Source organism: Chenopodium quinoa, unplaced genomic scaffold (assembly GCF_001683475.1).
Source record: "Chenopodium quinoa cultivar QQ74 unplaced genomic scaffold, ASM168347v1, whole genome shotgun sequence".
NCBI lineage: Eukaryota > Viridiplantae > Streptophyta > Magnoliopsida > Caryophyllales > Amaranthaceae > Chenopodium > Chenopodium quinoa.
Genome location: NW_018744100.1, coordinates 993,840 through 1,053,621, shown reverse-complemented (window position 1 = coordinate 1,053,621; position 59,782 = coordinate 993,840). Strand labels below are relative to the sequence as shown.

Sequence of the window (59,782 nt, the reverse complement as noted above, 5' to 3'; positions counted from 1 at the left end):
TTTCTGCTATTTTCCCTCATCCTTCGTAGCAAGTTAGCCCCAATTCTCTCTCCTCGCCTTCCCTTAACTGCCCACCTCAATTTTTCTCTCTTCCTACAACAATGGCAGCGGTGTACTTATATCTCAAGGAAATTCATTCCTTGTTGGCGTCGGGTTTTAAGCAACGTCAATTTTGCTGGTCAGGAGTTTCGTAGGTAGGGGGGATTGATTTTGTGGGTGGGGGTGGCCGGCCGTTTACATGGATGGGGGTACTGGCTAGTTTGTGGGTGCGTGGGGCTTTTGTGGGTGGGTCAGTGAAGGGGGTTTCGTGGGTCGGGTTTTACGTGGGTAGGGGTGGCCGGTGGGGATGCCCGATTTCAATGGAGGAGGACAGGAGGTGGCTGGGTTTGGGTTACCAGAAATTTATTTTTTTTGGATGAAGGTCGCCGGAATTAATGGAGGAAAAGGGGAAGGAAAAAAAGAAAGGAAACAGGAAAAAGGAAAAAAGTTTTAAATTTCTATTTTTTTAAAATAAAATATTAATTTATTTAAAAAATAAAAATTATATATTGGACGAATCACGAAAGGACATGTGCCATGTTAACCTATCTAACAAGTTACCAATAGGATAGGGACCATTAGAAGAAGATGACCTCTAAAGGTGGAATTATAAGATAATAATTTATACGTGGGATTATTTTTCATGAACCGATCGAAGGTGGGATTATTGGAATCAATTTTTCCAAAAAAAAAAAGAAGGTATGCCTATTGTGTCTACTTTACTCCATATTACCCTAATTACAACAAAAAAAGTAACTAATAATTTCATTAAATAAGGTGAAGAAAAACAATACTCTAAGGGGTAGCCAATTAATAATCCAGATTTCCAGTCCGATAAGAAAATTTGGATCGAGAAAAATCTAATATGAAAAATCGATATCTGATCTGAAATGTCCAAGCAATAAATGGTGGATCAATTCTAATAGGTGGCCAGTTGGTCCGAGTCCAATCCAAAATATCCGAAACATAAAAAAAAAAAACATAAATTCTCCAAAAAGGGGGTGTATGTTAATTTATTGTAAGACGGAATAAAGTTATGTTAAAAATATTTAAAGTTAAAGTTACCCTTTTAACTATAAAAGTTATTATTTTTCTAATAATAAATTTTAGCTTACAAAAAACTTATAATGTACTTTATATTAGATTAATCATATTGCTTCAAAAAAAAAATTAATCACATAAGTCTTTATAATATGTAATCATGAATCTATGAGAAATTACATTAAAAATGAAATTAAAACCAACGATTAATTAAAAGTTACCCTTTAAAGAGTTAAAGTTATCATAAAAATAGTTAAAGTTACTCTCAAACTGAACATCTTACAATAAAATTAACGTACACCCACCTTATACAAGACTTATTGTAAAAAAAACTAAATTGAAAATTTTAAATTTCAGATCAATTAGACCAGTTCACAAATCGTATCAATCAGGTTGTTTTCGTACCCAGCCTTGCATTACTCCCTTCTTTTTTTTCAAAAAAAAAAGGCAACATTTTGAATGTATTTTCATTCATATGCTTATTTTGATTTAATTTTCTGATTAATATAAATAAATCTGTCACAAAATCTTTCAATATGTAATTCGCTAATTTGTTGTTGGCTTAGTTAGGAGGTATATTTTCATCGGATCAATATTTTGGTTTTAGTCCTTAGTCCTTACTTTATCGAATGTATGGGGTAAATGTAAATCTAATAATGTGTATGGAATAGGATAGATCGGGCAAGTAAATATGCTAAATCCTAAATGTAGTATTCCAGTCAAAAGTACACCTTAAAAAACGAGGGAAATATATTGTTGGAAGTTCTTGATATAAAATAAGAGTGTTGGAAGAAATTAAGAGAGAGACTCACAAATAAAAGGAAAAATGTCTCGCATTGGTTGGGGGGAGAGGTTTTGTCTTGTTTATATGTTGTGATGTCTTAACACTACTTAGTTGAGTGACTTGGAGGTGGGTGTTGTACCACACATGTGCGCGCATGTCAAGTAGGGTCGGGCTTCGGGACTTGGGGAATGCGATGTGCGGGCGTGGGTCTTTTTTATCTTTTTGGAAAAAATTTAGTTCCTTTCTTTGTTGACAGAATATTCCTTAATATTTATTCCGGTTTTGATTGTTGGGATTTTCTGACTGTTGGGAATGTGTTCAGTGATTAATTCCTTGATTATAGCTAGTCGTTACTCTCCTTGATTATTGCTCCATATTAATCAACTTAATCTGGACGCTTTTCTGGCCGAGCGGTTTCCTTCTTTCTGCTAGCCATTTTCTCTTTGCTGCCTATTTATACTCGGTTTTTCTTCAACCAAAATATACAACAATTCGTACCTCTATCTCTTCTCTAAAATACTAAAAATTGTTCTTTAGTTTTCTGGGCAAGTATTCTGAATTCCGGTCGGGTTTGTGAGTGCACATAAACTCCCACGTCGTGCTTATCTTGGAGGGCGACCGCTTCTTGTCCACTGCACCGGAGGTAGCGCAGAATTATATTTTAGGTCAGTGATTCGCCACGATACGACTACTGTCAATTTTGATTTACGCATCAAAAGATAAGTAATTTCTGTTTTATTGGTTATAGTATAACATGTATTAATATCGAGGACATGAATAAAAAAATCTAAGTATAAAAAGGACACTCTTGTGGATACGAGAAGCGTTGGGCCTCCACGTGTGACACAAATCTAACAATAACAATCCTGACTACATTAATAGCTCCTACAGTCCACACGTGGGGTCATTGCTCCTTACACGCGGCACTTCCTGCATGCTATCTTCTTTTTTTCTGTCCCCCTTTATTACCCTTTTTACCCTTGCATATTTGTGAAAATTACGATTTACCCTTACAATCTTACGTAAGTGCTCAATTTTGACCGGACATGTAAGTCGATGCATTACTTAAATCATTAAAATCTATAATTATGAATAAGTACTCCCTCCGTTTTTTTTTTTTATAAACTAGAGTTACTATTTTTGTCTGTTTTTTTTTATAAACTAGAGTTGTATTTTTGAAATTCTCTTACAATTTAATAATATATCTTTACCCATAATGTCCATACTCTTTCTTACTTTATCAGTTCTCACTCCTCCAATGGTTCCCACTCCCTTTCACACCACTTTACTTTTCAATAAAATAATAACCTTATTTATCCCACTAACATCTTATTTTATTGAACCACTTAAAACTCCGTGCAATCTCATCTCTAGCCTATAAAAAAAATGGAGAAAGTATAAATTATAATAACTGAATGTTAATAAACTGTTTATTAAGACGATTTCAATACGTATCAACAAAATTATACTTTTTCTGTTCTATTTTACTTGAGCCGCCTTGATTTTTATATTATCTACCCCTTTTTGACTATCTTTTGTGAATAATATATTAGGAAAAATATATTCATGTGAGATCTTTAATTTGGTTTTTAAATTTATTTCAATAATTACTATCATAATATATAACTTTTATAATTTTTACTTATGGAAAATTAAAGTTATTAATCGTTAAAGTTTTGCATTGGCAAGTGTGATAAAAGAAACAGGTCAGGTAAAAAAGAACGGAGAAAGTATTTATTTTCTTATATATAAATCATTAATATTATTGGTCAAAGTAGGTATGGTAAATAGTGCAAAAAAGTCTCAATAGAGCAATTAAAGAACGAAAAGAGTAATTTTTTTCACGTTTGTCAATGAAAATTTTTGATTTTAAATATTTTTAATCAATTAATGATAGGTTAACTATGGTCTCTTTGTTTCATAATAGTCACTCAATGTTTTTTTAAAGTATCTCAGTTTGACCAACACTTTTAACAACATAAAATTTTGACCAATAATATTTTTAATTAACAATACTTATAAATTATAACAAAATTGATATTCACAATCTATGCATTGAGATATATGATTTTAACGAGTACTTATATAACCCGTGTATGATTAAACTAATGTATAAGCATAACCATTAATTAAAATGGTATACATGATTAGCTCAAAAGTCAAAATAAAACACGTTAAAGAATGGAGTAATATTTTTTTCATTTCTTCATAGATTCATTATTTTGACGCATTTTTTGCATTATTTATATTATAAATTTGACTACTTTTATGTAGCAATATATGTACAATATATTAATTGTTATTTATTTGGTTAGTTGCAATGTATATTATGAAATTACCTAATTTAAAAGGATAAATTAGAAAGTAAAATGTTGCAAATATTAATGGATGTTGCAAATATTAATGGATGGAGGGAGTAATGCCTAATTCATTTAAATGACTTTTTGATTAAGCACACTTGATAATAATGTATTAGTTCTTCTTTTCAATACAGTGCCTTGATAAAATGTTAATAGAATTACATTGAAATGACGCGACTATATGTTTGTTGTAGAAAGGGACATTACCTTTTATGGTTAAGGATAAAACATGAAATTAGTCAAAGTAAATCCGTAAAAGGTGTAAAATGTCAAATAAATGTCTAAAAGGAATGGAAGAAATAGTTTATTGATGATGTCCTTTACATACTTGTAAACATTTGATGTTTTAGAATTATTAAAAGAAAGAGCTAATAAACTTTGGCTCCACCAATACTATTTGTTTGAGAGGCTCTTACACACAATCACACTAGTGTAACAATGAAACCACATTTATAATCCAAAGTCTCACAACTCGCACACTAAGACGGAAGTAATTAATTATAGTACAATTGATAATAATATTAAAAGAGAAATTACCCTAAGTAAATAAATCTACAATCCTTTAATTTTGGATGTTCATTTTTTTTACTGCCCAACGTTTCTTTCCTGTTAAAAAAGATCTATTGACCAAATTTTTTTTTGCTAAAGTCTAAAACCATGGGTAAATTTTATGATCATTTACACCATAGTTTTTTTTTTTTTTTTTTAATATATTTTTTATATCTATACTTCTTTGTTTTATTAAAATATGATTTTAAAATTTACGGATGCTTGCTTTTAAAAACTTTACTTTTAATATCTAAAGATCTATAAAATTGATATGATTCAAAAATATATGTTGTATTATTAATTCAGCCATATGTTATATAATTATACCTTTCAAAAAATAGTTATATACTTTGTACTTCGTATATTTTTCTAAATTTTTTATATAATAAATATGTGATCAATATGATATGAATTATACAAATTAATCCATTCATAATATATTAATGAAAAAAAAATAACTAAAGATGATTAGGGGATTTTGCTCCCACCAATCGGAATGCGCCACGTGGGCCAATCAGGTCCTGCCAAGTGTCCCCCAGTTGGAACTGTCAGGGCTTGCCACGTGGCACACGCTTATTCGTCCACCTTGGACCTATTATGTCATGACACGTGGCATACTCCATGCCTAATGGAGAAACCGGCCACCCAGGCCCAACTTCCGAGGGAAGCCCAATCAGCCCTAGGTTAACCTAAACCTAGGATTGGCACGTTTCCCAAGGTTATAAATACCTCCCTTAATCCTCATTAAGAGAGGACACGCTAAAAAAACGCAGATTACACACATTAAACACTCTCACCTAGAGAGACCCAATCACTTTAATTTCCGCATTAATTACTCCTTAATCAAGTACTAACTTGACCGTCGGAGGCGGATCTCCAATCATCCGGAGCATCCGTTTGTTTTGCAGGTACAAACGTCCGGTTCCAGTCTCGGAATTGTAACTCTCCCGTAGGACATCAGAAAACCCCGAAACATCTTGGCGTCGTCTGTGGGGAGAGTACTTCTGAGATGGCATCCGCGTTTGTACCGGCTCCTGAAGAGAGACGTCCCCTGGACGACCCTCAAGTTCAGTCGGACCACGATACTGAGAATGAATTTGAAGTTGAAGCTCACACAGCTTCAGACGGGACCCTAAGGGCCCGACGTACCCGTCATACCAAAAGGAGGGAACGGGAACATCTTCATACAGGAAGCGAGCCAGCAGGCGCACCGCCTGTTCGGCAACAACCGACTGATGGGTCTGCTCCCATCACAAGGAGTGAACTCATGACCTTCATGAGGGACTTCAAGGGAGAAATTCAAGAGTTGATCAACAAGAAGCCGCCTGCTCTGGACAAGGAGCAGTCGGCTAAGAAACCCTCCACTTCACTGAAGAGGAAACCAGTTCAAGGGCGAGAGGCGACCCCTCATCCTAAATCTAGGAAGTGGGAGCCACCTGCCCTTGATTTCACAAAATACCGTTTTCCTACTCCAGGAAATAGGAAACCTGTTCGTCATATTCAGGCGGACGGGTCGAGGAAAACATACACAGACGCTCGGCTACTGCTAGAGCAGAAGAAGAGTGACCGATTGTCAGAGTCGGCCTCTACTTCAAACTTCCAAGACAGTCTGCGAAATACCTCGATGAGGCATACTCAGTCGTATCATGAGAGTCAGTCAGGCGGCACCTCCCGTCAGTCCGGCTTTCATAGCGACCAGGCGGTACCAAACTTACCGTTTGTACCGCAACAACAGTATTTTTTACAGCCACCTCCGTTTGGTGGACATGCAACAAAAAATGTCCAACCTATGGACTGGCAGCTACGGTTGCTTAGACTTGGTGAACAGCCGTCGGCCTTCTCCAAGGAAATTACTGAAGCCGCTCAGCCGGCCAAAGTGAAAAATGTATTAGTAGGCGCCTATGACGGCACTACTAACCCAGAAGACCATCTGATGGCATTCACCAACCTGATGTACCTTCAAGGGTTGGATGATCCCACTTGGTGCAAGTGTTTCCCAGCGACTCTCAAAGGAATCGCACAACAATGGTTCGGCAACCTGCCGACTGGTTGTGTACATAACTTCAAGACGCTTGCTTACTTATTCACCTCCAACTTCGCCATGAACATCCCTGCGAAGAAGACGACCCTTGATTTAGGAACAATTCAGCAGGGCGAGAAGGAGGGGCTTCGTTCTTACATCAGGCTGTTTAACCTGATGAGAATACAGATTCAAGGGTTACCGGATGAAGTAGCCTATACTGACTTTTTCAGAGGTCTCAAATACGGGCCGACCTTCAAATTTGATTTGGTCCGAAAGAGGGTGGCGACTCTTCAAGAGGCCTTGATTGAAGCGGAAGCCTATATACAGGCGACTGATCTTTGTAGTACGGTAAAACAGTCAGACGGGAAAAAATCCGACAAAAGAGAAGGACGACAGAAACAATCGTCAAACAAAAACGAGAAGAGAAAAGAGGTCTGGGCGGCTGATTCCTCTAAACAGCCGGACCAGAAAAAGAAAAAAGAATTCAAACCATACTCCCCAAGGTATGCGTTTAATAAGGATAGCCAATTTATCCTAAAGAAAATCAAGGGACGGATCTCAATTGAGAAGCCGGTCCCCATGAAGGGTTCTGCAAACAACCGGAACCAAGAAAAATTCTGTGATTATCATGAAGATGTTGGTCATCATACCAATGAATGCATCAGTCTCATGCGGTATCTGGACCGCCTGGCTGAGCAAGGTGATCTTGACACTTATGTCAAGAAATCTACGGGGAACACTTCCTCGAAAAAGCAGTCGGCCAAAAAGAATCAATAGGCCGACAGCTCCGATACAGATGATGCAGTCGTCTACACCATTGCAGGCGGCTTCTCAGGAGGCGGCCCCACTATTAGGGGCAACAAAGACAATATCAGACGGATAGATGTAAATTCCGTTCACCAAGAACGGCCCTCCAAATATTCATTTCCTGAGATTGTCATCACTGAAGAAGATCTAGGAGGGGTAAGAGGGCCGCATGACGACCCTGTCGTTATTGAATGTAAAGTGGCCAACCAGAGAGTTGGCCGAATCCTCATAGATACCGGAAGCTCCTCAGATCTCATCAGTAGCAAATGTCTGTCGAAACTAAAATATCAGACTGATTGCATACATCCGGCATCCCACCCTTTAGTAGGGTTTGGAGGAGGAGTCGTCCACCCAGTGGGACGAGTGGATTTACCCATCCGCCTGGGTGAAAAAGGGGAAGGACGACACATGGTAGTCCGGTTCCTGGTAGTAGAAGAACTCTCGGCCTACAACATGATTCTGGGACGACCAACCCTGAATAATTCCAAGGCTGTTATAATCCCATCTCTTATGTTGCTCAAGTTTGAGAGGGATAATGGAATAGTCGGGTCCCTAAGGGGAGATCAGAGGATGGCCCGAGAGTGCTATCTCTCGGATGTCAAGCCCACTGTTATGGCCACTGGGTCGAGCGGTGGAAAAATAGACCTTGACAATGTCAAGGAGAGTGCGCTTGTTCAAGAAGCAGGCGGCAAGAAGAGAAAGTTATCCCAGACAGGGGCCGCAAGAAAAGACAGAAAATAGCAATCATTGGCAGAGGAGCGGTCGGATGAATTCCGCCCTCAGCCAGCTGGTGAGCATACGGACCTGATCTTAGATGACTCGCGTCCTGACAGAACAATCAAGGTTGGGACGACTGCTCTAAGGGACCTGGGTGACGACTTTCACAAACTATTGAAAGAATACAAGGACATCTTTGCATTCGAAGTCCATGAAATTCCAGGCGTTAGTCCTGATCTGGCGGTACATAAACTGGCCGTGGATCCAAAAAAGAAGCCGGTACGGCAAAAGAAGCGGAACCATGGCGAAGAAAGAAGTCAGGCGGCAGCCGCCGAAGTTAAAAAATTACTTGATGCAGGGTTCATTCGGCAATGTTACTTCCCAGACTGGGTTGCAAATGTGGTGCTTGTTAAAAAGCCGAATGGCACCTGGCGAATGTGTGTAGACTACACAGATCTAAACAAGGCGTGCCCCAAAGACAGTTACCCTCTGCCTAAAATTGATAACCTGGTCGACTCAACAGCCGGCCATGCTTTGATGAGCTTTATGGACGCCTACTCTGGTTTCCATCAAATTCCTTTATGGAAGAAAGATCAGGAGAAGACGACCTTCGTCACTGATCAAGGGTTATACTGTTACACGGTCATGCCGTTTGGTCTTAAGAATGCCCCGGCCACTTTCCAGCGAATGATAAACACTGTGTTCTTTGATCAAATTGGGAGAAATGTCGAGGCATATATTGATGATATATTGTCAAGTCAAAACTTCAGAAAGATCATCTGTCGGACCTCCGAGAAACTTTCGCCACACTCAGGCGGCACCATGTCATGCTCAATCCCAAGAAATGTGTCTTTGGAGTTGAGTTTGGGAAATTTCTCGGATTCCTTATCAATCAGAGAGGAATAGAGGCGAACCCTGAGAAGGTGCAGGCGGTCATTGACATGTAGTCGCCTCGTACCATCCGAGAGGTTCAGAAGTTAACAGGTTGTCTGGCGGCCTTGGGAAGATTTCTAAGCCGATCAGGCGACAAATGCCTATACTTTTTCCAGGCAATTAAGAAAAAGGCAAGGTTTGAATGGGGGCCGGATGCTGAGGCGGCCTTCCAGAAATTGAAAGTTCACTTGCATTCCTTGCTGAGGCTGGTCAGCCATTTGCCTAAAGAAGTACTCTACATGTACCTGACCTTCTCTGATCATGCGTTAAGCGTTGTTCTCCTTGCTGAAAGAGACGGCTGTCAGCTCCCGGTCTACTTTGTCAGTCACGTACTGAAAAATGCCGAGTTGAGGTATCCCTTAGTGGAGAAATTTGGTCTTGCACTCTTCATGGCTGTTAAAAAATTGAAGCCCTACTTTTTAGCACATGCAGTCGTCGTGTATACAGACCAACCTATCAAGCGGCCACTGACCATCATGGAGTCGTCAGGCCGAATGATCAAATGGGCCATAGAAATACAGAGCCTCGAAGTTACTTTCGAGCCTAGAAAAGCAGTGAAGGGGCAAGCCTTTGCTGACTTTATTATTGAGATGACTCGTCCTCCGGACTCTCAAGTTACAGACCAAGTCTGGAAGGTATATGTGGATGGAAGCTCTACTTCAAATGGTTGTGGATCAGGCGTCATATGTCAGTCGCCAGAAGGCGACAGGTACGAATATGCTCTACGCTTCAGTTTTCAGGCCTCAAACAATGAGGCAGAATATGAAGCTTTACTAGCTGGAATCCGCATGTGCAAGGCGGCAGGAGCAAGAAAAATAGACGCCTGTTCCGATTCACAATTGATAGTGAGTCAGTACAATGGCGAATACGAAGCAACCCATCCGGCCATGATCAAGTATTTACAGGCGGTCCGACAAGCAGTCGGCTCCCTTGAGGATTTCCATCTGACCCAAGTGTCGAGATCAGAAAACAACCAGGCGGATGCACTTTCAAAATTAGCATCATCCGCCTCCTGTAATACTCCTCAAACTGTTTTTTGGGAAGTAATGGAGAGGAGAAGCATTGAGGAAGAACCTATTGGAATCTTAGACAGAAGCTCAACCTGGATGGATCCAATCAGGGCATATCTGACAAATGGTACCCTGCCGGATGATCATCAACAGGCGGCAGCACTGAAAAAACGAGTAACCAGTTTTGAAATAATAAAGGGAGAACTTCACAAAAGGGGGTACCTTCAACCCTTATTAAAGTGTGTTACTCCAGAAAAGGGGCGAGAGATACTGGACGATCTTCACTTTGGTTACTGTGCTTCCCATATAGGCGGTAGGACACTTGCTCAACGGGCAAGGCGGAAGGGCTACTTTTGGCCTACTTTAGAAGCAGATGCGATGGTGATGGTGAAAAAATGTGACAAGGGCCAAAGGTTTGGCAAACTAATTCACCGTCCGGCTACTGACCTCACTACCATTCATAGCCCACTACCGTTTGCTAAGTGGGGCATGGATATTCTGGGTCCATATACGCCTGCTACAGGCGGAAGGAGGTACATACTTGTTGTCGTCGACTACTTCACTAAATGGGTAGAGGCGGAGGCTGTAAAGGGAATCAAGACGAAGGATGTAATTTCATTCATTTGGAAAAATGTCATCACTCGGTTCGGGGTTCCCATGTCTATGGTTTTTGATAATGGTCCCCAATTTGAGACGCCTGTTCTCAAAAGCTGGTTGGGTGACCAAGGAATTGCACACTACTTTGCATCTGTCGGCTGTCCACAAGCAAACGGCCAGGTAGAAGCCTTTAATAAAATCATCTCAGACGGTCTCAAGAAAAAGATTGAACGAGCAGGCGGCCTATGGGCGGATGAATTACCACATGTTCTCTGGGCCATTAGGACGACTGAAAAAGGGGCGACTGGAGAAACTCCATTCCTCCTAACTTATGGTGCGGAAGCTGTTCTTCCAATAGAACACTACGAGCCGACTCTTCGAGTAATGCTATATGACGAAGAGGAAAACTGGGAAGCCATGCGCCTGGCATTAGACTCAATTCCTGAAAGGAGGGGTAATGCTGTCATGCGCCATGAAATTTACCGCCTGAGAATGACTAGATCATACAACAAAAAAGTACACAGGCGTCCACTCAAAGTGGGGGACTTTGTACTTAGAAAAATGGAAGCAGTTGGTAGGGCTAATGAGTCTGGCAAACTAACTCCCAACTGGGAAGGACCCTACCGAATCTATGAAGAGGTCAGGGACGGTACCTATCGTCTGGGAACACCAGACGGACAACCGTTGCCTCGAACTTGGAATGTAGATAATCTTAAGAAATATTTCTTTTGAATGATGTAAATAGTCAAGGGCTACTTAATAAAAGTATGCATTCTTAATATTCAATTTTGTACTAAGAGGGGCATGCCTGCTGACAAACAGTCGGCTACTCTCCATGTTAAATTTTTATTCTTACTTAAGAGGGGCAGGCCGCCTATACATTTACAGTCGGCTACTCTCCATTGAGTATTTTACTCTACCTTCAGAGGGGCATGCCGTCTGTACCTTTACAGTCGGCTACTCTCCATTGAGTATTTTACTCTATCTTCAGAGGGGCATGCCGCCTGTACCTTTACAGTCGGCTACTCTCCATTGAGTATTTCTCTACCTTCAGAGGGGCATGCCGTCTGTACCTTTACAGTCGGCTACTCTCCATTGAGTATTTTACTCCTTCAGAGGGGCATGTCGCCTGTACCTTTACAGTCAGCTACTCTCCATTGAATATTTTACTCTATCACCATAGGGGCATGCCGTCTGGACATATAGTCGGCTACTCTCCATAGAAGAGGGCCGACTGGTTCCAAACACACAGCCACCCCCCTTATACTTAACTAAAAATGATCAGGGCCTGGCCGACCCTGTGCTTAAACAGGCGGCTACCCTCCTTTTACTTAGCACCTACGTTCACTAAGAACTAACCAAGGCCACAGGCCGAATGATCAGACCAGGCGCCAAGCCAACTGATCCAATCTTCAAAACTAATACGACCTGTCCCAACATCATAGAAGGCGTCCGGCGGCATCCCTCCGGATGAAATTCGTCGCAGAGAGCAGCTCCCTTTTGGGTGGAACATTGCTCTATAACTAATTACACGACACCTATACGACTGCCCCCAAGGGCAACCACGTAGCCGTTTTTGAGACAAGGATAACTCTATCACTAACCAAACCAGTGGTAGCAGTTGGCATCTGAGTCAGATGACCACCTGTATTACTTGGGATAAATGCAGGGGGTACCTCTTGATTTAATAGCCAACAAACATTGGCGAATCAAAAGGTTCAGCCGGCCTCCGCCGCCTGGTACCTTTACTACTCAAGCAGGAGTGACGGCGACTAAGTAACACCAAAGTTAACTCATAATCACTCTCTCAAACTTAGTATGGAGCCTAAAAGGTATGAGTCGTCCGCCTGTTTTTAGCAAACAGAGGCTCTCAACCACTACTCCTGCTAGGTTAACAACCTATGAGTTAAAAGCCAACAAACATTGGCGAATAAAGGGGAACAACCGGTACCCACCGCTTGATACCTCTACTACTCAGTTACTTGGCGACTAGGTAACAATCATGTTTACTTGGTCACTCCTTAAAATTTTAGTATGAAACTAAAAAGGTGTTCATACAGCACCGGCTCACACTAGATTAAATATGGAGGGGAACAGTCGGCCTAGACGGCCTAAAGTCTCTAGCCTAAAAAACATGACAAGTAGGAAACCACTTTCCTACTTGGTTAATTTTATATGACAGAACCGCCTGCCTAAAGGGGATCCAGTCTTTAAAATGGTTCGAATATCGATTGGATAAATGGCCGACTGATCGTCTAGCCTGGAAACAGACGACCAGTTGTCCAGGGGCATAGGCGGCGTGACTAACTATCTGTACCTGTCTGCAACTATCGGCCATGTAAAACAGTCGGTATAGTGTACAATTGGATATCAGAATATTCAATACTTGAACAAGTTTGAAGCAAAACAAAAATACATTAAAAGGAAGCCGGTCATTAAATACCGGCAAAATATTCAGAGCCGCGGCCCCCTGGCCGGGTAAATACAAACAAACGGCACGCAGGCCGTGGAAAGAAGACATAAAGCTTAAGAAGGGGGCAGATCTTCAATATTAGCAGCTGCCGCCTGGTCAGCACTCTTCTTGCTGGACTCGGCTTCAGCTGCATCCTTCTTTGATGCATTACCCCCAAGCGGCACAAGCGCCACTACCGGCTGCTCCTCCTCCTCCAACGCCTCCTCCAACGCCTCTTCCTTAACAGCCGCCATGATCTCTTGATTATATCTATCAGAACACTGGCGGTACGTTTTTTCCCATGAGGCAAAGTCGGCATTGGGGAAGAGGCGGCCCCAAGTCATGCGCTGGATTTGAGCAGAGTCTTCCATCATCTCCCGGACCAGCTCTTTCTTTTCTTGCTCGGCCTTTTCCGAGAGCTCCTGAGTAAGACTCTTCTCCTGGGTCACCAGGCGTACCTTTACGCTCGCCAAGGATTTCTCCAAGGTTTCGTATGAGGACATCTTTTGGGGAAGAGGTCTCAGCTCGGCCTTGAGGTTGTTGATGGTCGCCTCCAACTCGCTATTCCTCTTCTGGGCCGCCTCTAACTGAGCCCGGATAGCGGCGGTAGCCTGCGCCTGATAATAAAGAATATCAATGGTCAGAACTTCATTTTGGGCAATTTGAAACATTGCCTTATCACAGTCAGAGGCGGCCATAGCTCTTGCAGCCTTTACCTCTTTGTTCTTCCGGTCAAGCGGCTTGCGAAGGCCGTTCACTCGGAGCAGGGCCTAAGTAAAAAGGGGAACATGCGTCAGTTTCCAAACAAAAAGAAAACAGGCGTCCTGGAATTCAAATACTCAAAAATATTCTAAGTATACATCAGCAAGGACCCCTGCAATCCCGTCTAGGTCAAGGGTGCCGACACCCCTGACCGCCTCCCTTTCAGCTGGAGGAACAACCTTGATCATAGACTTGGCCACCTCGACCAAGTCAGGCTCCTGAGGGCCGGCTGCATCAAGCATAAACAAACGGATTAGACCTAGTAAAGAAGGGAGCAAGTCTAAAATTTACAAGGACAATTTCATACTTCTAGGTGGCCCAGCTGGAGTTTTAGAAGAAGTGGTCGGCTGTTTCTCAGCCGCCGCATGTTTCCTGGCAGAACCAGGAGAGCTCGCAACAGTCGTCCTCTAGGCCTTGGGGTCCGGCTGTTGGGAAGAAGAAGCTCTTGGAGCGCCCGTCTAAAAAAGAAGAAAAGAGTCAGTATATGCATAAACACAACTCCAAAAAGAGGGTGAAAGGTTCGAAGCCCACCAAGGGTGCCCCCTTGTTGGGGGAGTCGGTTGAAAATTGTTGCATGATGGAGGCCCGCAACATGGCCGCCGCAGTCTTGGAGGCGGTAATTTTGCTCATGGCGTCCGTTGCAAAAACAAATAGCAAAGTTAATAAAAGTCATAACAAGAAATGCACGGAACAGCAGAGTATTCGACAGGCCGGCTACCTCTTGAGCACCGACTGCTGAGGCCACAGGCGGCCAAAAAGTACTCGTCGTAGAGCCATTTGAAGCTCGGGACGCAGTGCAGGGGTACTTGCTCTCGTACCCCTGAAGTAGAGTTCACCTTCGACTCTACTTTGAAGAGTCCTTTATCTAGGATCTCCTTCTTAGCCTTGGGGGGAACAGGCGGCATGCTGCGGCCGCCTGCAAGAAGGGGCGGATTCCTGTTCCACCTGTTGAAGCGCTTGTTCAGCTCTGTGTCTGAACTCTCAATGATGAGGAAGGTGCTCCGCCAGTCCTTCCATTTGTTTGCTTTACCTCTTGTCATGAGGTAGCCCCTGTGGCTCGTCAATTAATACCAGCCGGTACCGCCTGCCTTAGGGGTCCGGCTGAGGTAGTTCATGTGGGAAAAAGCCTCGAAGCTCGGCTCCACCCCGTGCAGTTCGCACCCGGCCACATAGCCGAGTACGTTGACCCAGGAGTTCGGGGCTAACTGCCATAACCCCAACTCATACCCATCCAAGATCCGCTGAACAGCTGGATGTAGTGGGAAGCGCAGCCCAGCCTTGATGGCCGCCTCGTAGCAGCCAAAGCAGGCGCCATCATAACTGGTACCAGCCGGCCATACGACTGTGTCTTCTAGATCCGGCACGAACACTAAAAAGTCGGGGCCCATTGTGTGGTTTGCGATAAAGCTCTCCACTTTCTCTTGCATGGCCGTGATCCGGCCCCGGGGTACCGTGCAGTAGTAGGGGGTATTTTGCTCTCGGTGAGAGGCGGATGGCTCCGCCCAATCGTCCCCCTTCTCAACTGCGTGAGAAAGCCTCGCCTCTTGTAGGCGACTGTTTTTCTCTTCTGTGTCCAGGGAAGCATGGCCAGAAGAGCTAGACTCGGAATCGTCCTCTGACGAGTCTGAAGAGGACGATTCTTCCCCTCTCCCGGAGGGGCCCGCCTCCTCTCCTTTAAAAGGAGCAGGAGAGAATGTAGAATTGTCAACTGTAAAATGGGAAGGGGTCACTTTGACTCCTCCCTCAGAACTGCCGGCTTTCAAGCCGCTTTGTTTCACTTCCACATCTGGCGCCTGGTCAGATGTTTCACTAATCGGCACCCTGTGGGAGGAGCCGTCTGAGTTTGAGATCCTGGCAGTCTTTTTTGTTCTGGCCATCATGCTCTGCATAGACACAGATACAGTCGGACTTTGTATAAAGGGCAAAGATGGGTCCGGAAAAGGGCAGGCGGCACTCCTAGTCCTAGATTCAGCCGTCCCCGGTGACCGGCTGATCACTAACCTAGGTCGTGTCGTGTGCTTCCGTGGTGCCATTTCAAAAAAGAATAAAATAAAGAGAAAATTAAGAGTAAGAGAACCGAAGGTTACCTGAACGAGTGACGTTGATGGAGTTCTGAAAATCCTGTGCAGTCGGCTTGTCAGAGCAGGCGGTAGGCAGAAAGGGTCCAAAATGTCAGAGCAAGTTCAGGGGTCCGAATGTTCTCTCAAAAAGTTCTCAAGTGTGAAAATGACTGAAGTCAACACTCCCTTATATAGGCGAAGTGAGAAGGCGAAGGGTCACTTCCAGAATTCATAATTTGGGCGAGAGAATCTCTCGGCCTTTCGCCGAGTGACACCTGTAGCAGGCCGTCGCCTGTTACAGTGCGACACTTGTCACAGGTAACACGTGACCAGTCACGTGCCATCTGTGAGGGGCAAATGATTAGGGGATTTTGCTCCCACCAATCGGAATGCGCCACGTGGGCCAATCAGGTCCTGCCAAGTGTCCCCCAGTTGGAACTGTCAGGGCTTGCCACGTGGCACACGCTTATTCGTCCACCTTGGACCTATTATGTCATGACACGTGGCATACTCCATGCCTAATGGAGAAATCGGCCACCCAGGCCCAACTTCCGAGGGAAGCCCAATCAGCCCTAGGTTAACCTAAACCTAGGATTGGCACATTTTCCAAGGTTATAAATACCTCCCTTAATCCTCATTAAGAGAGGACACGCTAAAAAACGCAGATTACACACATTAAACACTCTCACCTAGAGAGACCCAATCACTTTAATTTCCGCATTAATTACTCCTTAATCAAGTACTAACTTGACTGTCGGAGGCGGATCTCCAATCATCTGGAGCATCCGTTTGTTTTGCAGGTACAGGCGTCCGATTCCAGTCTCGGAATTGTAACTCTCCCGCAGGACATCAGAAAACTCCGAAACAAAAAATATTCGAAGTATATAACCCTTTTCACTCTTGAAAGGTCATCTCACTTTTTCCGTCTTCGTTCACTTTTATTTAAATTATATTTTTGTAAATCCTAAATTATTAGCTTGCAATTCTTACCTCCTATCCCACAATATTTACCGACTCTCTTTTATATTTTATCCACTCTTTAATTCTTATACTCGTGAATGTCTTTACTCTCTCTCATTGTATACCTATTTTTTTTTTTCTTACACACAAAAGTTTACCGTATTCAATTCAAACTTTAGAAATAGAGGGAGAGTATTTCTTTTTAAATGACGGCCAAAAAAGTTTCAATATAAAAACACAATAGAGTGCTATTATTAGTTCGATCCACAACAATCCTTTATCCATATGCCCACGATTCTCAAGATGTATGATGTCATATTAATACTTTAGGAATTTAGGTGCGCTTTGATGTCATGATGTATCTCAAGTTATTCTGTTCCTCGAATAGTACTCAAAAACCAAATATTATAATTATTATTTTTATAAATAAAAAAAAAAATATAAAGTGCCATGCATAACCCATACTGTACTAATGTGGTATACACCTCATGATCATGCACATGGAACTCTGTACGTCCATCGGATTATAGTATGAGTTTAATTAATTTTAAGAGAAATTAATCTTATAATAATTATTTATGATTGTGTCTAAACATAATCAATTAAGACTAATCAATCTATTCGTTCAATACGTGCATGGTTGGAGTAGCTTTGATGGTAATGTAGTTGCTTGTGGTTTGGTAAAATTTCGACTGGTGCACTGTTCAACATGTACTTACCCCTTTAATTATTCATATTGTTTAATGTATGTTGATGTTTAGGGTTAGGGTAAGGGTGGAGTAATAGCGTAAAGAAATGAATTTAGTGGTAGAAGTATATATTGTAGGTAAGATTAAGAGCAAGCACATGTGCGCGCAATCAATAATTAGTACTTCGTAGTAGCCTAGTAGGTCTTGTATGCAATTGATACCATTTTGCCGTGAGATCAAAATAAAGATTATTGATAGATGTGTCATTGGATAATTTGATGGCCAACCCTTGCACTTTATATAAATTTGGGGGAGCCCCATTTTCTCATTACGAGGAACACTTTTGTTCCTCATAATGGCATTTTGGAAAATAATTTGATATTTTTCACTTGTGGGGACCGGCTATATATAATGAGTGGAACTCTCAGATGTTGACACATATCCCATGAGGAACAAAAAGGGAATTCCCCTATAAATTTCTCCATGTATCACCAATGATTCGTAGCACTTTCGTTAAAACTTACAGATGTTACATGAAGGTTATCTACTAATATATATGCGCGTTTGACGCATAATTGTGGTTGCTAAAAGCACAGTTTCTTTAGTAGTGCTTGATCCGGACTACTCTAAACTCGAGCATTACTCATATATATCAATCCATATCGTTGATTAATTATGTAGTTGCTTCATCCTAGAGAGGGTAAAAATATTCAAAACCTACAAGTTCGTAGATCATTGAACTGGAATGAGAGGTCATCATTTAAATCACTATCCTTATTGTTTATTGATAGCCTCATTTACGCATGGTCAGTAACTTTATTATCCCTATTATATGTAATTTTATCTTGACTCTCTCACATTATAACAAGTGGTATGATGCGTCAAGTATAAGAATTTATGAAATCTTAATTAGGGTTACAATTCTTGCACACATCGCATTGTAATAACTTATTCAATAGAATTAAAAAAAATACGTAACATAGTACAAAGAGTTGTTAGTTAATTACCTGCGTAATAGACCAACAGTTACAATAATTATATAAGACGACCTTAATTATAGTGTTGGTCGGCCTTAAAATACCGTGGTCATATCTAGTTTGATATAGTTTTGACACATTGACTATAAATCGGGATGATAAATGGTAGTTTTTCGAGACATATCTAATATGCCTCTCTATTTCAAGTATGTGTGCTTTGTATGACTGCTATCTATCTCTAAACTACGTGGTATATATACTTGTAAAATTCAACTTATTTTTATTATATATGAAACCATTAATGTATCTTTGAAATACATGTACGTAGCTCATAGTTTGAAGCTTTCTATTATGTGAAATAATAGTACTATGACGTGATTGTTTAGAAGTCGTATGCTTGAGAGAAGACAGATCTAATCTTCTCGTTTATCTTTAAATTAAAATACGTTGTTTTATGGTATATATGTGCACAATATTTCTACTTAAATGTTATAAGAAGTATATATGATTGCGAACTATAGAGATGAACGAACAAGGGGGAAAATGATACTGTAATTCAAAAGGACAAAAAGACATCACGAGCATGAACCTTTTAAGAGGGATGGAAGTGGAAGTCCATATCCAAGTCACATACAACGTTGACAGATGATTATTAGCATTGACCGTCATACCATTTTGCCAAAAATTATAATGTTGCTTTAATATATTATTGTAGTCTTGAATTGCTATATATTGATACTGTTAAAAATACGGGTTTGGGCCACACCCATCACAGATAGAGAGAGTTCACTTTACAAATCCAAAGGAGTTCCAACCCAAAATCATATGATTATAGGAAGAGTAGCCATTTAACCTTATAAAGTGTTTTAACTCTCAACTTTTTCATAATTATCAATGTGGGACACTTATGTTATTTGGTAATGATATACTTCAACAGATACGATCAAACAATCTAAGAACTACGAATATTACATAATAATAATAATAATAATAATAATAATAATAATAATAATAATAATAATAATAATAGTCAAGGTAAAAAAATGTGTTAATGAAGGTTGCTGATCATGTAGGAACGACATTGTTACACCTTTATAGTTTTGATTATTCTGATGTAAAACTCTTCTTGTACGACTTTCATATTCGGCAATTGGAATTTTATTATCATCCAAATCTAATTGAGTTTTCAAAATTTAATTTCTTCTTAAGGACCAACAACAATAAATCTACAATCACTCCACATATAAAGTTACATACACACTTTATAAGATGTCAATAGCCCAAATAATATTGATTTTAACCAAATTTAACCGAGCATGCAAAATTCAATTTTTGCTTAATGAACAACTACAATAATTCAACAATCACTCCTCATATAAATTGAAGTTAAACCCATGCTTTATAAGATGTTACTAAACCAAATTGTTATTATTTAACTAATCATTCTACCTTGAACCTAATGAGCCTATGATAGTATGTGAATAACTAAATATGCCCGATAAGTTGTTTTTGAGGAGACTAACTATATTTTTATCCGTATTACTTTATTTCTTGTCAAATTAAAATCTAATTGAGTCAATTTTTAACAGTTCTAGATATGTCGGGATGAGGCCAAAAGAATTTGTACAAACAAGATGTAATTATCAAATGGGTAGTACTAAAACAAGTAATGGCCCTTAACAAAGTTGAAATAATAATGTGACTTATTAGGTGGGGTCACAAAAATTGTGATTGAAAATTACACAATTTAAAGCACTGTGATTCTTCCAGGATATGCATGTTATTATCATAGAGACAAGATTGATGGAGCAATACATAAACACCAATTTTCTTTTACGACCCTAAAAAACACCAATTTCTTTTTAGGTCGTGTAAGAATATATGCACATTTTATCTTTTCTGTTGTTTTATCTCAAAAGCCAAGTCCATTATATTATAAATCATGATGTTTTCACTATTTCTAACTTAATACGTTGCTTTAAATTTCAAATATCATTCAACTAATCAGCTTTGTCAAATTTTACTTAACTTAATCCCTAGGGAAGAAAAAAAGAAGAGGAATTGACCTTTTGATGAGTTACCGTAGGATGAAGGGTGTCCTCTAGCCCCACCATGGAAAAAATCACACTCGCTTTAGTTAAAGAATATATATATATGGTCTTGTTTGGTTGACAACATAATGGGGGAAGTGGAAATTCATGGAATTTGATAAATTGAGGAGTTGTTTAGTTGACACAAAAAAACAAAAATGAGGAAAGTGGAAATTCATGGGAATTTCAAATTCCCACAAAACAAGGGAAGTAAATTACCTAGCCCCCCCTTGGTCAATCAAAATTCATGAGGTTTCTAAATTCTCACATTGCCAACCAAACAAATTTAGAAAATTCTTAGGAATTTCATTATGGAAATAACTTCCCATGAAATGCAATTTCCTATGGAAATTTAATTCCCATGTCAACCAAACAAGGCCTAATTCTGAGAGTAATCGTGAATTTATTCATAAGAGATTTTTTCTCGATATCACTGTTTAATTTACACCTTGTTTACAGTGTATGTTGTTAAACATTACCTTTTAAAATTTGACCTTAACTCACTGTGCATTTGTGCAATATACGAAGTATTATCAATTTAACATTAAGTTATCAACGCCATTTTTACTTTAGGACCCGTCCCATCCCCTCTACCCCTTTCAATTCAGTGAGGATCGATCCCGAGACAAAACGACCTCTAGGAGATGGAAATAGTTAATTAACCATCATGTTGCTACCTCTTCCTCAAAGAAACCAATGATTTGAGTTTTGGAATGCCCTGAAAATGCAGGGGATTGATTAGTGCAAGAAAATTCTTTGGGAGCAAAATGAAGTAATTGTGTGATCGTAAAGTGGGTCCCACACATTCATTGTATGGATCTATTGTACATGTTTTGTGTGTCCTAGAATTGTGAATTAACTACCTTAGTTGCTAATATGTGGCTACAATTTGACGCTTTGTCTTCAAGATTGTCAATCTTTTGGTGGTTAAAGTCACAAGCTAATCCACAAGAGTTAAGAGGGCCCTGGTTACTTGATTTTTATGTTTGAGCTTTCGGGTACATCTCATAATTTTACGTTTATAAAAATCTCATAGCTAGCTTGTTCCACATTTTAAATACATTTACCATGTCATATGAAACTATTCACAATAACCTACATAATTAGTCATAATCTACAAAACGAGTTAGAATGCTCTCCAATTACTTGATTAACTTTTTCATCATGAAATAGCACCTTATTTTAATTTGCACATCAACCGGTAACTTTTAAATGTTGTATTGAGAAATGAAGGGAGAACTATTCGATTCATATTGGTACGTTCATAAATCATAATTCATACTTATCATAAATGAATTCTTGACTAATCAAAAAACTTTCATTATCAACACACGAAACTGTAATTATACGATATTAACAACATATCACACTGTAATTACCGTAAAATTTACTAGAAGAGGTAAAGAAGCGAAAAGAGCTCCTTAACTAAGGGTTAAAAAAAAAAAAAAAAACTACACCCTAAATAGAAGAAACATAAGAAGGAAATGGGTTAGCAAAGTCGCAAAGACTCGCACATGGCTTCATGCAAAACCATCTCCAAAAATCGCACACGCGTCTAGTGATTCATTTGACTTTGTGCAACCCATATTTATAGTAACGCTAGTCAATTATTGTGTACTTCTCTAATTATTGAGATTTACTAAAACTGTCTAGGATAATGTTTTTTTATATTTTTTTTTATTGGAATTCATTTTTAGTTGTTATTTTGTAATTGAAACATCTGTAAAGCCGTGATTATTATTATTAACTAAAATCTCTCATTATCTACTTAGTCACCTTTTTAGGAGCAAATTAATAGATAAAAAGGTTTACTAAGCAAAAGTTTTGTGCATTTTGAGTTATGGTTAAGAAACTAGTATGTACTTAAAATGGTATGGTATGGTATGGTATGATAATCATAACGTAAAACAAAGGTATCAAATATTTAATAAATTTGCCACATGTATATATTAAAGTATGATTTTTGGAGTATATTTTGTACTTGTGCAACTTGCATATGGCCTTAGTTGGGCTTGGATAACATGATCAAACTAAAACAATTAAACCATATGATTATAAGATATCACGATCAAATTAAACAAAATAACTATACATAGGCCTTGTTTAGTAAATATTACTTATTTAGATTATAAGTAATATAATACTAGTATACTACATATTATTAAATTAATTAAGTAAGATAAATATAACCATTCATGTCATAATTTGCATAGCAAGCCCCCTTCAGTCCTTCACTATATGACTATATCAACCATTGTCTTACCTTATGATATTATCATTTTTACAATTTTTTTTTCCTTATATCATCATCTGAAAATTGAAATAGCTTAAAGTGTATACCATAGAATTTTACGTATATGTAGTATTAAAATTTTATGGTTCTTGTAATTAATCAACCTTAATACTCCATGTATGTTTAATTTTATATTTTTATCGTGAGTATACAAAAGTGATACTCGTACGAGTTATAGGTTAGTTAAATGATAATGGGCTAGATTTTCTTCAAGAAAAAAAAAAAAAGTGGAATTAGTCATTGAAGTTTTAATAATGATTCAAAATTTATAATTGTATTGTAACTAATATTCTGTATAACCTTATTATTATTATTGCTATCCTTGCTTATAGAAAATACTTTATTAATCTCTATAGGGTTGTAAAAAAAAAAAAAAAACCCTTCTTCTATTAAAGATAGGGAAAGTATAGATTGAACTTTTAATACTTATTTTTCTGATACATGATTGAAGATCTCAATAAGTAGATATGCGTGTTGATAATTGAGCAAAAATCAAGTAAGAGTATATAATATTTAATTCAATCTAAAGCTATGTATAAATTCTTTTATTTTGAATTGGTAAGGAGGACCCTGATCAGACCTCAATCTTCATAGTTTTTGTTCAGTATTTACGGACTAAATACTTAGGGGTAGATAGAAGGATAAAAAATCTCAAGCAAAACTTTTCAAGTACCCTCAATTAATAAAATTCGAACCCTAAATCTCTAAGATTTAACATATGAATTTTATTAAGTGAGTCAACACCACACTTTGTAAAACAAATATGAAGAGTCGAAAACCAAAAAGCTTGAGAAAACAAAAGGGCTTTACGTATTCGACGCTCCACCGCCTTTGGAAATTCAATACAATGAAAAATTAACCCTTTATTAGTATTTCACTGACACCACCCTTAAAATCACCAATTATATTCTCACCTTCACCAATCATATCACACCACATGTCCTCCCAAATTCCACCTCATCAAAATCCCACGAATCTCCTCCACCTCTAGTATTTTCCACATTTTTTAACCGCTTTTGGTAACTATTAAAATCCATTTTAATTAATTTTTACCTTAATTCTCAAAAATCTTAACCATGGTTAAATTAACCCTTTATATACCCCTCTTCATCTAGCCGTCTTTTGCTATCATATCCTCGGACACGAATCAAAACTACAAACACTTACCAAATAACACTTTTTTACTTTATTATTGTTTGTATACATTCATTTCTTTCTCTAAAAACCCAAAATCAAAATGATGATCGGAGAAACCCGCCGTCATCATCAGATTGATGTACCGCCATGGCAGGAATCTTATTCTCCCACGACGGTACGTATCTCATCCCCAGCCTCGTCACCGCCGCTACAATCAAATAGCGGCGGTGCAGGCTCTAATCATCTCCCTAATTCCCCCACTTACTACGACGCTGTTTTAGCGTCCCTTCGTCGATACCTTCTTGCTGACGCCGTTGATAAGGAGTCCTCTCCGGCGGCGGCGACTGTGGATTATTCCAGTGAGGTTGATTTTTTATCAGGTGAATATGATGATGATTTTTTTATGTATGATTTCAAGGTTCGGAAGTGTACTCGGGCTCGGGCCCATGATTGGACTGAGTGTCCCTTCGCCCATCCTGGCGAGAAGGCGAGGCGAAGGGACCCGAGGAAGTTTAGCTATTCGGGAACGGCGTGTTCCGAGTTTAGAAAAGGCGGATGCAAGAAGGGTGACGGGTGTGAGTTTGCGCACGGGGTGTTCGAGTGCTGGCTACACCCGACCCGGTTCCGGACCCAGGCTTGTAAGGACGGGCCCGGGTGTAAGCGCCGGGTTTGTTTCTTTGCCCACACGCCTGACCAACTCCGGACTGGGCCGGGCCTTGGTAGCCCGAGAGGAAGTGGGCTTGTCTCGGTCTCCGAGGACAGCGCCATCAACACCCCGTCGGTAGGCGACCTCATGGCGTCCATCAGAAACCTACAACTCAACAAGGTCAAATCAATGCCTAACTCGTGGGGGAGTCACCCCATGCACGTGAATGGCTCGCCCGTATTCGGGTCGCCTCGCGGGGTTGGGACTCCCACGGCAATAAGCCGGGCTGGGTTCTTTAGCCTGCCGACAACCCCAACCCGGCCAAGGATCGGGTATTGGGACAATCAAGATATAGGTGAGGAAGATGAGCAGCCTGTGATGGAAAGGGTTGAGTCTGGAAGGGAGTTAAGGGCTCGAATGTTCGAAAAGTTGAGCAAAGAAAACCCTCTTGATGGGTCGGGTAGCCCACTGTCAACATCAGCACCCGGATCAAGTCCCGATTTCGGGTGGGTGTGTGATCTCATTGAGTGAATACCACACCCTAGAATACATACCCATTTGGATATGAGTACGTAAAACCCATATTTTCTTACCATGGAGTAAATTAATTAGGATCAAGGTGATTTGAGAAGAAAAAATAATTTCACTTAAAAAAAATATTTTTTCCAAATTTTTTTTCCCCAAGAATTTTTAACTAAAAAATTTGGGTATTAGAAGCATTAATTAATTATTTACTACTCATATTATAATTATCATTAGTTTTTTTAATTTTTTTTTTTTAATTTGGCAGCCGTAAAAAAATTCTGCTGACCCAAAGGAAGTACCCATAAATTTTGGGAGATTTCAAGATTTACTATGAAAGGAATGATATTATAGATAAAACTTTCCCAAATATGTGGGGGTGTTAAGGAATAAAAAAAAAAAAATCAGCTTTTATTTTTTTTCAATTTATTTTTAATTTTTCTACCTCTTTCTTATTTTGTACAGCTGAAGCCTACTCTTTATTTTTTTCTACGAAGCTGCCTAAGAAGGAAAATGAAGAGGAAGACAAGTAATTTCCCATTTTAAGCATGTGATTTTTCGTATCGATTATTATTATTGTTATTTGTGCTACGAGTCACAGATAATGAGTTTTATGATGATTAATAGTTGTTAATTAGCTTTGGTTTTCTATATTTAGGTTGTAAATATTGTGAACTACTCTTACAATTATTATATAATGGTAATGTATAATTATTTGTTTGCTATTTTTACCGAGTGATTGGATTTTGTACGAATAGTGTCAGAAATGCTTGTTTTTTTTTATGTGATTTATGGGTTGCTTAGAATGGCTAGTATTTATGGACCACTAGCTAGAATAATTGGTAGTGTTTTGTCTATATTTGTAAAGATTGAACAAGATGTATTTGCTACTTTGTAGCACTAATTAAGTCCCTTGCGTTTTCAATGGTGTTCGTTGACACCCTTTTCATGCTATATACTCCTTCGTTAATTTTTATTTGCAACTTTGGGGGGTTTTGCGGTTCACGAGGCAAAATTTAAGGGGCAAACATTAGTGGGAGTAAATGAAAGTGATTAAAGTGTTTGGAGAGAGAAAGTTGGCCCACTCACTAGCAAATAAAACTAATTAAAGTGTTTGGAGAGAGAAAATTGGCCCACCTACTAGTAAAATTATTAAAATTAGAATTTTTAATTAAGGGTAAATTTGTAATTTTCAGGGTTTGTGCACTAAAAATAGAAATAAAATAGAAAGTTGCACATAATGGTTGGCGGACTAAAATGGCAAAAGCTGCAAATAAAAATTAATGGAGGGTGTAGATGTAATTAAGGGTGAATACGGTCCGGTTTGAGTACCAAACCAAACCGAAAAATACAGTTTGGTCAATTTTTCAAACCAAATAAAACCATATTAGTATTCAAACGGGACCAAACCAAACCGTAATAATGCGGTTTGGTGTGCGGTTTTACTTCATTAATTTATAATAAAGTTTAAATATTATTAGCCCAAACGAATTAAATTGCACTATAAATTTACATTAAAAATAACAATTAATTGATGAGTAAAATGCATTTTAGGGGATTCACCTTCTGTACATTTCCTCATTTGGGGACTCACATTTCACTTTTCATCGTTTGGGGATTGCCAATAGGTATTAAAAATTTTCCGGTGAAGTAAATTATTTAATTTTTTTCTTACAGCTGGCTTCATAAATAGTTTGACTTAGTTATATAAAAATTACAACACATATTCCTCCTAATAAAATAAAGCACAACTAATTAAAATAACCCAGATTAGACTAAAGTCAAGGAACTTGTATTTTCTCAAACGAGAGACGCTAGCATAGTTGACGAAAGCTTCTTCAACACTCTTCAAAAAACATTCATTACTCTTCATTATAGGTATCGTATCTAAATGATAGTGTTTTTGGGATTAGATGACTTTTTTCTTAACTCTGGTTGTGTATGTAATTGATAAGGGTTTAGGGTATTGTTTAGATATTTGAAATTTTTTTGGCAAAATTGGTTAATATATAAGGGATCATGTATGATATATGATAGATTGAAGAAAGTTAGTATGCTTATCTCCCAATTTTTGTGGACTAGGGTTTTGTGGTTTGCTTGAACATAATATTAGATTAAGAAAATTGAAAACAAAACAGAGTAAGGAGAGGTTGAATTTATAGGTTTAGGATATGCAATTTGTATACTACAAGAGGGGGGGGTGAATTGTAGTGTATGTAGACTATGGTAAATTTTGCGGAATTAAATCTACTACTAAGAGAAAAGACACTGAGATAGGCAATGAATAAATTCACTATGTAAAAATGATTTACAATCACTAATACGTTTCCTAGACTCAAGTTCCGTGAGGAACTCAAGTTACCCAACTGTGATCCCTCAATCACAGTTTCTCACACTTTGTGATTCTACTCCGAATCACTTGTACAGTGTAAACAACTCTCTCAAGTCTCACACTTTACAACTCTCACAACCCAAACCCAATTACACAATGATTACAAGTATTTCCTAAAGAACTTAAGAGACTAAGGATGGAAGAAACTTCTCTTTTAAACACTTTGAAACTCTATGCTCAGAATACTTAAGATTGTTTTTCCACACTTTCAAAACTTAACGTTGATCTGTTTTTATAAGGAGTTAAACCAAGCTTCCATCAAATTCCCACTTCCCCCTTAATCCCACGTTCTCTTTGGTTGAGAAGTTGGGATGTAGGCAGAGGAAATTTAGGAACATGATTTCCTTAGCTTGACTCCCAAGTTCAACGTTCTCCTTAATACTAGGAGCCAGTATTTAGCAAGTCAAAAAAATCAGTTATTCAAAAAGATAATTATTTAATAAAAAAGATAATTATTTATTTATTAATTAAAAGATAAATAATTAATTAATTTAAAAAGATAAGTTTTAAATTAATGAATTATTTATTTATTTATAAAATCTTTTTTAAATCTTTTTCAAAACTGATTTTTATCACTTCCTTAAATTAAGGGTTTTGAAAACCGTTTTAAAACTTTCGTTTAAAACTTTCTGAGTCAATCGTCAAGTTCCTTCGGGAACTTCAGGTTCCTTCAGGAACTTCGAGTTTCTTCTTAATTCCTTCCATTCCTTCCAACACTTTTGTTTCTTAAGCTCGTACACTGAGTAACTAAGTATATAGAGTTGTGAGGACATCTTAAAAGCTTGCATTCATCATCAAGTCTTCCAAACTCTGTTGTTCCTACTCCGGAACATGTATTTGTGTACCCGAATCTTTCTGTTCAACCAAGACTCATAAATATCATGTCAGAGTTTGTTTTACGTAAGTCAATCATCAAAATATTAAGGTAGTCAATTCAACAATATTCCCCCTTTTGATGATGACAAACAAAAACAAACTCGGTTAAACAAAACAAACATCCAAGCAATCAGAGTAACCAATACTTAAATAAAACAATTAAATTATTTAAAGCAATAAAATAAACTAAGGATAAAGAAGTCTGCATCATTCATGAAATTAATAAATTATGAAAGTTATACCTTTACTTAAATGATGAAGACTTGAAGGGAATCGGTTTGAGTCCAGCTTTCTGAGTTTGTTCTTCTCTTCCCCCTTTTGACATTATCAAAATGATAGAAAGAGCATGCTATATATAGTACTAAACTACGGAGGGAGTAGTAAATCTGAATTCATGAACGATTAAGCATGCGCACACAGTTCATATGCAACCAAAATGAGAATGTCAATTCCAAAGAGAAAACAAAGCCAGTTCCTTAGTACAAACCGAAACAAAAAAAATTGTGCAAGATAAAACAGAAAATAAAAATTAAAAACAAAACATCACTGTTCAATATAAATAGCAAAAGAGGCTAAGTGATGTAGGCTTAGGCTTTGGGTGTTGTGGAGGTTGTTCAGGTCTGGGCAAGGGTAGATATTCACGAAATGCAGTAAAGCCAAATGGAGAGAAACTAGGTAGGTTAGGATAAGGAACTTGGAGAAGTTTCTTTTGAAAAGGAACATGGTGGTTAGGAACTTCAACGGGATTTATGTCATCTGGGTCAGATTGTGAATTAAGTGTATGTGAACTTCATCCCTTCTTTGCCATCATATCCTTTGTCTCCTTCTGTTCCTTTATCACCCTTAAACTTTTTCTCTCATTTCCTCTTCTGTATTTTTTTTTTTTTTTTTTGATATACCATCAACTTCCTCTTCTAACTCATCTTCTCCCTCAGAAAGATCAGCCACACTTTTGGCCTCATCTTCTTCAACAATATTTGATTCCACCTCAGTTTGTTCCCTCGATTTTCCAACAAAAATAGTTACACCATTTTCTACTTTAAGATTCAATTCAAACAATGCCCTTTCACCTGAAGTATTTTCTGTTTCAGAGATATATGGTGGGATGTTGCAAGAGTAATTCCAAAACACTGAAATATGAAAGAAAGTAAGGGGCCATATGGTATGGTGTATTTGGAACAAAGGTAGGTTCCTGTTCAAAAGAAACATGAGCAGCAGGAAAGTATACAGGCACATCAGGGACAGTGTAGGTGGAGTGGTGGTATGGTGGGAGTTTTTATGGTGGTTTGGGTGGTAATTGAAATGGTGAAGATGGATGGTGAAGTGACGTTTTTTAGGTGGAATGAATTTGGGTAAGTGTGTGAGTGGGGTGAAAGGATATGACGGTTGAGGGTTGAGTGGAGGGGTTTTGAGTTTTTAATTTGTAATTTTATTGAACAATGATAAAATTTAAAATTAAAAAGATAATAAAAAAAATCTAATGGAGAAAGAAAAAAAATCTTTTTGTATTTTTGAGTATAGGATTAATGATAATAAAAAGAATTAGAAAAAGATAACAATAAGAAAATTATGGAAATAAAAAGAAAATTAATGATGATAAAAAAATAAGAAAAAGATAAAGAATAAAAGGATAAAAAAAAATTAAATAGTTTGCCAGGAAATTACGTGAGGTAATTTACTGGTCAACATGTACAGAGGTTTGTTACTTTAACAAAAAGGAACTTGGAAACAACATGGCTCAATTTGTCTTCTTCGTTAACATAATCATATGATCACACACAAAATAGAATTGCACACTCTTTCATTGCAAGATTCAAGATTATGTTTTTCACACCAAGGTTATATATAGCAATGCTCAGTCGTTTTACTAAGACATACCTTGGGGTTCCATGAAGAACTGCTCAGTTCAGCTTTATCATTCCAAGTTCCAATCGCATCTTTTCGAATTTTTCTCTACTCAAGGGCTTAGTAAGAATGTCAGCAATTTGATATTCAGTTTGTACAAAATCTAATCTTATAGAGCCCTTTTCCACATTATTTTTTAAGAAATGATGCCTTACATGAATGTGCTTTACACGTGAGTGGTGTATTGGATCTTTTGATATGCAAATAACACTAGTATTATCACAATATATGGGAACACATTCAAGAACTATGCCAAAATCACGTAGTTGTTGTTTTATCCACAACAGTTGTGAGCAACATGTAGCAGCTGCTATGTATTCTGCTTCTGCTGTGGATAGAGCAACTGTATTTTGTTTCTTGGAACTCCAAGAAACTAGACATGAACCTAGGAATTGGACCATACCTGATGTACTTTTTTTGTTTACCAAGTCCCCAGCATAGTCGGCATCAGCAAACCCATAAAGATCGTATGTGTCACTTCTTAGGTAGAATAAACTCAAGTCGTCAGTTCCTTTGAGATATCTCAGTATTCTCTTGATGGCTGTTAGATGCGATTCTTTAGGATTTGATTGGAACCTAGCACACAGACCAACACTAAAAGAAATGTCAGGTCTACTTGCAGTTAAGTATAGTAGAGAACCAATCATACCTCTGTACTTTGTCATGGTCCACACAAGTTCCTGAGGGATCTTCGTCTAACCTAGAATTAGTTCCTATAGGAGTGTGGTTAGTCTTTGCGCTGTCAAGGTTATACTTTTTCAGGAGTTCCTTGACATATTTTTGCTGATGTATAAATATTCCTGATTCTGTTTGTTTGATCTGCAGTCCTAAAAAGAAATTGAGTTCTCCCATCATGCTCATTTGGAACTCACTGCACATCAAGTCAGCAAAGTACTTGCACAAAGATTCGTTAGTTGCACCAAATATAATATCATCAACATAGATCTGCAAAACTAAGAGATGAGTTCCTTTAGATTTTAAAAACAAAGTTTTATCAATTTTTCCTCGTTTAAAATCATTTTCCAAAAGGAACTTGGACAGTCTTTCGTACCATGCTCTTGGAGCCTGTTTTAGCCCGTAGAGAGCCTTATCAAGTTTAAAAACATGGTTTGGAAAGTTTGGATTCTCGAATCTAGGGGGTTGATTGACGTAAACTGTTTCTTTTAATAAACCATTCAAAAACGCACACTTTACGTCCATCTGATACAGTTTAAAACCCATAAAAGCAGCAAAAGATATTAAAATTCTAATAGCCTCAAGTCTAGCAACAGGAGCAAATGTTTCCTAAAAAACAATACCTTCCTGTTGGTTATATCCCTTTACAACCAACCTAGCCTTATTTCTTACAATTGTACCATATTCATCAAGTTTGTTTCGAAAGACCCATTTTAAACCTATGACCTTTTTATCTAGTGGCTTAGGTTCAAGATGCCATACCTGATTTCTTTTGAATTCATTAAGTTCCTCTTGCATGGCTATAATCCAGTCAGGGTCTTCTAAGGCTTCTTTATGGTTGCGAGGTTCCAAAGTAGATAGAAAAGCATTGAAGGCACAGAAGTTCCTCATTTGCGATCTAGTCTGAGTTCCTTTGCATAAGTCACTAATAATTTTGTCCAGTGGGTGTGACTTTTGGTGCTTCCAAGGTTTGGGCTGGAAGGTTTGGATAGTAACTCGACTATTCTTATTTTCTGAGCCAGTTGCTTCTTCTTCAGTGATTTCCTCTTGTGTTATTGGTTCCTCGGCAGGTTCTTCAATTTGAGGCTGTTTTGTCGAAGGAACTTCAGTCAGTATGTCGAGTTCCTTCTCCGGATTTTCATGACTTTCATTTACTCGAGTTGGCTGCTTATTTGGAATTATTGCATCTTCTTCTTGTTCTTGAGAACGTACTAGACCAATTTCAAAGTCATAGTCCTCATGTTCCTGTGTACATGGAAGTGGATTAGTTTCATCAAATATAACATGCACACTTTCCTCAACACACATAGTACATTTATTTTAAACTCTATACGCTTTACTGTTAGTAGCATATCCAAGAAATACGGCTTCATCACTTCTTTCATCAAATTTCCCTATGTTTCTTTTACCATTATTATGCACAAAACATTTACAACCGAATGCTCTAAGATGAGATATGTTCGGTTTTCTGCCTTTCATCAGTTCATAGGGTGTCTTATTTAATATAGGCCTTAGCATGACACGATTTATAATATAACAGGCTGTATTCACGGCTTCTGCCCAGAAGTTCCTTGGAAGATCGCTGGCTATTAACATGGTTCGAGCCATGTCTTCTAAGGTTCTGTTCTTCCTTTCCACAACTCCATTTTGCTGTGGAGTTCTTGGAGCTGAGAAATTATGACTTAAGCCTTGTTCCCTGCATAAATCATCAAAATTAAAATTCTCAAATTCAGTGCCATGATCGGATCTAAGGTGTATCAGTTGATGACCTGTGGACTTTTGAATTCTCCTGGAAAATGTAACAAACTTGTCAAAAGTCTCATCCTTACTAGACATAAAAATAACCCATGTAAATCTAGAATAATCATTAACAATTACTAAGACGTACTTCTTTCCACTTCTACTTTGAATTCTCATAGGACCACATAAATCCATATGAATTAACTCTAAGGGTTTCGTGGAACTCACCATCTTCTTGGATTTAAAGGATGTCCTGACCTGCTTTCCTTTTACACAAGCGTCACAAATTTTGTCACATAGGAACTTGATTGAAGGAAGTCCCTCTACCAAGTTCCTTGTTCTTAACTTATCAATCAAAGAGAAACTTGCATGACCAAAACGTTTATGCCACAGTAAAGGATCATCCTCAATGACACTGAGGCAAGTTAAGTTGTTCCTCGGAACTGTATTGAGATCCACTGTATAAGTGTTTCCTTTCCGAGTTCCTTCCAGCAAAACTTTCCCAGTGTCATTCTGAATGATGCTACATTTTTCAGAATCAAAACTTACAGAGTTTCCTTTATCACAAAATTGTGATATGCTTAATAAGATGTGTTTGAGGCCCTCGACTAAAAAAACATTATCAATAGCTTGGGAACTTGACCTTCCAACTTTTCCTACGGCAACAATGTTGCCTTTCTTGTTATCACCAAAGGTCACTGTTCCTCCTGTATAGGCCGTCAGAGAGAGAAATCTTGATTCATCTCCTGTCATGTGCTTGGAACAACCACTATCGAGGTACCATTGGTTGTTCCCCCTCACTACGACCTGCAAAAGAAACTAAGGGTTAGATTCAGGAACCCCATCTTTCATGGGTTCCTTTGTTGATACAGCAAACTCATTTTTCTTTTGCCATACATAAGCTATATTTTTAGTGGACTTAAGTTCCTTTCTTTTGCAATCAGTATCTTTGTGTCCTGACTTGCCACAGAAGGAACACACAGCCTCACTAGGGAGTTCCACATACTTTTTCTTTTTACCACTGTTCTTCTTTTTGTGGTTGAAACCCAAACCCTCTGTCCTTCTGGTTTGAGCTTCAGATATCCACTTTGGAACTCCCATGTGGATTGCACTTTTGTTGTTTCTAGCTCTTTCTAAATCCTTTTCAAGGGATTCATTTTTGTCTTTAGTAACCTGCAATTCTTTTTTCAAATTTTCAAGATCATCATTAAAGGTTACTAAAGGCAATTGAAGAGCATTATTAGAATCAATGTTAGTGCATAACAATTTATACTGAGTCAATTCAACATTTAATATGATATTTTCATTTTCGACTCTTTCCAATGTTTCCTTTAGCATAGAGTTTCTATCTAGCAAATTAAAGAATCTTCCCTGAACATCTGTTCTTGAACTATTCAAATATTTCATATGATCCTTATAGATTTCTAGAGCTTTTTCATTTTGTCCAAGTTTAAGACATATTTCTTTATATTCATCCAAAGTTTCTATGAGCAAAGAAATTAATTTGTCTTTTGATAGAGATTTCAGAAATTTAGGTTCGAGATTTACCTCCTCTGACTTTTTAGCAGACACACTGTGTTTAGCCATCAAACACAGGTTTGCCGTCTCTTCTTCCGTGGATTCTTCTTCATCCTCGGAACTTGTGTCTCCCCACGCAGCTATCATGGCTTTCCTGTAATCAGATTTTGAAAAGTTTGGAGTATTAGATTTTCCGTGTTCCTTCATTTTGCCTTTTCCTTTTTTTGATTCCCAGAGAGGGCATTCCTTGATGAAGTGATCTGTGTTCCCACATTTGTGGCATCCTCCAGTTTCCTTGGAATATTTGTTTTTCTTGAAGTTCCTTTTCTTTTGGTCACCAAACCTTTTGTTGCGGTACAACTTTTTTAGCTTCCTGACTAGCATGGCAACTTCTTCCTCTCCAGATTCGGAATCCTCTTCACTTGGTTGGACAACCTTTAGAGCAATTCCTCGGCTCTTTGAACTTTCTTGGCTTTTGTTTGATAGGTGAAGCTCATGAGTTATTAAGGAACCTGCAAGTTGTTCAAGGTTGAAAGTTGTAAAGTCCTTTGATTCCTGCAAAGCTGCCACTTTGGATCTCCACCGTTCATCTTCAGGAAGACTCCTTAGAATTTTGCGTACCTGTTCATCCATAGGAATAACTCTACCAAGAGAAACTAATTCATTAGTAATATTTTTAAAACGAGTAAATATTTCTTGAATAGTTTCTTTTGAACCCATTTCAAAACGTTCATATTTAGAAAGCAGTATATCAATTTTAGAACGTTTAACTTCATGAGTTCCTTCGTGGGTTATTTCTAGTAAATCCCATATTTCTTTTGCTGTTTTACATCCCATAACACGAGTGTGTTCATCTGGCCCTAAACCCCAAACTAGGAGTTTTTTAGCAGTAGCATTAATCTCTTTCTTCTCAAAGTCGCTTCTATCGTATTCAGAAATAGGTTTAGGAATTACCTCGTTTTCTGCATTGGTCTTTGTTACCTCGTAATCTCCTACCTCGATAGCTCGCCAGACTTGATAATTCTCGGACTGTATGAACATCTCCATCCTCGTCTTCCAATAGGCGTAGTACTTCTCATTGAAGAGTGGAGGTCTTTGTGTAGAATAACCTTCAGCTAGTCTCTCGTCCTTCGACATTGTTCCTCCAGGAACTTGACTCGACAGGGCTTCCTGCTTTTCCGAGTTCCTTGCTCTGATACCAATTGATAGAACAATGTATACTACAAGAGGGGGGGGGGGTGAATTGTAGTGTATGTAGACTATGGTAAATTTTGCGACATTAAATCTACTACTAAGAGAAAAGACACTGAGATAGGCAATGAATAAATTCACTATGTAAAAATGATTTACAATCACTAATACGTTTCCTAGACTCAAGTTCCGTGAGGAACTCAAGTTACCCAACTGTGATCCCTCAATCACAGTTTCTCACACTTTGTGATTCTACTCCGAATCACTTGTACAGTGTAAACAACTCTCTCAAGTCTCACACTTTACAACTCTCACAACCCAAACCCAATTACACAATGATTACAAGTATTTCCTAAAGAACTTAAGAGACTAAGGATGGAAGAAACTTCTCTTTTAAACACTTTGAAACTCTATGCTCAGAATACTTAAGATTGTTTTTCCACACTTTCAAAACTTAACGTTGATATGTTTTTATAAGGAGTTAAACCAAGCTTCCATCAAATTCCCACTTCCCCCTTAATCCCACGTTCTCTTTGGCTGAGAAGTTGGGATGTAGGCAGAGGAAATTTAGGAACATGATTTCCTTAGCTTGACTCCCAAGTTCAACGTTCTCCTTAATACTAGGAGCCAGTAGTTAGCAAGTCAAAAAAATCAGTTATTCAAAAAGATAATTATTTAATAAAAAAGATAATTATTTATTTATTAATTAAAAGATAAATAATTAATTAATTTAAAAAGATAAGTTTTAAATTAATGAATTATTTATTTATTTATAAAATCTTTTTTAAATCTTTTTCAAAACTGATTTTTATCACTTCCTTAAATTAAGGGTTTTGAAAACCGTTTTAAAACTTTCGTTTAAAACTTTCTGAGTCAATCGTCAAGTTCCTTCGGGAACTTCAGGTTCCTTCAGGAACTTCGAGTTTCTTCTTAATTCCTTCCATTCCTTCCAACACTTTTGTTTCTTAAGCTCGTACACTGAGTAACTAAGTATATAGAGTTGTGAGGACATCTTGAAAGCTTGCATTCATCATCAAGTCTTCCAAACTCTGTTGTTCCTACTCCGGAACATGTATTTGTGTACCCGAATCTTTCTGTTCAACCAAGACTCATAAATATCATTAGTTAGAGTTTGTTTTACGTAAGTCAATCATCAAAATATTAAGGTAGTCAATTCAACATCAGATTATAGAATTTTGGTGATCAACAATCTCTAACGATGAAAAGTGAAAGGTGAGTTCCAAAATGATGAAAAATACGAAAGGTGAATCTCCAAAAATGCATTTTACTCATTAATTGATCATCATAATACATTACTATACGTATACCTATGTTGTATTTTGATTTTTAATGTTTTTATTATTATTTATTATTATTTTTTTAATATATAATAATTATTTTAATGTATTTAAAAATTATATAAATATTAAAATACGGTTTATTGGTTTACGGTTTGGTTTGGTTTATAATTTTTGAAAAACCAAATCAAACCGTAAACCATATTTACAAAAAATCCTAAACCAAACCATATTATTATAACCCGTAAATCAAATCAAACTGCTAAAATATGATTTGATCCGGTTTAGTTACGATTCAGAACAAACTGTATACAACCCTAAATGTCATGTATCAATTATATATATTTGAGTCGCTGTCAATATTGATGGTCGATGGATTGTACGATGGACATTTGTGTGTTCGTGGTTTGGTGTGGTATGAATCGAGATCTAATTATTTTGGATTTTTTATGCATTACGAACAAGATAAAATTTTGTCTTGATTAAGGGTTTATTAAGGATTATTTTGTTGTTTTGTTTGCACATAATTATACCACTTTTGTGGTGGTTTGCTTAATGTTGGATAAAGATATTACGATAATTAGGTAGTGATCGGGTTTAAGGTTAAAACAAGTGGATTTTTAATTGATTGCATGTGAGAAAGTTTTAGTAATTATGTTGATACTGATTTTTGATTGTTTGCAATGGATTTTGATAATTAGTAAAGGAGATATGAGAACTTAAGTGGGGATTGCATTGTTTCTGTCATGTTAAAGCTACCCTAACTTTTTTAAAGGATGTTTAAATTAGGGGAAGCTTCTCTAGTCAAGGCATGGTATGGGTCACGAAAGAGATCAGTTAGATAGATGTACTTGGTATTTTTTTTTTACAAGATAAGAGGATTGGATGAATGAAAATTCATAAGCTTATTATCTCCCATCATGTGATTTATTAGATCCTAAGATCGATTCTCACCCTGTCCTTTGTGACTCTCTAAAGATGAAAAAAAAAAGAAAAGAATATGATGTATGCCAAGAGAGTACGTCATTGCTCTTTAAGAAGAATGTTGATAATGTGTTGTACACTTACAAACTCATGTTTTCACCCGAGCTTGTTAGATTTAATGTAAATTAAATAACACGATTTCACATATTAAGTTATTTTTTTTTGTTTTAAATTGTAATCGTTATTCTTGAAGAACTGAGGTTGCAAGCTAGAGGAACAAGTCATGGCCTTTGCTTTTTTTACTTTTTGCATGCACCTTAATTAATTATTAGTGAGTTGTGATATTGACATTGTTTCTCAAAATTTGATCATTTTCCAAATTTGTAGCATTGAAAAAAGCTCACTCAATCACCAATTCACCATATGCATACGTTTTTACTCTTTATTATCTTCGATTTTTTTGGAGGAAAAAATAATGGACTTTAATTGCACTTTCTCTTATCCTATTATCCATTTATTATCTCACATAAACTACAAGCCTACAAGTAGGATCGATTAATGTTTTCTATGGCCCAATTAGCATAATTGGAAAGTTTGAAACTTCTTCATTAAGACTAGAATTAATGGAATCATCTATACGTGGATGCCACTTAGGTGTTATAGGTAGTACTTGATGTACTATATTAGAAGGGGGGGGGGGTTTGGATTACCTTAAGATAAGAGATTTTATCTTCCAAATTCTATTAAATAAAAGTTTTTGGCGATAAGGATTTCCTTTATTATTGCGAAATTGTATTGTTGAATTAGTCAATACGTCTTTTTCGTCACATCGATGCTATGAGACTCAAAACCAACTCTATTTTCGTAAGTATTTTTTTTGAGTGAGATTTGAACGTCCAAGATCCAACCCCTTTGCTTACTTTCAAATGTTCTTGCGTCAATCTATTATGGTCTTTCTCCTAATCTTACTTACTAAAGATAAAATGAGGATATATATGATTGAATAGTCTACATTCATTGGTGATTTTATGCAAATTGTTTCTTTACATCCACAAAAATATTTCCTTTTAAGTATCCTGATCAAATCTCAACAATCCTCATGATTTTTACAACAATGTTTTAGTTCACCTACATTTTGTTGCTTTGGCCTCTGTATCATTAATGTATTAGGCAAAATCAATGCTACTTAGATTGTATGATGATCTTAAATATAGATTCTTTGTCTCCCCAAATGGCACTGTCTGGAATTCACCAGCTAACAACAATGCAATTTATGATCCATGCTCATCACCACACTAGTCTCAGCTTATTTATGCCCGTGGATTGTGGTCCAATTTACCAAGCTCGTACTATTAACACATCTATAAGAATTAAAAGTAAATGGTATAAACGACATTTAATTTGATACCTTAGGTACCAGACCATTATATATTAAATATCAAAGATTTTTGCCAACTACATTACTCCAATCATTTAATTAGTCAACAATGAATCTATAAGTAATTGCTAACTACTAATTAATAAATTAAATTAATTCAAGAGTGAATAATTCATACACATTATTCTTCATGATTTAACATAGCAGAGAAAACTTTAGAATTTTTTCATAGACATTTTTTCATAGAAAACCATAAAGTTATCCAAAAAGATAAAACACTACATATCCCTTAATCTAGAACAGAATATTGAAGTAATTGAACTACAAAACCATGATACAAATTACTGAAATTAGCCAATTTAAACAAATCGTGAAGGAATGAAATCAAATTAAAAATTTAAAACGAGAATGAGAGATTGAGAGGAATACCTGAGAAAGTGAGAAGGGTGAGAGCACCGGCGAGAGTGACGCCTGGACGGCGGCGACGAGCGACGAGTGACGGGCTGACGGCGAGTCGACGAAGGATTGAAGGAATAGAGTATTAAAGTGGCCAGGTTTCGTGATGACTGAGGACTTGCGACGAGCGACGAGCCGACGACTGACGCTGTGACGGTGGACGGTGGGCGACGGTCAGGCGACTTCAGTCGGCGGCGATTTAGGTTTGAGAAGGTTGAGGTAGAGTGAACTCGTGAAGAGGAAGATTGAAAGCAGTAGGGTTTGAGAAAAAAGAAACTGAGGGAGTTGGGCTGGAATAACAAAAGGGCTTGTCCAAAATAAAACGGGTCGTGTCATAGGGAGACACGGTCCGTGTCCATGACGTATTTTTTTTTTTAAAAAAAGGGACACGGATTTTGAAGTGTCGGACACGTATCGCACCGTGTCCCACCCGTATCGGTGTCGGACACGCGTGTCGACACGGACACCTCAGCTAGGTGGCGTGTCCGTGCTTCACAGGTTACTGCTACTTCCCAATTCCCACAGCCATCCCTCCCCTAGTCCCCCTTCCCCCTGCACCGCTCCATCATCCCTGTCGCCCTCTCTTTTCCCTTCCCTTCCCCCATCAATCCCACCCAAACCGTCAACCCAATTTCCTGAGCTTCAAATACTTCCCTCTGCAAAATTTCGCAAAAAGGTGTCTTGGGTTTTGTGTACAAATCTGAGATGGTGTTAAAGATTGAAGTTTTTTGAAATTTTAGAAGAAAATCTGAGATTTTAAGGGTTGTGGGTTGATCAGAAAAGGGAGAGGAAATGGGGAGGGATGTACAGAAAGGAAGGGAAAAGAAAGGGGTGGCCGGGAAGGCGTATAGAGAGGGGAAGGGGCAGAGAATGGCCGGAAAAGAAGGGCAAGGGGGAGCAGTAATCGGAATAGGGAGGGCAAGGGGGGGGGGTGGTAACTGAAAAAGGGGAGGGGATGGCTAGATAAGGGAGGGATGGCCGAAAAAGGGAGGGATGGCCGGAAAGGGAGCTTCGCTTGCCGAAATCAATGGAGGAAGGGAAAGGGCAAGACCATCTCCAATGGTGAGACTCATTGGAGTTTTTTTAAGAGAGAGAGAGAGTATTTTTTGCAAAGGATGCCAATAAGTTGGTATCTAAAGTTAAATACTCAAAAAGAAAGTTGCTAAGTTTAGATACTCAACTTTGAGCCTTAATTGACAAAAAAAGTGGGGCCTTATTAATTTTATATTGGTTTATTTATTTATTTAACTTTTAATGGTTTTATAAAAACTTAAAATTGTTTATTTAATTGGATGTAGTGGGCCAAATTGGACAATGACATTAGCATACTTGAAGAGAGTCTCACTATTGAGAAATTATATATCACATGAGTTGCTAAATTGAGAAGTAGGATGAGTATCACTATTGGATGTAAATAACAACTCATTTTGTATTTTAATACCTAAAGTTGAGCGTCACCATTGGAGATGTTCTAATATTCTTAATTAAAAAAAGTAAAAAAAGGTAAAAAAAAAAAAAAAAAAAATTATTATTTTTTAGAATGTAAATTAATTTTTTTAAAAAATTATATTTTGACGAATCAAAACGTGACATGTGACAAGTGAAGTATGTCAATTATTTAAGAATGGAAAGCGAACACGGAAAATTGTATAATAACAAAGCTTCATAGATCGCACACTTAGTGCATGGCCATATATATGTGGTATGTATTGGGCCAGTCAACTTCAAATCCTATACACAATAAAGTCCTACACTTAGAGTCACATGAATTGTCCTACTCCAACACCTTCTTTTGCCTAAGTCTTTTCCAAAGCCCGAGCCAAGCACAACCTTTTGCTTTTGGTGAAACACATTTTTTTGACAAAACAACTTTTTACCCATTCCATGTGTTGCACATCACACTTGAGAAGTGAGAGCACTATATTAGAACTCATCAAAGTGTCGGGCCGGGCCAATTCGGGTCAAACATTAATTTAAGTTGGGTTTTATAGGGCTTTAGGCCAACGGAAATCTGGGTTTTGGGCCATATGGGCCGGGCTTTTGAGGACCAAATTCGAGACTAGCCCTTAAGACCGGGCATTAATAGGTACGTTATTTTAACATTAGCGTAGGGCTTATAATATGTTTAAGATGACCTCAAGTATATTCCTCGTATGTTGTTTTGCACAAGTTGTACAATTAGACAAGCAAACTTTTTCGTACTTATTACTAGAATCGATAAGGCATATATAGACATTGTAGCCATTGTTAATTAAACGATACAAAAATTTGGTATGTTGCTACGTTATTTCCCGGCAAATGGCAGTTATTGTCAAACTGCCTAATCTAGACCGTGAAGGTAGACATCAATTGATAAATTTTCCAAAGCCAAATGTTGAAGTTACTTGGTGAGTGTTCAACTAATTTTGGTTTTTTTCAATCCATTATTATGTAATGTAAATCTGGTTGTTTTCATCACAGATACACTTATCATAGGAGAACGATGTGCAACAAATCAAAATAGATGTGTGCGTCATCTTGATAATGATAGAATTGACTAACAAAGCAATTTTACAAATGGTGATATACTTTAATGATGTATACTTTGCATATATAATGAGAAAAGTCCAATTTCCAGCCGGTGTAACGTATGTGATGCGTCTAGTCACTATTGTTGACAATAGAGCGTTCTAATGTAGATATTGAATTTCAATTGATACATACTGTTTCGGTTGAAAACAATGGGACCTTGCCGAAGGTCCGCAGAAATGGAGAAGACTGGATTCGATCCAAGTTGTGTTGGGCCGAAGGTTTCCTGCACAGTGAACACACGTAAACTAGCCTCGGGGGAGTTTCCGAGGAAGGCCCCTCCGATGCTAAAATCAGTACAATGTGTAAAAGGAAGACACTATGCAAGAGAGTTTGTAGCTTGAGGCTTTTGTGGAATATTTCTGAATGCAAAAATGAGCATATGAATTGGAATATTAGTGTATATCTCGTGAATGTGTCAATATGATGGCTTTTATACCTCATCATACATGAAGAGGTTGGGCTTTAGCCCAATTGGCTTACTTTGTGGGCTGACCTTTGACTTTTGAGCAATTGGAGAGTTGAACCTTGACCTTGGGCTTTTAATTGGATCATTTAGTGCTCAGGCCCAATTTTGACTAAATTGGACCCAAACAACTTGCCCCCCAGACCCGATTTGGAAGGATGACGGGTCGGGTTTGATTTAACTCAGAAAAGGAGGGAAGTAAATGATTTAATTGATCCAAAAATTTGAATTTAAACCGTAATTAATGAGATAACAACGGTTAATGATTTGCGGAAGTTGGACGGATAATGGGCAGTTTAATCACAAGACATGTGTTTAATGGTTACTTAGTGGGTATTTAAGAGAAATTAAAGCACAGACTCTTCGTATCCCGTACCTGGAGATATAAACAGAGGCGCGTCATTCTCCTCACTTATTCACCAACACAAACCCAGAATTCTTCGAGAGAGAAACCAAGAACCCGCATCAAAACTTCGCAAATTCCCCGAGCATTGAGCTTAGAAACTGAGACTTGCCACTACGAACTCGTAAATCGGCAACTTTCGCTTCAGATTAAGGTAAATTCCTTTGATTTCAGTTTATTTTTCTTCGAATTCGAACTCCTTCCCCTTTTCTTTCGACTTTTCTCTTCGAAATAATCCATGGCAAGAGGAGTTAGAGGTAGAGCCCGTGCTCCAAGAAGAGCAAGGCCGATTCCCGATCCTAGGAACAGGATTGGGACCTGGAATGGTCAAAGGCCGGAGTCTGACCCTGCTGAAGGAATTAGGGCGACCCCCCTTTCCTCGGCTCCTCCTCAAAGAACGGATGAGCCGAGCGCCTCTGGACGGGATGATGAAGTTCCCGCTGTCCTTTGGGATATCCTCCCTGGGTTTTCAGAGTGGGAGAATGCCGAAGTCGTTTCGGCCATGATAAAGAACCGCCCCTACTCATGGTGGGTAGAGAACGCCGATCAATATCGATTTGCCGAGCAAATTGAGTTGCATTACGGCATTTTTGAAGCTGATGGATATTGGTGCCGAATGCCCTCAGCATCCGATAGAATCCATCGTCCACCCCCGGGGTATGTGGGGGTGTACACGAGACAGCTTCAGTATGGGCTGAGGTTCCCTTTGGACGTTTTCGTCCGAGACTTGCTGATCCATTACAACATTTCCCTATGTCAGCTAACCCCCACCAGCATCCGAAGGGTGATGACATACTTATGGGTCTGCAAGTTCTTCAAGTACGTGCCGAACCTGCACTGCTTCAGAAAGCTCCATCGGCTAGTGCCAAATATTCAAAGTGGGCACGGAAGCCATGGTTCTGGGTGGTATCGGATTGAGTCCCGGCCCCAATACTTGACCATGTGGCCAAATGACTCTTCAGACAAGGACTGGAGAGGTCAATGGATTTGGGTTAGGGCACCCACAGATCCGGGCCACCCTTGCGTCTTCAGCGCCCCCCGGTACTTAGCTGAGCCTGATCCCGAAATGGGAAGTCTAGGTCCCCCCGCAGATAACGGGGCGGATCCGAACCTGGATCAGCAACATATCTTCGGCAAGCTGCCGAACCCGGGGAGAAGTGGTCGAATGCAGCATATCCCGGAGACTTGGCTCCCCGATACGCATTACGTTTTCCAAGAGAACATGCTAGCAGCTGTTGGCCTCAGCCGAAAGTTTAAGGATGGTAAGCTTCTTCGGCTGGGGCCGAGGCTTTTAACTACCTCTTTTTCTTCTCTCGCTTTGCTTTTTTTTTTTTATGCTGTGCCGACATATCTGAGCTAAACTTTTTCCCTTTCCTTTTTTCAGAGCGGGACGAGACCAACGTTGGTATTAACTACGCTCGTCGTGGTGTTAACCGAGAGCGAGTTGTAACTGAACGGGCCCCGTCTATCACTGAGCCGAGGCATAGGGAAGTTCATCTGGATTCTTCCCACTTCCAAATTGAGGCTGTTGCTCTGTATCAGAGGCAGAAGCCTTGGTGGAAGAAGAGAGACCCTTGGTTTCAGCTGCTGAACGAAGAAGCTGAAGCTGCCCGCACAGCCGAAGAGGTTGCACGGGTACTTGAGGCTTGCGAAGGAGGAGAAGGGTCCTCCAGAGCTGCTGAGGCCGAAGCTGCAGCTAGAGCAGCTGAAGAAGACGAGGCTTTGCTGAAAACCTCGGTGAGCTTTCAGACAACTTTTTTTCTTTTCATTTCTTCTTTTTTTTTTTTTTTTTTTTTTATTACTCACACTCTTCTTCCCCCCTGTCTGTTACAGTCTGAAGAGAGTAACAGACACAGAGAAGGCAAAGCTCCTGTTCGTCCCGAAGATCAAATACAAGAGTCTTCAGACTCAGATATGGACGAGCAGCCCCTTCTGAAAAGGCGCCGAAGGATGGCCATCATCGGCCCTCATGACTTTCAGCAGAGGCCGATGACCATCGGCGTCGCAATAAGGGAACCTGAGGAAGGCAATGGATCGCCGAGGGTTCCCCAGCCAACACCCCAATCTCCTCAAAAGACCCCTCCGCCACCTCCTGAGATGGAGGTGGATCAGAGAACTCCCGAACCTAAGGGAGGGGTCCAAGAAGAAATCAAGAAGAGTGCTGCTGAGCACGAAAATAAAGATGCCGTGATGTCCAGTGCTGAGGGCTTCACGGCAGATATCGCAAGAGAGGTTGAGGCTTTCGTCCTCACCCCTGAAGAAGAGGAGGTCATAGTAATTGACTCCTCTGAGAAGGACGATGCTGAGACAACCAAAGCTAATCAAGCTCCATCGTCGTCCTTCCCTTCTTTCCAGACTCTGCATTCTGGAGAAATGGGTTTCTCGGCCCCCCGAATTCCAATCCCAGATCACATCTGGGACCTCATATGGGGTCAAAACCGAGAAGGAGCTGCAGCCTACTTCGGCAATTTTGCTGGCATGTCCGAAGTAGACAGGGCAAGGATCTGGTCGCTGAAGGCCACTGCTGGGATGGGCGAATCCAGTAGATCAGTTCCTGACCCAGCCAGGTCTAACCAACTGCTGATGATGCAGGTAATTTTCCTTCATTTCCTCCGAAATTCAGCTCTTTATATATATATATATATATATATATATTTTTTTTTATTTATTATTTTTTTTTGTCTTCCTGTTTTCAGTTCGTGCACAATCAGACTCTCACTGTAGAGCTGATTGATACCCTACAAGATAGGGTAGACGCTGCTGTGCACGAAAAGAAGGTGGCTGAAGAGGAAGTGAAGCTTGCTAAGCTGAAGCAAGCAGCAGCTGAAGAGAAGCAGCAGGAGGTTGAGGAGTACGGGAAAAAAGCTGCCGAAGCCCTGAAAACCTTCTGCGATGCTATGGAGAAGGAAGTTTTTCCCCCACTGATGGAAGGGGAAAAATTCCTCCAGGAGCATATGGGAGTGGACGTCTCCAAATTCAAGGCTGCCATTGAGAGCCGAATTCAAGAAGGAACTGCTGCACAAGCTGAAGTGCAGCAGCGTCTAGAGGCTCTTGAAGCCAGCCGAATGGCTGCTGAAGAGTTGCTCCTGGCCAAAGACGTCCAACTCTCAGAGGCTGCTGCTGCTGCTGAAGCTCAAAGAGCTAAATTCCAAAAGGCTGAGGATCAATTGCTGATCCAGAAAGTTGAAGTGGCCCAGGCTCAGACAAAGGCTTTCCAAATTCAGCAAGAGCTGAATGAGCTGAAAGGTTCCTCCTCCCAAGTCGCTGATGAGCTGAAGAAATCCAAGGACGACTTGGAGGAGACCCAGAAGAAGCTGGCTGATGCTGAGGCTTTACTCAAAGTCCGTGTTTATACCCAAGAGGAATATGAGATGGGTTTCAGAAACGGATTCCGAGTATGCCGAAGAGTCTGCCTTCATGCTGAGCCGAAACTGGACTGGTCTAAATGTGCTGAGTGGGTCCAGAATCCCGAAGACCCTCACATGAAGTATGCAACTCCAGCCGAAGCTGAAATTCTGAAGGCTGAGGAAGCCGAAGAGGAAGCTGAAAGACTGGAGTTGGAAGCTGAGCAGAGGGAAAGGGAGGCTCGGCAAAGTGCAAAGCCCGCTTCTTCTGCTGCTGGGGCTGAGGCCACCATGGGGCTCAACGCTGATCAGTCTGATCCTCCGGCTGAAGCATAGGAACTCGGGCAGTCGTCTTCAGAATCTTGCGGTTCATCATGTGCTTAACTTTAGACTTGCCGCTTTCTGAGTTTTTTGCCTTGTTTTTTTGCTTCAGCTTGCCTTGTCGTACAGCAGTTTTATTTTTTTGCTTATGTACGTATTTCGGCAGCTGTTATTTTCCGCTTGTGGGCGGCTGCCGATACTGAATTATTGAACTTGTAGCTCAATTTTTGAGCATGAAATATTAATCTAATGCTCTTTTCTTCAGTTGCTTTATTTTTGAATGCTTTACTGTTTCTTTTCTTCAACTCTGCCGAACATAGTTGCACTGAGTGCTTCTTGCCCCCACAGAAATTGAAGTATGACTTCAGTTGAATAAGCAATTTCTGAACTTCTTCAAAATGGATATCCGAAACACAGGGCCAACTGAAGGCAATGCTTCTGGGATACAAGTCTTACTGAAGATTGACTGTCTGAAAGTTGGATATCCGAAACACAGGGCCAACTGAAGGCAATGCTTGGGATATTAGCTTTCTGGGACTAACCTCTTTAGAACAAGTCTTACTGAAATTTGACTTCAGCTGAAAGACCAGCGTTCTTAAAGGAGACGCATATCCGAAACACAGGGCCAACTGAAGGCAATGTTTCGAATAATGACTTTCTGGGATAAATGTCTTTGGAGAACAGGTCTTACTGAAGTTTGATTTCAGCTGAAAGACCAGTGTTCTTTAAAAAGACGAGTTTTGTAAGCCATCTGAAACCCAGTTACCCGAAGGCGAAGGTTTCAGACGAGGCTGATTTAAAAATTTTCAACTGTTGCTGTTATCCTTGATTTTCTGTCTATCTTTGAAAAATGGATACCCGAAACACAGGGCCAACTTAAGGCAATGTTTCGGATAATGGCTCTCTGGGATACAAGGCTCAGTTAAGGCAATATCCCAGAATTGTCCATGGACTCATGTCTTTGGAGAACAAGTCTTACTGAAGTTTGACTTCAGCTGAAAGACCGGTGTTCTTTAAAAAGACAGGTTTTGTCAGCAATCTGAAACCCAGTTACCCGAAGGCGAAGGCTTCAGACGAGGCTGAATAAAAAACCCTTAAAGAGTAGATAGAACAAAGAAAATTTTGAAAGGATAAAAAGTTGTAAATATTTATATAAATGGCGGCTCCAAGGCCTTTCATTAGTTCAAAATGTACTTACAAAGATTGTTCTGCCCCGAAGGGTTTACACATGGTATTTTTTCAGTACGTCAGCGTTCCAGTGATTCTTCAACTCAGTTCCATCCAACTGTCGAAGTCGGTATGTCCCTGGCTGAAGCTCATCATAAATTTCATAAGGTCCTTCCCATGTAGCTGAGAGTTTCCCATGGATTCGGCCTTTCTGAACTGCAGCAGCATTCCGAAGGACAAGATCTCCAATTTTGAGAGGCCTTGCATGGACCCTTCGGTTATAAAATTTGCTGACTCTCTGCTTATAGGCGGCCATTTTATCTCGAGCTGAGTCTCTTACTTCGTCGAGGAAATCGAGAGATTCCCTCATCAGTCGCTCATTCTCAGCCGAGAAATGGTGCACTCGAAGGCTCTCAGAGCCAATTTCCACTGGAAGGACGGCTTCGGCACCATACACCAGTTCAAAAGGTGAGTGGCCCGTTGCCTCTTTTTCAGTTGTCCGAAGGGACCAAAGGGTTCCAGGGAGCTCCTCTAGCCATTTGGACTTTTGATCTTCCACCCTCTTCTTGAGGGCATTTAAGATCTGTTTATTTGCTGCTTCGGCTTGTCCGTTACTTTGCGGGTGGCATACTGCTGAGTATGCCAGTTTGATGCCGAACTGATCTGTATATCGCTTCAGCGGTAAGTTATCAAATTGCCTCCCATGATCGAAGACAAATACTCTCGGGATGCCAAAGCGAGTGATGATGTTCTGCCAGATAAATTTTCTGACAGTTTGCTCTGTAATGTTCGAGGCTGCTTCGGCCTCGATCCATTTACTGAAGTAGTCGACACCAACTATCAGCCATTTTTTCTGGTACACAGCCTCTGGAAATGGTCCCAGTATATCCAGTCCCCATTGGGCAAACGGGAGTGGATTAAGGATCGGCTGAAGATCCCTTGCTGGCTGATGGATAACTGGAGCATATTTTTGACATTTTTCACATTTCCGAACCAGCTCCTTAGCATCTGCGATCATGGTGGGCCAGTAATATCCAGCCCTCAATGCCTTGTGGGCTAAGGTTCTTCCCCCAATGTGGTTCCCACAGATGCCGAGGTGAATCTCCCGCAGGATATAATCTGCATCTGTTGGTCCCACGCATTTCAGCAATGGGGCTGAGAAGGACTTTTTCAGAAGTTCCCCCCCTGAAGACAATGAACCTAGAGCTGGTTCTCTTCATTTTGGAGGCCAAAGCTTTGTCCTCTGGAGTTTCTCCCCGAAGCTTAAAAGCTAAAATGGGTTCCATCCAACTAGGCTCTGGGTCAGCGCAGCACACTTCAGGTGCTTCGTCGACACTTCTTACTCGACGCACTTCTACATATACAGACCTGTTCAGCTCGGTAAAAGATGAACTAGCAAGTTTGGAGAGTGCATCGGCCTGAGTATTCTGACCCCTTGGGATCAGCTGAACCTCAAAAGTTTTCAGCTCTGCAATGACTGATTTGATCTTGGCAAGATAAGCTATCATGGAGGGCTCTTTGGCCTCATAGCTGCCACTGATCTGATATGCAACTAGCTGAGAGTCTGTTTTTAAGCAGACATGATCGGCTTCCAAGGAGATGCATAATTGTAGGCCGGCGATTGCTGCCTCATATTCGGCTTCATTGTTCGAGGCCTTAAAAGAAAATTTTAGTGCATACTCAAAGGATTTGCCTTCGGGAGAAGTTATCACTACTCCTGCCCCCGAACCGTTTTCGGTGGAAGACCCATCCGTAAACACGGTCCAGACTTTCTTGTCACTGTCCAGCACTTCTTGGTATGAGCATTCGGCCAAGAAATCCGCCAGGGCTTGAGCCTTAATGGCAGCCCTCGGACGGTAGCTGATGCTGAATTCGGTGAGCTCAAAAGCCCACTTGGCTAGCCTACCGGATTTTTCAACCTTGCCAAGAACTTTTTCCAACGGCTGATCAGTTAAGACCACTATCTGATGGCAATCAAAATAGGGCCTCAGCTTCCGAGCAGCTACCACTACCGCGAAAGCAACTTTCTCGAGTAGAGGATAGCGGGTCTCGGCATCCGTCAGTGTATGACTGACGAAATAAATCGGTTGCTGACTCTTACTCTCTTCCCTCAGCAATACTGCGCTGATGGTGGCTGGGCTAACGGCCACATATAGGTATAGAGTTTCTCCTTCAACTGGGCTAGCCAGCGTTGGGAGTTGAGCCAGATGCTCCCGAAGCTGTTGAAAGGCGTCTTTTTGCTCTTCCTCCCAAACAAGCTCTTTTGTTTTCGGGAGTTTCAGGGCTTTGAAGAAGGGTAACCCCTTATCCGAAGCTCTGGAAATGAACCTCGAGAGGGCTGCCATTCTTCCGGTGAGCCGCTGAACATCCCGCTTCGTTTTCGGCTCAGGAAGGTCGAGCGCTGCTTTGACTTTAGAGGGATTGGCATCAATCCCCCTTTTGCTGACCATGAAACCCAGGAATTTCCCTGACTTCACGCCGAAGACACACTTCTTCGGATTCAGCTTCATTTGATGCTTTCTCAAGGTGGCGAAAGTTTCAGCCAGGTCCTTTACATGGTCCTCTAGTTTTCTGCTTTTGACGATCGAATCGTCAACATAGACTTCCATGTTTCGGCCCTTTTGATCGGCGAAAACTTGATCCACCAGCCTTTGATAGGTTGCCCCCGCATTTTTCAATCCGAAGGGCATCATTTTGTAATTATACACCCCAGCGTTCGTGACGAATGCTGTCTTGGCTCGATCGTCGGGGTGCATAAAGATCTGATGATACCCCGAGAATGCGTCCATGAAACTAAGCAAGGCATGGCCACTTGTCGAATCGACTAGCTGATCGATTCTTGGCAAGGGATAGAAATCCTTTGGACAAGCCTTATTTAGGTCCGTGAAGTCAACGCACATCCTCCAGGTACCATTGGGCTTCTGAACCATCACCACATTTGCCAGCCATTCCGGATATTGGCAAGGTTCAATGAACCCCGCCTCCAATAATTTTTTGACTTCGGCTGCGATGTCTCGGTTCTTATTGGCAGAGTAATTCCGCTTCTTTTGCTTAACTGGTCGACACGCTGGGTCAACATTAAGCTTATGGGAGATGAGGTCTGAACTTATCCCGGGCATATCAGCTGCCGAGAAAGCAAACACATCTCTGTTATCCCGAAGGAGCTGAATAAGTTCACAACGGGTGTTAGGATCAAGGTCCATCCCGATTGTTACACATTTCTCAGCATCTCCTTCGGCCAACTCAACTGTCTCAGTCTGTTGGTCCATGTCCATTGCCGATGGACCGGACTCTTCAGAATCTGGTCTGCTGCCAATGTCAGCAGGTGTCCCGGTCTTTGTGTTCGTCGGCTGGCTCTCTGAGTCTTGCGGCTCAGCTGAAGAGTCAACCTTTTCCCTTTCGGGACCTTTTTCTCTGGGCACGGATCCTTGGGCCGAAGCACTTAGGCCTTTCGGCTTTTTTGCGCTTGGCTCTCTTTCTTTTTCCTCCTCATCCTTGTCGTCATCTGGGCGACTACTGGATGGCTTGAGGTAGTTGCACCTTCGGGCGTCCTTTTGGTTGCCCTGTATCCTTTCGGGGAAGCCGGCGTCTGAGACGTAAATCATCAGCTGATGATAAGTTGAGACGACCCCTTGGATCTCGTGAATTATGGGTCTCCCCAAAATCACGTTGTACACTGAAGGAGCGTCGATGACCAAAAACTCAATCATGACGTTCCGGGCTGCCTCATCGCAACCGATGGTGACAGGAAGTGTCACCTTCCCATCTGGATAAGTTGAAGCCCCATTGAACCCGGATACCGGATAGGGTACCGGCGTAAGGTGCTTGGGCTTCAGCTTAATTTGGTTGTAGGCCTTTCGGAACAGAATGTTTGCTCCGCTGCCACCGTCAACAAGGACCTTACTGACGTCGTGGTTGGCCACCGTGGCGATGATCACCAACGGATCCTCGTGAGGGAACGTAATCCCCCGGCAGTCGGCGGCTGTGAACGTCATGTTCGGCACCGGCGACTGGGGAGATTGAATGTCAGCGTTGTTCACCTGGTGAGTCAAAGCTCTAAGGTGACGCTTGTGCTCCCTCCGAGAGTATATTCCTCCCGAGATAACATTGATCGGAGGGAATTTCCCCTCCGGTTTTTTACTGTTTTTTCCGGGGGAAATCAAGGTCCTGCCGAGGGTCCTTTGCTAGCCTCTCGGATTCTTTTTTCTCGCGGTGATCCGCGATGTATTTTTTCAAGTATCCCTTCCGGACCATGTCCTCTATCTGGTCCTTCAGCTGGATACACTCCTCAGTGTTGTGGCCCGAAGACTCGTGGAACTCACACCACTGATTTTTATTTTTTCGCTGATACCACTCTGGGAGTGGTCTCGGCTTTCGGTAACTCTGTTCCTCCTTCGTCACACTGTAAATTTTGGCGCGTGGAAGAGAGAGCGGAGTGTAGGACTCGTATCTGCCTGTGTATGAGGCAAACCTGTCCTTCTTTAGGTCGTTGGCCGAAGATGGCTCCGGAGCCTTTGATTTTCCCTTTGCCTTATTGCCTTGGCCTTCAGACAAGGGTATTTGCCTCTGTTTCCCTCCCCCGGATTGAGGTTGGGTTTTTGCTTTATTCCATTCTTCGGCTCGGATGAACTTATCCGAAGCACTAAGAGCTTCCTCCAAGGTCTGCGGGGTATGCATGACCATGAAGTCTAGGAATTTTCCTGGCTGAAGGCCATTCTGCATTGCAAAAACAGCTAGCCCCTGGTCCAGCTGGGAGACGCTTGATGACTCGTTACTGAAACGGGTCAGGTAGTCTCGGAGGCTTTCGGTTTCCCCCTGTTGCAGACCCATGAGCTCTGCGGTAGTCTTCTCTCGGCGGTTTGCCGTGGAAAACTTGCTCCTGAACTTGGAGGACAGATCATCCCAACCTGTTATGGAGCCTTGCCTTACTCCCTTGGAGATCCACGCTTGCGCGACCCCCTTGAGAGTGGTTGGGAAATATTTGCACCAAGTCGCCTCGGATCTGGGGCAAAGATGCATATGAGTCTCATACGAGGCCACGTGGTCCTTCGGATCCGTGGTCCCGTCATATGTGATATGCGACGGTATTTTAACCGTGGGTACGCGCTCTTCCAGTATCCATTGCTCGAATGGTGAACTAGCGGGAAGCATAATGGCCTTGCCCTTGTTCCTGGCCGAAGGGACCGCGCTCCGCCCTCTTAGAGAGGTAGGAGTGGTTTTCGTCCCTGGCTGGGAAGTCTGGGCCTCGGCTGCAGGGAACGAGAGGCGACTACGCACGCTCGGTTCCTGGCCGCCGAGTCGGTCAAGGACGCTTCTGCGAGCAGTCTCGGGTTCCCGGCGAGTAGATTCTGGCCGAGAAGCTGAGCTGCTGCTCTTATGCGCTGCTGGTCTTGAGGATGAGGATCCTTTAAATAATTGAGAGTCCTTTTTCCTCTGTTTTTCATTTTTCCAAGAATCCTCCTCCCACTCTTCCAGTTCCCGGAAGGAAGGAAGCTTCCCACCGTCATGGTCTAACTTCCTCCGCTGATGCCGGGTATGCGGAGGAGTTTGATCACGAGGCGGTGGCATATTCTGTGCCCTCATTGCCTCCATGAGTACTGCCAGCGCTCTTGCCACCTCTTCCGAACTGGGCCCCGTCAAAGGGGTCCCCGGCCGAGTGTGGTAATGAGGCCGTGCAGCCGATGGTTGGCTTTGGGACACTGAATATGTCCTATGATCAGACTGACCCCTGCTAGACCGAGAGTGGTCCGGCCTATATTGAGAGTCATGCATTATAGGAGATAGGGAATCCTCCTTGTGTGATCCTCCCTCCGAGCCGGCACCCTTGGGAGAGTTCCGGTCCGGCGAGGGCGATGGTGTAGGGGTTTTAGGCTTTTCGCCCGCTCCTTGACGGAGGCTTTTGCTCTTGCGGTTCTTAGCCATGGCTGCTAAGATAATTGCAAGATGATCTTGGTTAGGAATTTGGCTTAAAGATTTTTGAAAGTCTTCCCCACAGACGGCGCCAAATTGTTTCGGTTGAAAACAATGGGACCTTGCCGAAGGTCCGCAGAAATGGAGAAGACTGGATTCGATCCAAGTTGTGTTGGGCCGAAGGTTTCCTGTACAGTGAACACACGTAAACTAGCCTCGGGGGAGTTTCCGAGGAAGGCCCCTCCGATGCTAAAGTCAGTACAATGTGTAAAAGGAAGACACTATGCAAGAGAGTTTGTAGCTTGAGGCTTTTGTGGAATATTTCTGAATGCAAAAATGAGCATATGAATTGGAATATTAGTGTATATCTCGTGAATGTGTCAATATGATGGCTTTTATACCTCATCATACATGAAGAGGTTGGGCTTTAGCCCAATTGGCTTACTTTGTGGGCTGACCTTTGACTTTTGAGCAATTGGAGAGTTGAACCTTGACCTTGGGCTTTTAATTGGATCATTTAGTGCTTAGGCCCAATTTTGACTAAATTGGACCCAAACACATACTTATTTGGAATCTACAGTCACGTACGTGTTATGTTTTAAAAAATTTGAAAAAAGTTGTTACATTTGCTACTATTATTAGGTTTTATGATTAATTCAAACATTATATCCTTATCTATATACTTCGTAGTTATTATAGAAAACTTTGCAACTTGATCATTTCTTGCATGCATTTATCTTTATTTTATTTAGTATAGTATTTTAAAATGTTTTAACAATCATATTACCCTCTCTTCTTTTCTGCACAACTGTTTTGATCTTTTCTTTTCATTCATCTCAGTTACTCCATTTAATGAACTAATTTTTTTTTTTATTAAAATGAGTTTAGCGTGATTGCATTACATCAAATCAACAATAGTATGAATCTTTATATCAATACCTCTAACTAATAATGCTGAGTCTTAATGCAATTTTTCATGAGTACATACAAGTTACGCCACATATTTTTGGTGACTAAATGTTCAAATGAAATCTTTTGGAGCTCGTTGTTGAAAAGTTTTCCAAAGTATGGACAGGTTTGGTCAAGGATTGGTTTTCTAATTAAAAAATATCAAGGCTTATTAATATATTTAATATTTAGTGATTAAATGGACTCACAAACTTAATATTTATTTAAAAAAAACTTTACTTGTGCAGAGTAAACAGGACAGATGATGCATGTCCAACTACAACATCAACCCAATCAAAACTATCAAAATTCATTTTAACTTTAATGACATCTTGGTTGATTATGTGTTTAATAGAATCATGTAGCATGAATTATTCCACTTTGAATGAAGATAATGCCACAAAAATAGTTACAAAAAGTTTCATATTACCATTAGAATAGAAGAATACAATTCCTCCACATGTCTTGTATGGTGAAAATGAGGCATCAACATAAATCTTAGCACACTATGAACTAGGTCAACTAGGAATAAGAAATTGCATAGGGTGAACAAATTGAGCAACTTTAGACATTTGGGAAAAAACTCTGGTCTAGTGAATAGGGAAACTTGCTTACCAATCATTATCATTAACAACTATACATTTTTCGGTTATTTCATCCCAAACATTTTTCGGTTATTTCATCCCAAAACCAATCTTCAAAGGAATGAGGACATCTCAACAATAGCCAAACAAAGTCTTCAATTTTAATTAAAATGACGTCACTAGCACGACGAATGTATTTATTATCATAACATGGTTTTATTTTGGGTTGATATTAACCCAGCGGTTCTGGTTAGGGTTAAGGTAGGCTAAATCGAGTGGTTTTTAGGGGTGTCGCTGGATTTTTTTTTTTTTTTTTTTTTGTTTTTGTTTTTTTAGGGGCGAACTTAATTCCGCTGGAAATTTCCGACATACTTTTTCGTGCGGGAAAATCTCTTCTGACGCCTGACTTCCGTCGTAAATTCCATCGAAAAAGATCGTTTTTCCTGTGAATACTTTTACAACGATAGTTTTCGACGGAAAACAGGGTATTTTGTCGAAAATCGCCTATTTTCTAGTAGTGACATTGTTCCACCCATAGAGGAACCTGCCAAAGTAGTGTATCTTGCTACAAAATAAGCCGATCCTTCCATGCGGAAACGGCTTGACGCTGCGATTCTCTAGTGGATATATGGCACCATTTCCTTTGACCTTCTCCTTGCTATCCTTCGACGTGATGACACAGCCGAGGGAGCATGGAAACGGCTCGAAGCCTTGTTTCAAGACAATAAGGTATAAGGCTTTGCGAGAAACCCACCTTGAAGAAGACTTTGCCAATGCCGTTTTGAAGGACCACCATACCATCGACAACTATTTTAATAACTGATTCACTGCACCTTCAATCTTTAGCAGACCGACTTGCAGATGTTGATGCCTTGATTTCAAATGGGTAGCTCTTGTTACGTCTAACAGTTTCTTTACCAGAGGCGTACAGTGGTACAGTTCCAAAATCAAGAGCCCCTACCTTCATTCGAAAGCTGTCGATCAAGGTTGAAAGTGGCTGAATTCAACATCAAAGCACATGTTGCACGTGAATTCGGGACCCGCGGTAGCACAACCTTGGTTACAGCAACTAGCAATGGCTCCAATGACTCCTCTACTCCTAAATGCAACAACAATAGTAACAAAGGGCGCAACACCAATAAAAATAAAAGGAAAAGGAAGGGGTCCGGTCAGCAAGGTGGCGCCAGTGGTGGTTAATCCAGTCAGCAACCACGTCCTCAAGCTCCGTCACAATGGCCACAGTGGCAGCCAAGTTGGGGAGGGTGGACGATTCCACCATGTCCTTTCCCTGTCTATTCTTGGCAGCCACAACCCAGTTACACGGCCAAAAGGCCATCTGCTGGGCCTGGTGTGCTTGGGACCAGACCTCAAGCCTACAATGCTATGACTCAATCTTTGGCTCCTGCCTATTGCTAGTTATACACTAACTAATATTTAGGCCGTTATGCATGCTCTATCTTTATCTTAACCCGATAGAAATTATTACATGGATACTAGCGCGACATCTCACATGAAGGCCGATGCAGGTATTCTCTCATCTTATTTCAATTCAAGCACTAAATATCATACTCCCTCCGTCCCATAACACTTGACACAATTACTGTAACACTCCCAAATCTCCCTCTACGGAAATACTAGTATAATACGTATAATTATACCTTAGAGATAGACTTAGGCGTATTACCGTCGCATGATTATGCAAGGCTAATCAAACTTCTAATTAAAACTATAGGCTCGCAGCGGAAATTCAAACTCTTTCTTTATTAATACTTAATAAAAATAGTAACCAATGTTATGAGTACTCAAAAGAGAAACAAGGACCAACATTCCTAAACTAGGTGAAGAATATCCCGGGACTCCCAAATCCTCACTTATTGACTCCACCTGAAAATAGTCAACACTGCTTACCATTAAGGCAAACAGGGCGAGCCAAAACAGATAGAAGATACGGATTAGCAAAATATGCTAAGTACGATAAACGCAAGATAAGTAAATTCAATTTATTTGCAAACATGCTTTTAAAACCAATTCCAATAATTATTTTAATAATTCCAAACTCATGATTTAAAAATCAATTCTCAATATACTTAAATATAATTCCAATACTCAATAATTCAATAATAGTGATTATTAAAAATCAATTCTTTTCAAAAACCCAATTCCTCTCTAAGTGTGAACACAACCCCCAAGCTTGTATTTTTATGTTGAAAGGCTATCCTTGAGGAAAGACTAGGTCATACAAAGTCCATAGTTTTCAATGAATCCGCATAGTGGGATTAATATAATATTCATGCTTGTAAAGCTTTTATAAATAATTCAATAATTCCTCTTTAAATCAATAATTCCAATCTTTATAATAAAACAATTTAAAACCCCCCTTTTATTTAATTTAATTCAACATGCTTTCAAACTCAAACCTTTTAAAATAATTTAATCCTTCAAAACATGATAAAAATCAATCCTCAATTTATTTATCAAATCAATTTTTTAAACATGCTTTTATTTCATAAATCATAATTCAATTCAATTTAATTCAATCATCATAAAAATCATGCTCATTTAATCCAATCAATTTCAAAGGTATCTAGCCACCTAAACGTACCTTAGATTCTTGCTAGAAACACAAGAAGGAACTTCAAGAACTTTGTTCAAACACACCCTACAAATAAATATAACCTTAATTAATATAAGGTTAACAAATAATCACAACAATTAAAATAAAACCCCCCAATTATATGTACATGAACCTTATAATTTATTTTTCATAAACTTGAATAAAAATATGATTTTATTTAAATTAGAAACCTCATAATAATTTTTATAAAACCCCCGTAATAATAATAATAATTATTTAATTAAGAGAAGTAGAGAAGAAGTAGAGGTAGAAAACCAAGGAAAAAGGAGAAGAGAGGTGGCGACAAGGGCGGCAGCTGGTGGCTGCCGGCGACTGTGGTCGGCGGTGGTGGTCAGCGTCGGCAGCAGGTGGCAGCCGGCGGTGGAGGTGGTGATTTGTGGTGGTGGTGGCGCAAGGAAACAAGAAGAAGAGAAGAGAATTAGAGAAAAATTAAGAGAGAAATTAGAGAATTTGATGTGAGTTTTTAGCTATGATTCAAGGGGTATTTATAGGCTATTTCATGCAAGAATTATGGTAGGAAAATGTAGGAAGAATTACGGTGAAAAGAATTAAGGAAATTACTTGGAGAAGAGAGCTAAAGAATTATGGAAAGTTTAATATTAAGGTGACTAAGAAATATCTAATTTATGGAAAGTATGTTGTCATGAAAAATAATATGGCAAATAGCTTTACTTGGGGAATAATCAGATGATATAAGTTAGGAAATAAGATGATCAAATATTTAGGAGATGGGAAATAAGAATTAAGGAAAAATAATAGATTTAGGGGAGATAATTAAAAATACAAATTACCAAATAATCACCCAAAATCAACCAAGGTGGCGGAAAATTTGAGCTTCCATAGCTCAAATTTTTGGACCCCTTATGTAGAATTTAGGAAATTATTTTGCTAGATTTTGAGGAGTAAAATGATTGTGTAAATAATATATTTTTTTAAAAAAATAATTAATTAGGAAAATATTAATTATTCACCAATTAAATTAACTAAGAAAAATCAGATTTTCTTCACTAAGAAAATCCGAAAGTTATTCCTAGCTAATTAATTAGGAAATTCGGCCCTACTTAAATAAATAAGAAAATATAATTTGTTTAATTAAAATATCCGAAATATGTATATATAATCCGGTTTTTAAATAAAACAAGTGAATAATAAATCTTATCCAAAATCCAAAAATAATAATTGAGTTTTAAAATGTTTTTGGCGCCAAAATTCAAATATCATTTTGGCTCCAAAATTTCAAATAGTAAAATAATTTACTAAAATACCTTTTTTAGAAAATAATAATTAATTAATTAATTAATTAGAAAATACGTTTCAAAAAATACGGGGTATTACAATTACCATTTTCGTCTATCCCAAAATACTTGACACGTTACTAAATATGGAATGGGACCACTAATAAAAAAATATTTTCTTATGCTCTCTTTGGGACCACAAACCCCAAAACCCAATTAAATCCTATATTTTCTCTCTCCTCACTACCCCCACTTCCCTCACCTTTTGTTTTCTTACAATATAAAATTACAAAAGAGAATCCTTTATACAATAAATAAATGTTTTAAATAGACATACTTATAGTTTTCTTAAACTACGTGTCCACCCCAACGTCCCAAGTATTATGGGTGTTGGAGCACC

The 59,782-nt window shown here is 39.5% G+C and overlaps 3 protein-coding genes across 4 annotated transcripts; 1 reads left to right on the top strand and 2 right to left on the bottom strand.

Moving 5' to 3' along the window:
• The first annotated feature begins 24,259 nt into the window (after positions 1-24,259).
• LOC110692312 (zinc finger CCCH domain-containing protein 20-like) lies at positions 24,260-26,199 on the top strand. Of its 2 annotated transcripts, none has more exons than XM_021869318.1 (2): positions 24,260-25,432; positions 25,914-26,199. In XM_021869318.1, the coding sequence occupies exons 1-2, from the start codon at positions 24,381-24,383 to the stop codon at positions 25,915-25,917; spliced, it is 1,056 nt and encodes a 351-aa protein (XP_021725010.1). In that variant the 5' UTR covers positions 24,260-24,380; the 3' UTR covers positions 25,918-26,199. The 2 variants fall into 2 exon arrangements, with proteins under 2 accessions (XP_021725010.1, XP_021725009.1); XM_021869317.1 differs by having other exon boundaries at positions 24,261-25,494.
• A 3,067-nt stretch (positions 26,200-29,266) lies between these two features.
• On the bottom strand, positions 29,267-33,789 carry LOC110692355. Its single transcript, XM_021869361.1, has 7 exons — positions 33,104-33,789; positions 32,848-32,992; positions 32,059-32,541; positions 31,673-31,821; positions 31,025-31,197; positions 29,616-29,846; positions 29,267-29,472 (listed from the first exon to the last, which is right to left on the bottom strand). The coding sequence occupies exons 1-7, from the start codon at positions 33,787-33,789 to the stop codon at positions 29,267-29,269; spliced, it is 2,073 nt and encodes a 690-aa protein (XP_021725053.1).
• A 66-nt stretch (positions 33,790-33,855) lies between these two features.
• Positions 33,856-35,691, bottom strand: LOC110692354. The gene has a single exon (XM_021869360.1). It carries the CDS (start codon positions 35,689-35,691, stop codon positions 33,856-33,858), a length of 1,836 nt encoding a protein of 611 aa, XP_021725052.1.
• Positions 35,692-59,782: the final 24,091 nt, after the last annotated feature.

Bases quoted from the DNA above. Each gene is read 5' to 3' on its own strand.
- LOC110692312 (XM_021869317.1), top strand. From the start codon at position 24,381: ATGATGATCGGAGAAACCCGCCGTCATCATCAGATTGATGTACCGCCA.
- LOC110692355 (XM_021869361.1), bottom strand. From the start codon at position 33,789: ATGACAGGAGATGAATCAAGATTTCTCTCTCTGACGGCCTATACAGGA. The intron at 32,993-33,103 runs GTTTGTTACATT...TGATTTATGCAG, and splicing joins AAGGATGAGACTTTTGACAA to GGAACAAGGCTTAAGTCATA. The intron at 29,473-29,615 runs GTATATCAAAAA...AATCTGACCCAG, and splicing joins GTTAGAAGAGGAAGTTGATG to ATGACATAAATCCCGTTGAA.
- LOC110692354 (XM_021869360.1), bottom strand. From the start codon at position 35,691: ATGTCGAAGGACGAGAGACTAGCTGAAGGTTATTCTACACAAAGACCT.